The 69173-nt window shown below is 43.5% G+C and overlaps 8 protein-coding genes across 17 annotated transcripts in view; 4 read left to right on the top strand and 4 right to left on the bottom strand.

Annotated features, from left to right (window-relative positions):
- Nucleotides 1-5883: 5883 nt before the first annotated feature.
- On the top strand, nt 5884-13802 carry tmco4 (transmembrane and coiled-coil domains 4). The gene is made up of 14 exons (XM_079180212.1): nt 5884-5938; nt 6494-6647; nt 7599-7773; nt 7932-7959; nt 8062-8191; nt 8496-8593; nt 8797-8940; nt 9071-9190; nt 10210-10374; nt 10511-10647; nt 11580-11664; nt 11817-11934; nt 12107-12224; nt 12783-13802. The coding sequence occupies exons 1-14, from the start codon at nt 5896-5898 to the stop codon at nt 13254-13256; spliced, it is 1989 nt and encodes a 662-aa protein (XP_079036338.1). The 5' UTR covers nt 5884-5895; the 3' UTR covers nt 13257-13802.
- Nucleotides 13803-14036: 234 nt separating this feature from the next.
- htr6 (5-hydroxytryptamine (serotonin) receptor 6) lies at nt 14037-18837 on the bottom strand (the record flags this gene model as incomplete). Its single annotated transcript, XM_079169780.1, has 3 exons — nt 14037-14393; nt 15978-16112; nt 17923-18837. The coding sequence occupies 3 exons, from the start codon at nt 18835-18837 to the stop codon at nt 14037-14039; spliced, it is 1407 nt and encodes a 468-aa protein (XP_079025906.1).
- Nucleotides 18838-22582: 3745 nt separating this feature from the next.
- Nucleotides 22583-24429, bottom strand: micos10 (mitochondrial contact site and cristae organizing system subunit 10). The gene is made up of 4 exons (XM_079169187.1): nt 24339-24429; nt 23360-23407; nt 22897-23003; nt 22583-22777 (listed from the first exon to the last, which is right to left on the bottom strand). The coding sequence occupies exons 1-4, from the start codon at nt 24400-24402 to the stop codon at nt 22769-22771; spliced, it is 228 nt and encodes a 75-aa protein (XP_079025313.1). The 5' UTR covers nt 24403-24429; the 3' UTR covers nt 22583-22768.
- Nucleotides 24430-24820: 391 nt separating this feature from the next.
- On the bottom strand, nt 24821-27722 carry sike1 (suppressor of IKBKE 1). The gene is made up of 5 exons (XM_079178838.1): nt 27316-27722; nt 26670-26775; nt 26444-26586; nt 26187-26300; nt 24821-25893 (listed from the first exon to the last, which is right to left on the bottom strand). Exons 1-5 carry the CDS (start codon nt 27472-27474, stop codon nt 25762-25764), a joined length of 654 nt encoding a protein of 217 aa, XP_079034964.1. The 5' UTR covers nt 27475-27722; the 3' UTR covers nt 24821-25761.
- Nucleotides 27723-28584: 862 nt separating this feature from the next.
- On the top strand, nt 28585-43871 carry csde1 (cold shock domain containing E1, RNA-binding). Of its 8 annotated transcripts, none has more exons than XM_079173687.1 (22): nt 28585-28641; nt 31164-31908; nt 32790-33057; nt 34208-34396; nt 35032-35230; nt 35328-35494; nt 36028-36114; nt 37103-37200; nt 37285-37366; nt 37796-37924; nt 38046-38171; nt 38300-38515; nt 38650-38820; nt 38903-39067; nt 40318-40425; nt 40604-40782; nt 40886-40998; nt 41100-41219; nt 41310-41488; nt 41617-41780; nt 41893-42025; nt 42210-43871. In XM_079173687.1, exons 3-22 carry the CDS (start codon nt 32932-32934, stop codon nt 42255-42257), a joined length of 2799 nt encoding a protein of 932 aa, XP_079029813.1. In that variant the 5' UTR covers nt 28585-28641; nt 31164-31908; nt 32790-32931; the 3' UTR covers nt 42258-43871. The 8 variants fall into 8 exon arrangements, with proteins under 8 accessions (XP_079029813.1, XP_079029814.1, XP_079029815.1 ...); XM_079173688.1 differs by having other exon boundaries at nt 38650-38790; XM_079173689.1 differs by having other exon boundaries at nt 35328-35437.
- An 805-nt stretch (nt 43872-44676) lies between these two features.
- rassf11 (Ras association domain family member 11) lies at nt 44677-46146 on the bottom strand (the record flags this gene model as incomplete). The annotated part of the gene is made up of 2 exons (XM_079176913.1): nt 44677-45959; nt 46044-46146. 2 exons carry the CDS (start codon nt 46144-46146, stop codon nt 44677-44679), a joined length of 1386 nt encoding a protein of 461 aa, XP_079033039.1.
- Nucleotides 46147-52643: 6497 nt separating this feature from the next.
- On the top strand, nt 52644-63821 carry ampd1 (adenosine monophosphate deaminase 1 (isoform M)). 2 transcript variants are annotated; one of them, XM_079176612.1, is made up of 15 exons: nt 52644-52788; nt 55686-55851; nt 56002-56158; nt 57584-57749; nt 57835-58054; nt 58398-58527; nt 59051-59245; nt 59789-59920; nt 60041-60204; nt 60404-60530; nt 61094-61257; nt 61510-61630; nt 62627-62800; nt 63141-63251; nt 63553-63821. In XM_079176612.1, exons 1-15 carry the CDS (start codon nt 52767-52769, stop codon nt 63706-63708), a joined length of 2205 nt encoding a protein of 734 aa, XP_079032738.1. In that variant the 5' UTR covers nt 52644-52766; the 3' UTR covers nt 63709-63821. The 2 variants fall into 2 exon arrangements, with proteins under 2 accessions (XP_079032738.1, XP_079032739.1); XM_079176613.1 differs by lacking the exon at nt 52644-52788 and adding an exon at nt 54910-55048.
- Nucleotides 63822-65401: 1580 nt separating this feature from the next.
- Nucleotides 65402-69173, top strand: part of dennd2c (DENN/MADD domain containing 2C) — an 18352-nt gene continuing 14580 nt past the window's right edge. For both annotated transcript variants that reach the window (XM_079168563.1, XM_079168564.1), the window contains exons 1-2: nt 65402-65678; nt 68453-69173. The exon at nt 68453-69173 is cut by the window's right edge and continues 364 nt beyond it. In XM_079168563.1, the coding sequence (XP_079024689.1) occupies nt 68657-69173 (517 nt within the window). In that variant the 5' untranslated portion in view covers nt 65402-65678; nt 68453-68656. The remainder of the gene's footprint in view (nt 65679-68452) is intronic.

Raw genomic sequence — 69173 nt, forward strand, 5'->3', positions numbered from 1 at the left:
TTTTGTTTTCGCTCCAGACGTTCCAGAAGTTCGCTACAAGATGCTGCGTCTGGACGAACGTGTTGATATCCCCCCCCCGTGTTCCAAGAACTCAAGACCTTTCCAGGGAGACGCTCAATCTTTACTTTTCCCTAAACAAATATGACAAGTAACGTTAAACAGGAGCAACGGTTGGGTTCGAGGCAGGACCAGGTTTTCATGGAATAAATTAGAGGGTATTATCTAAGTTTGGACAGAAGCACCCGCATCTGCTCACTGTCTCGGGGGATAAAACTGCGCGCACAGCTAGAACCATCTCGTTAGAATATCTGTTTTGCAACAGTCGCCAGTCAGCGAGCCTCTGCGCTGGCGAAGGCCAACACCCACTGCAAGTTTCCACAGAAAAAAGTCACAGGCTGCCTCTGGTTGTGCCAATTTGGGTCGATGGAGGTTCTCTCTGCTCAGACAATGGCCTTATTGTGTTGAGGAGGGCTACATTTACAGGGAGAGGATCAATGGAGTCGTCTTTTTTGGCGCGGTATGAATACAAACTAATCGGGGGAAAGATGTTGAAAAGATGGCAGGTTCAAGGATGCAATGACATCGTTACCACCTCGGGTGAAAAGAGTCTTGTGATTTATGAGGAAGGACATTTTACGGGGGATTTTAACAGTCTGACTCCGGTGGCATGTGTGAAGCTTTACCCCTGATGAGCCTGAAGTCCTCTGTTTCCAAAATCTCCCAATAGACTAAGAATTTGTCTTTTGTTGACTGTAGTTCAGCAATATAACGAGGACATTCCGTTCACATCCTCAAATGTGCCCCCGAGTGCTCTCTTGTACTTTGTGAAATGAAGGTCTCCCATCCAAAACGCAAACGACTCAAAGAACCTCTTACGCTCGCCACAATCCGAGAAATACTGAAGTCCCACTGATTCAGAAAACCACATGAGAAAGGTCAGTGGCGGTGACTCATCGATGTCAGAGTTCTACAATCGCTGGCTGTAACTGGCGTTTCTCACACAAACACACAAACACACACACAGACAACCACAATCCATTACTGTGCTGAAGTGTGTTTCTGTCTGTATTCACATCACAAGGACTCTAATAAATCCTTTCCTCTCTTTTAATGCCTCGTGCTCTCTGATCATATGTCTAATCTATTTGTGTTTTTAACACATCAGTGTCCTTTGTCTTTTTCGCCCTCTTCCTGCGGAGCGTTTTGGCCGCACCGGACGGCAGCTGGATGCTCCATTCTCTCCTCCCTTTGTGATTCCTCGACTCTCGCATTGCTCCTCGGCCCGCATACGCCCTCCTCAGCAGTCCCAGCTGCCTTCCACCCTTAGTAACACTCCTATACACTAAACAAACACACAAACACACAAGCCCTCACATGTACATCAACGGTGGTGTGCTGCATAAATGTGCGTGTGCACGCGCGCACACACACACACACACACACACACACACACACACACACACACACACACACACACAAAAGGCAGCTGAAGTCACTGTCATGGTATGTATGAAAGTTTAAAGAGTTGAGGATGTGTTGTAATTACAAGTGCATCCGCGGCGGAATCTGTTAGGGCAGGTTGAGTTGGGGGAGGACCTGGCAACATATCAAAGCTATTGGTGAGGCGAACCACCGCCTCACTTGTATCTCCTCTTTCTAAAAGGAGAGCACAATTTTTTGATTTTTTAAATAATAAAACATATATGGTTCAAAAGTTGCTATTAGAGTCTGGCCACTTGCGCGGCAGACGTATCTGAGCGGTTGGAACTCCTTCCTACAGGTGAGGCGAACGCCCCACCGCCCTCTAATGACAGAAAGATGACAACCCCCGCTGTCCGGGCCCATCCTGCTTGTTATGACAATCACCTGTCATCCACATCCGCTGCCTGCCCACTTACGTTTGCGCCTTTCACTTCCAGGCACACGTGATCAAAGTTTAGGCCTATGTTTCCCAATTCCTGCTCGTTCATGATACTGTATACGCGTGCACGCAGCACGTCCCCTCCAAAGTGCCCCATGGGGTCACGCGGTCCAATTCCGTCTTGGTTTCACTCAGCTCCCCTCCTGTCGGGTGTCAAGGTGACGGATAGGAGAAGAAACATGACATTGTCTGGTAGTGATAGGGTATAGCTAGGGGGGGGGACTGTGGGGGGTTGCCGTGTTTGAACTTGTCTGGCTTGAGCCCTGCCTGTCTGCCTTGTCTGATATTCAATGAGTAATCCATTGTAAGAGTGAGCACACACACATAGCTTAAGTACAAGCGGTAAGAGGAGGTTTAGCCTAAGGGAGATCGATGGGTGATGTGAGAGACGTGGAGTCTGCTGGTTAGTTTGTCTTCTTCGTGTGGAAAATGTGCTTCAGTGGCTGGAAAACAGTGTCAGAGGCATGCCTAGCCTGTTCCTAAAGTCATCTCTTGTTTAACAATGTCTTACCCCAGTTTCTTGCTGTTAGCCACGCTAGCAGCGTAGCTCCATGACGGTGTCCATCTGTCCAGACTGAAACATCTTAACAGCAATCGGATTGCCGCGACATTTAGTTCAGACATTCCTGCCCCCTGACTTTTCGTCCACTATTTAAGTTGTCCAATAACTTTGCCAAGTGTTATCGTTAAACATTAACCCTGCTAGTCGTCCACTTGTTAGCATTGTGATTTGTGAGCATGTTAGCACGCTGACGTTAGCGCTTAGCTCAAGGCACCACTGTGTCAAAATGAACGTAGATCCTTCTTATTAAATCTGTTCTTAACTGCAGAAAAACAGACAGTTGAAAGATGGCATCGGCAATGTGTATTTTCTCAGTAAACTAATGGAGTGAGATATTGTCATGGTGGTAAATTTGAAAGCCAAGCCTGATACAAATGTCACCGTAACAGAAGAAAACAATCAGGAGTGTTCCAGTTTTCAGATCCATCGTCCAGATGATGAGAAGCAATTCAATATCTGGGAGGACGAAAGTAGTTGGTGAGTGCTCAAAGTGTGAATTGATGAGTAAAAGCCACTATGTGTGGAGTATTATGCGATTAGATCCGCTTTAAAATGATTCTGTCTGCAATACGTTTTTGTCGAAACACATCTGCAATGTTTTATATTTCCACCAGGGCGCCAAATGCAGAATTACTTTGACTTCCACACGTGGTGGCTTTAAATTGAAAACAGTATCAGCATGGCAAGAAATGTATGTTTGTCAATATCAAAACGTTTATGACAAACACAAGTAGGGCTGCAACTAATGATAGTTTTCATTATTGATTCATCATTGCGTCAACGAAATGTTTTTTTTGTTTAATTGTTTAGTGATGCTGGTGGAGTTTAATCATGCATTTCAATACATTTTGGATTGTAAAAACTGTTAAGTTTAATGTCACCACATGAAGTAAAGCCAATGCACCGCAAACAACAGAAGTGTAAGCAGTTTACCAGGGATACCAGGCACAGCTCCAGCCTGAACTGTACGCGAGGCCCGGGCAGGAGTTCCCCAGCAGAGTTCACTTCATATTATCTTTTCTATCGCTGCTTTTCAACGCTCAAGGTTTTCAAAGTCACACTCGAGGCTTTTATTTTTTCCCTGATTACAAGTCTAGGCACGTCTGTGAAATGAGAACTCATATGGGTCCTATTCAACAATTCTTCCCTCACAATGTGTCTTACCTGTATGCCATATAGCGGTTGGTTGTGTATGTTGCACTTGCTGTGTTTAATCTAGAAATCATTTTTATACGACGCACGACAGACAATCTAAATAAAGACGAGCTATTGTGTACCACTTGCAATCAAGCCGTGGCTTTGCTACATATAAAGTCTTGTTTATGAGACACTAGAGAGTTCGGTGGGCTGTATAAACAGGATACCTCTCGGAGACAGAAAAACACAGCACACGTAGGTCTGAGATTCCTCTGTGACAAGGCCAGGATATTATTTTGACAAAGTACCCCACGTTGTACTAACAGCTCCTCCACACGAAGACCTGGCGGAAGTTTCATCCGCCCTCGCGCACTTTTCCGGTGTTTCGCCTTGATCTCTTGTCATTGCACATTGAGTTCAGACTGGGAACAAAAATGAAGGGGACACGAGAGCGTTGCCAAGTGCGTACGGTAAATTGGAGCTGATGAAGCAAATGGGAAGGGAGTGGGAGCCGCACGAAATACCCGAGAGAAAGACAGCTGAAGTCGACAGACCTGTGATGAGAGAGCGGGTACGAAAAGGTGAATCCCACTATGTTAAAAAAAGAATACACTTAACCCTCACTCTTGCGTAAAAACATCGACATATTTTAGTTTTAACATATTTCATTTTTCTGTACTATTTTACTATACCATACATATTATACTACACATGTACCATACTATACGTACTTTACTATACTTTAACAACACTATATTATACTATTTTATCAAATTGCACATACTATATTACTGTATATGATGCAATGCTATACTTAGCCTGTATCATATATACTGCAGTATGTTATACTATAGGTCAACTATACTATACTACACAGACTACAGCATGGTAGGCTACAGTATGACTCGTAGGGCATATCCCTTCTACATAAACGTTCATTCCAAATGCATTGGCCTCGGTCTATTGCAATATGCTCTTCTCTCGTCTCGCTTGTGAGCCTGCCGCTTTTGAAATCCGCACATCAACAACACACACCATTGAACAATAGCGTTTTTCTGTTGCACTGTCAGCCATTGGCAACATCTTATCAAATTATTCCAGTGTGCTTCCGTGACCATGGCATGTCCTTGAGTGAAGCTGGTTGGCGGGCAACCGTCCCAGTTGATGTACTGCCAGGAGCATCCCAAAGAAAAAGCGTTTTTATGGATGGCAGTCAGAAAGACAGACAGAGAGTCATTCATGGCCTTGGAAAAACTCGGAATAAATTGAAATATGCGTGAATAAAGGGCGAACAAATGGAAAAAGGAGGCAAAGGCTATTTAGCCCATTGCTTTGGTATTCGTGGAATATACATTGGGAATTCTGCCACATTTCAGGACCATTTACATTATGAAAGGAGCAAGCATTCAGCTAACCGAAGTGTCATCATCAATAATTATTGGTATAATAAGAGTGTGTGGTGGAGACTGAACTGCAGAAAAGGGAAAATAAATCCTACACTCACACCTACTGGCCATCAGTTGTAGTTCAGTCTTTGGATGTTTGTGTCACCAAGAGGGTTTCACTGGTTTCACTGGTTTCCCGCCTCTCTCTCTCTCTCTCTCTCTCTCTCTCTCTCTCTCTCTCTCTCTCTCTCTCTCTCTCTCTCTCTCTCGCTCTCTCTCTCTCTCTCGCTCTGTAAAGCAGTGTAAACGGTTTAAACCAGCCGCTCCTGGCACACAACTTCATATTCCTGAACTACAGATGTGCAATTCAGTGACTTAATATAAAATTCCTCTGATAAAAACATTCCACAACGTGTCAGTCGTGAACAGACCCCTGCCCAGTTCTACGAGTACGTGGACGTTACGTCACTCAAAGGCTGCAAACAAATGATGGCTTCAAGTACACTCGAAAATATTAATATTCATATGAGAACAGCCATGTGAATGACCCAGTAAAGTTGTTTTTGTGAAACAGAAATATGTATGTTTGCCGTGCTATAACTGGGTGGTAACGATATGCAAAACCAAAGTAATAAAGTAATAATGATATAATAAAATGTGTTTCCAATAAGCATTTCTCCCCTTCACTTCATCTATTTAACAGCAGAAATTAATTCCGTGAGAGATATATCAAAGAGTAAAATATGCTCAAGAAATGCTATTGCTATTGACTATTTACCACCGAAATGGTTTGAGCGAGTCAATGCCGTATACACGTGTAATGTTCAGATGTCAGAGGATCACGTGAAGGCAACACAAGTTTAGTGTACAGAGTTGAGATATCTGGGGCCATGGAGGAAAATCGGAGAAGTACGGACGCCAATTTTGCTCCAGGTACCACACATAATTCGCTTATTATTTCCCGGTACGGTATTAGAGTAAGTTATTAAATTGACGACATTATTAAAAGTTATTAAAAGTTACCAGGGAACCGTTAGCTGGTAAACTGGCTGAGGCAGCACGCGCACTGTCAGCCAGCTGTTTTCTACAAGCCAACGCAAGTGTTGTTGAAACTCACTAGTTGAAATTACGCCGGCTTTATATTAAGTCATGGCTATAAGTAATGAAAACACATGTAGGTCTCACTCTAGCAGCCTCTGCATTTAGTTTCCGGTCAGTTCATCAGAGACATGATGAGAAGCACAAAGTCAGACTCCATGTAGTTCCGTGTAGCTGTTCGCCAGACAAAAACGAAACGTAAATCTAAACTACGCTCAAAAGTCGAGGAGGCTACATTTTTCACATGTGACATTAACATGCACTGTATGTCATCGGACTTCATATCAATCATTGGGGTCTTCTGATGAATTCGGCATGCAGGTGATCCACCAAACAATCAAAGTGTTACTTTAGAGTTAATAATTAAGCTTTGTCCGTGTTTCACTTTAGACCCAGGAGGGGCAGGAACGACGACGCAAGATGCCCCACGTGACCCCAGCCCAGAGGCATTGGTCAGCAGGCAGCTGAGTGAGCAGGGCCGGTTTGCTTTCGCTGCCCTGTGTGGAGTCTCTCTGGGCCACTTGTTTACCGGCCCTGAAAGCAGGTAACGGAGCCGTGAAGGAGAATGTCCATTCTGTGTGTGTCACTGTTACGTCATTGTGTTTGCAGAGTGAGCGCTTCAGGGTTGTTGTTTTGTTTCTGGTAAGATAAACACTTACCACCCACCTTCCTCTATTTGTACTGACATAAAGGATAAGCGACTGATATTTATGAGTGTCTGGTAAGTGTCACATCTATCAGTATTTAAACACACACACGCACACATTATAAAGTGGATTCCAGTCTTTCTTCAATAAATGTTTGATTTGATTATATATATAATATATTTTATTTATTGTAATATATATAATATTTTGTATTTATTGTAATGTATATATATATATATTTTATTTATTATATATATGTATATAATATATTTTATTTATTGTAATATATATATAATATATTTTATTTATTATATATATATATGTATATAATATATTTTATTTATTATATATATATATGTATATAATATATTTTATTTATTATATATATATATATATGTAAATAATATATTTTATTTATTGTAATATATATAATATATTTTATTTATTGTAATATATATATAATATATTTTATTTTATTTATTATATATATGTATATAATATATTTTATTTATTGTAATATATATAATATATTTTATTTATTGTAATATATATAATATATTTTATTTATTGTATATATTTTATTTATTTTAATATATATATATATATCATCAAATCAAAAGATGTATTGAAGAAAGACTTGAATCCCATGTATAGTGCATATGTATATCTATAGATCAATCCATTTGCAACCTCCAAGAAATCCTGAGCACTGATATTTTATTGGATGTATTTATTTTTCTGCGCAAATGAAACATGTCTGTCGCTTGTGGATATCCATGTGCATTCGTAACTTAAAAAAAATCCAAACAGTGAACATTAACGCTTTAACCGTGAACCGTGTTTCTCAGCGTGTTCAGGGAGAAGTATCTGCAGGGCTTGGTCTGCTGGCTGAACCTGGATGACTCGGTGATGCCGGTGATGGCGGCTTTCCTGTCCGGCCTGGGCTTCGAAGGCTCCGACACCTTCCTCTCCATCTTACAGGCCGAGCCACTGCTGTCTGCGGGGGCCACCCCCATCATACAGGTGTTGGTCACTCTAATCGCTCATCTATGGTTAGATGGAACAACTGATCATGCTGACAGAGAAATGAGGCTTTTCACTTTATTTGTAATAACATTAATTTAATGTTATTTTACTCCTTTTGCGTCAAAATTATAACCAGCTGTCACTTTGTATTACAGGATCTGGTGACCTTTTCTGTCAAGGACGGTAAGAATCCTTTGATATATTAATTACTGATCTACTTCATGTTGTTGCAAATTCACATCAGCCTGTTTACTTTATAACTTTGGTGGTCCGTCATGTACTCAGGCCAATATGACGCCAGGTCGAGGGTTCTCATCCGTCACGTCAGCTGTCTGCTACGAGTCTTTCCGCAGCATCTGGAGGAGTTCGAGGAAACGCTGGGAGAGAGGCTGAGGGAGGGAGCGGAGGAGAGCGAGTAAGTTAAGTTTGGACCGGAAGCATGGACGATGGACACGGTGCCGTTCGTTTGAAATACTTGATGATGATGTGATCCGTCTCAGCTTTAAACAGGCGTGTGTCCGACTGTTTTAAACAACGCACTCGCAGTCACACTCGCATCCAAAACGATAGCGGGAAGATAAGCTGCGTGGCGTAAACAAGGAGCTTCTTGTTTTATAAGATGTCATCTGACACGCACGAGTAGAGTCACTTGAGGTTTTTATATTTTTAGAGCCCGCGAATATTTCAACTCACGCTGACGATCTGTCTGCTTCCATTAGAGAGGAGTCGTCTCGGCGGCTGAGGAGAGAAAGAGGGCGAAGGCTGCGGCGCTACCTCCTCATTGGACTGGCCACTGTTGGCGGGGGAACCGTGATCGGTGATTATCCCTGCTTCATGTGTTTTTGAAAAACATTAAATGCAATAAATAGTATCTTATGTGGAGACTTGTTACGCTCATCCACGGATAATTAAACCACCGTACAGTGTTAAGACTTTCAGAATAATGCATGAAGACACCGTGCAGTTCACTGTCTTTTCATTGTTTTCTCTGCTGACTGTGCATCTTTGTGCCGTTGCCAGGCGTGACCGGCGGGCTGGCCGCCCCCTTGGTGGCAGCGGGAGCCGGTGCTGTGCTGGGGGCCACAGGGGCCGCTGCTCTGGGCTCAGCCACCGGCATCGCAATCATGGCCTCCCTGTTTGGAGCAGCGGGAGCTGGACTGACCGGTGAGAGATGACGACGAGAAGTCATCGTTAGAACGTTCACGGAACTTTATAAAGGAAACACTTGTCGTGGTGTTCCCGTGTTTCCTCATCTTCTCCACCTGTGTTTCGTCTCCGCGCGTCGTTTCTCCAGGCTACAAGATGAACAAGTGTGTCGGGGCGATAGAGGAGTTTGAGTTCCTGCCGCTGAGCTCCGGGAAGCATCTTCACCTGACCATCGCGGTGACGGGCTGGCTCTGCAGCGGTAAATACAGTAAGTGCAGCTTCCACTGTCTCACTATTGCACAGCGACAAGTACACTGGACATGTTCAATGGGTGCAAATCCTTCTATCCCCCCATAGCGGTCTTTACTGTGAAAGTTAAGCCTTTGAAATGGTTACTTCTGTATTTTTCAAACCACATTTTCACATGTTTTTGTGTCTTACGTGAATGATGGGGACTACAATTATTTTTAATGCGTCCAGTTGTGAGGGATAGCGCTGTAACCGGAAGCTGTGAAACGACCCGCAAGGGCAATTAAGCAGCGTCTTAGTAACAGCTTCACTAAATGAGCTTGTTTTTGCTCAGATTGTAATTATGTCTGACAGCGTTATGGAAAGGACCCGACAGAGAAATTAAACGTTTCGCTTGATCCGGTCTCTTTTGTTATTGGGCCCAAGACCCGTTGTGAAATCTGAATTTCGGGTATCGGCACTCATTACAGTGTTCTTCCTCTGTGGTGCTCGTTGTCACAGCAACCAGAGAAACACCGCCAGTCTATCAGAGCTTCGCGGCCGCCTGTTCAGGACCGAATTCAGAAATAGTTGTCCATATCAGTATGTTAGACACGAAAAAAAACAGGAAAGTAGGTTGAGGTTGAAATATTGACCTTTTAAGTTAAGTTAGAATAGAATATAATTTTTTTTTTTTTTAATGTATGGAAGATACACACACTTCTCTCTCAGTTGAACGGTGTTAAAGTGGTGAGCTGGCAGCAAAAAGAAACGAGGGGTGAATATTAACGAGACAGAGAGTGGAACATAGACGGGATTGCTGGGCAACAGTTGTGCACTTAATGTTCTGAACCTATACCAGAGTCCACGGGAGATTATGCAAACAAACCACTTACGTTTTTTTGCTTTTGCATAAAACCATGCAGCTCTCTTCCCCCTCTACAAAAAAACTCCCTTTAAACCTCAACGCCCCCTTCACATACAATGGCTTTAAACACTTCACACGCAAGTGGCGCTTAGTCGCCTCATTACGTAAGAAACACAACCGCTGTCTTCCAGGTTCGTTCCAGGCCCCGTGGTGCAGCCTGGGAGAGTGGGGCGAGCAGTACTGCCTGGTGTGGGAGTCGCGTTTCCTCAGGGATCTGGGCTCAGCCATGGCCTCCCTGTTGGACGGGCTGGTCAGCATGGTGGCCCAGGAGGCGCTCAAGTACACCGTGCTCTCAGGTTTGGTTCTGAACTACACACTTGGTTGATTTCGGTCGAACAATCCCTGACTATGCTATCCAGCCTGTTCTTATTTGTCGTATTGACCCTCACCTGGCTCACGTTGATGTCTTTTTGCACCACCACACTGTCACAGGCATCGTGGCGGCCCTGACGTGGCCCGCGTCGTTGCTGGCGGCGGCCAGCGTCATCGACAACCCCTGGAGCGTTTGTCTGAACCGCTCGGCGGAAGTGGGGAAGCAGCTGGCGCAGGTTTTGAGAAGCAGACAGCAGGTATCGTGTGACCTCTTAACCTCTGTTAAGGCACTGAAGGAAAAACAATCGTTCTTTTCATGCTTTTTCATGCCGGGCTATTTATCTTCCGTAACATCTTCCTTCAGAATAGTGGAGAGGAAACGTCCAAAGTACACATTTAGATGTTTATTTTACTACTTTGTCTGTTTGAGTCTGTAGATTTCTACTAAATTCACCAAAAATTACCGTTAGATAACGCCTCATTTGCATATTTAAATATGAAATTTCAGAAAACCTGAAACTATTCACATGTAGTGTCTTCAAAATGTATGTCAATTTACAATACATGTCTTGAACGGCTGTTGTTTCTAAATTAGTTTTTGTTCTCATACTCTCATAAATCTTCCACTTCAGTAGCACTTACTTACACAAAACGTTCCGGTTACCTTCCTATCTATATTTTTATGGCTCATTTTCTGACTGATGAAAAGAGAAATCCAAATTCCCTCAGTAAAAACCCTCGAGTTAAATATTCAATAATTAAAATATATATCTATATATATCTATTTTTTTTAATTAGCACAGATAATGCCATATTTAGCATATTTAAACATACAATTTCAGTAAACGTATTGTACAAAACAATTGTCTTAATGTAAGAAATCATCAGGGGAAGTTCCATTTTGACATCTGTTAGTAAAAAATAGTTGACTCTATTCACCCTCGCTTACTGTAGTGTACCACAGCGTTGTGTCAGGGTTTGTTCTATACATTCTATAAAAACACATTATTAACTGCAGCAGCTCGACTTGAACCGTGATGTTTCTGTTCGATTTGTCGATTTAGAACGAAACTTTGAATGAAATGCTGCATGTCTTGAGCTGAACTATGAGCTCTCGCTCAGACAGAATCGTTATCCTACGTTCGGCTCCAGAATGGTGCATCTCTTCTCTTTCTGCGTGTGTTTGAAGGGGAAGCGTCCTGTCAGCCTCATAGGGTTCAGTCTCGGGGCCAGAGTGATCTACTACTGTCTACAGGAGCTCGCCAACGACCAAGGTACGAAGACCTTTTATAGTTTTATGACCGACTGTCCATGGTCTTTGTGAGGAGTCGCGCTCATCTGCTAAGTAGAATTGTTTTGACGACAATGAATCTTTTTACATGGTTCTGACAAACCAATTGAGTCCTGTGTTGTTGTGATTCCCCAGGAAGTGAAGGAGTAGTAGAGGATGTAGTCCTCTTGGGGGCTCCTGTGGACGGCTCTGAGAAGGCCTGGGAGAGAATCACCAGGGTAGTGGCTGGAAAAATAGTCAACGGCTACTGCAGGTAATCTGAAACGGCCACGTTTTATTGAATTTTTTTACAGTAAAAGCTTGCAGTGACTTTCATAGTTTCGGTGTACTCGTGGTTTAGCCATTGATACTACCGCCTGGACAGCAGGAATTGTGATTTAAGCATCTCACGAGTGAATGACTCTCTCCAACTGTCCGCTGATCAGAGGGGACTGGCTCCTGGGGTTCTTGTACCGAAGTTCAGCTGCACAACTGTCTGTCGCCGGGCTACAGCCTATCAACATCCAGGATCGGCGTCTAATCAATGTGGATCTCTCCTCCGTGGTGAGTCAGAGCTCACATTTACGTCATGCCCCCGCTAAAGTCCCCTTAATGAATAGTTTTCCCAAGTGCATGAGAGCTGAAGCTCATTCAACAGCTCAAGGTTTTCACCTCTCGAGAAGAAAGAGCACCTGCAGCAGTCGCCTCAGATACACAAGTATGATACAAGGTGGTCCTTGACTAATTGATGCATAATTATGAAATACATCATTTTATTTACAAGAGACAGTGGTGTTGCTTCAATAAAATTAGAATATAAGAAGAATAATAATAAGGCCCCCGCTGGTCTGTTTCAGTGCCGTTCTGCCACCCTGTAAATCAAAACGATGATTTCCACATCTGACATCTGGCTCATCAAAACTATTTGGTGCTTTACAAAACTAGGTGAAGTATTTGAGAGGTTTAAGGGGAACATTTTTAAAAAGAGAGGTAAAAAGATACGAGACATGCCAGAAGCACCGTACGCTATATAACAGGCCATGTGATGTGAGGGAATAAGAAAACTGAAATCACACGCCGTCACTTACAAAGCAACGTGTGTCCCATGTTTCTGCCTCCCAGGTGAAAGGTCACTTGGACTACATGCGCCAGATGGACACCATCTTGGTGGCAGTAGGAGTTCCCACCAAGGAAGTCCCAGGAGCCTCCTTTGTGCTTCCAGGGACGCTGGACGTGGCCGACAAGACGCCCAGCGAGCAAGAAACGACTGAGACACGACGGCGAGCGGAGGAGGCTGAGGCGGGGGAAAGTGGAGACGTGAGAGAGTCGGCGGAGACAGAGGAGGCGGGTGACGGCTGGGACATCCCTGATATTTCGCACCTGCTGGACTCGTTAAATGATGCGGAGTCGGACAGGAACACTTCGCCACGGACTTCCGAGGAGAAGGCAAGCAATGACGACACAGCGTCTGCTCCCGACGCCCCGCTCGGCGGCGTGGAGGACGGCGAGCCTGATCGTGAACACGCATCATGGAGCTGGGACGATACACACTGGACTACAGAACACACACGCAAACAAAGGCAGCCAGACTTGTAAAGAGCATGTCACTGGGACCGGCTGCTTCCCTCTAAAAAAAAAGCTTGTCTTCTCAAGTTTTTTTTTTTCCAGCATCAAAGCTTTTGTTGGAGAACATTTCCGTTTTCTTCTCAACACACTGACACGGCGGAGACGGCTGAAGAGCCGGTGCACGCATATGGCAGCCGAGAATGAACTGCTTTGACGAACCACAAAATGTTTTTCGACGAATGTATTAATTTAATAGAAATTTTTTAAATGAAGTACTTTTTTTTTTTTTTTACAAACTGTGAATAGTGTCATTTTTTTAAAAGTCACCTTGAGATCAAATACCTGTACATATTACTGGTGTTTTGCAGGTGATAATCTCTGTTCCTCTGGTCCTTCTCATCTTCATCCGTTGGCCTGGTTGCTATGGATATTATTACTGCAATTTAATCTCCATGGGGGGGGGGGGGGTTATTCAGTGAATGTGTCTTTCTCTCTGTGCCACCCATGCCAATGTAAAGCGCTGCTTACCACATAGTTTCAAAGTTGTCATTTCATTGAATACTGGCAGTGATGATACCTTGAAGAGTCCCTGGCTTTTGTTTGGTTTTGGTAATGCACCTTTATCAATAACTCATAATTATTCATGATTGGAGAGAAACACACAATCCAAGGTAGAACAAGGGTGCAGCTTCCTGAATTTGTGTCCATAGACATTGTTTTTTTTTCTGTGTATAGCCTACATTGTCTTCAATCACTTCCACACCACAAAACCCGGAACAAAAACACATGGAGCGTTTCCATAATTGCTTCTCAATCCAGGGTGTCGACCTGATTGGGCAGAAGCAGAGGCAGCTCGACACCAGCTTGCTCGGCGTCCAGCAGGTTGACCGCGTCGGTGGCGGTGGCCGGGGGGTGCGTGGGGTCAGAGGCCAGCGGGGAGGCGGGGCTGCTGGCGGCGTTCGGCTCCCCGGAGTTGCGGAGGGAGAGCGAGAGCGCCGGCGAAGGTCTCCTGGGCGACTGCGAGGAGCAGCAGGGCAGGAGCCTCCCCAGCGCCCGCTTGAAGTCCCGCATGAACAGCGGGTAGATGATGGGGTTCATGGTGCTGTTGCAGTAGCCCAGCCAGGTGATGGCGTCGAAGAGCGCCAGGGGGACGCACTCGCACACCGCCTGGATGAGGACGAGGGAGAGCAATGCAGAGGTTAGACGAATGTATGGTTAGAAATGTGAAAATTACTCAAATTAAGTGAAATGTAAGACCTCAATGACACACCTTTTAATTATAATGAAAGAACGTCTAGCGAGAATTAAATAGAGAAATAAATACAGTACATGTATTAATTTACTGTCCATTATTTAGCCGTTTAAATGTATATTTATTTATTCAACATTTGCAGTGCACATTTATTTATTTACTTTCATCAAAACATTTATTTTTTAGCTAATTGTGCATATTCATTTTTTTTAGCTAATTGCACAGTTGAATTATTCAAAATGTATTCAACATTTTATAATCGTAAAAAACAAATAAATTAATTCCAAAATAAAGAGATAAAGACTCAAATACAATATATATATATATATATATATATATATATTTAACATCTAATTTAATCTTTATTTATTTCCCATTACTTCAACATGTATTTATTTATTTACTTTCCTTGTGCATATTGGGCCCCTATGAATTCTGAAATCATCATGAAAAAAGAAGAAGCCAGATCTTCTCTCTGACTACTCACATGAGCTTTCCATCGCTCTTTTTCCTATATTGAACATCTAAATTTTCCTGAGTAGAACTTGAAAATACATTTGCGTTTGGCTGTTTTAAAACCCTGATCTTGAGCACAACCACTATAGGTTTAGAGAAGGACAGTGAAGGAGGAGACAGCTGTTAGAGGAGAGCTTCCAATACTATCAAGATGAGACGGGGAGGCGGTGGGAATAAGACAGAAATGGGGGGGGTTGCGTTTCACACACCACATTGGGTGTGAAAAGGAAGGAGAGCGCAGACACAGTCGAGTCTCTGTGCTCTATGTTATGCAGGGGAGAAGCGAGAGGGCACAGATGGGAAATCAAAATGACTGGATCATTGAAAGCTTGAAAAACAGGACAAGTGTCATTACCAATTTAGATTAAGCTGTTTTTCCACATTCATTTAGGCTCGCCGAGGTTTCTCATGGCCACCAATGTCTGCCCGCTGACTAATGGGTACTCAGTCCAATCAAATCAAAAAATCAACAACTTGGGGGGAAAAAAAGAAAAGATTGCCGATTATAAATGGTGCTGTGGTGCGTTGTGTTCTGGGTTTTGGAGTGAGTCAGCCGCACGAAGCTGAAATGCCAATCTATTTACTCGTTGGATAACTTGGCAGGGCTGTGACGCCAAGGCTGGCCGATACAAAAATAGACCGGTATCCAAGTGTGTTTATTTTCTTTCCTTTTCTTTTTTCTTTTGCATTTATTTCACACTGTTTTGGGGCCCACCGCAAATATACATTTGTGAGAAAACTGACCAAAAAAAAAAACGCAGGGTGACTCAGATGTATGGAATTGGACTGAGAGCTATTGCATAGGAAGAAGAAAAAACAAGCAACCTCAGACTAAAAATGCAACATGGAAAGATTGAGCATTCTAGATTTGTTTGACTCATCAAATGGACGCTAATATGTTGCATTACCGGTGCCATATTTCTTACATTACATTTCTGTGCCATATCTGCGGTAGAGTCCGTGTCTGGTCCCTCTATACTGACCTGGGCCATGTTGGTGATGAAAAAGGGCAGCCAAGCGCTGAAGAAGAGTCCCAAGAGGACTCCCAAGGTCAGACTGGCCTTCAGTGCCCTCCGACCCTGCCTGTGAGCCAGACGACGCTCACTGTTCACTGACGGCTGTGGATAGTAGAGAACAAAAGAAAGGGTTAATCCTAGAATTACATAGAAATATACACTGTAAATCTCCCTTCCCTACATTAGTATTTTGAAAAAGCTTCCCTGTACCCCTTTATGGTCTCTTTGACAAGCTAATTACATTAATTTAATTGTTTAAGTTTGCTTGAAGCTGTCATATTTTTCTCAAGTTAATAAATTAAATTAGGGGAATTGTCAGTAATTCGGGAAATACGCTTATTTAGCTTTCTTGCTGCGAGTTAGATGTAAAGATTGATAACACTCTCGTGTCGGTATACTAAATATAAAGCTAGCAAGCGGCCAGTTAGCTTAGCTTAGCAAAAAGACTGGAAGAACAGCTGCCCACTAAAACCAGCTACCTCTAAAGCTGAAACTGACGTCACATCTTATTTGTATAATCTTCAAAACAACTAAAGTGTAAAAACCACTAGAACAATTTCTTTAATGCCAGTGCCAAGCTAGCTATTTCAACCTCCCTGCAGTCTGTATGCTAAGCTTAGCTAATCACCTGCTGGCTGTAGCCCCATAGCTAATTTTAAACTTCAGTGGGCCAGTCAAAACCAACAGTTCAAACATTGTTGAAACCCACATCATTTAATAAAAACGTTGAGTGGAGGTTGTAAAATTCGCAAAGATGGAGAATGGAACAAGCTTATACAGAAAAGTTTTGCTGAAGAAAATAATGAGATGATTTTAAAGCTACATAATAGAGAAACACATCTGAAAACTAAATATTAAAGGCATTTCAAATTCACCAGAACTTTTGAAAATTAATTTTGAACTGGCTGGTCTGGTGTGTGTGTGTGTGTGTGTGTGTGTGTGTGTGTGTGTGTGTGTGTGTGTGTGTGTGTGTGTGTGTGTGTGTGTGTGTGTGTGTAAGCGTGGTTTTACTGCAGACAAATGTGACAGACTATGAGGCTGTGATCCTAACAAATGGGGGCAGCACATCTGACACACTGACTGTACTTTCATCTACAAGATTTCGGGGCAGGTTTTCCTCCTCCTCACTTTCACTGGATCTCTCCTTTTCGTTCATAAATGAAGAGCCAAACATTTTTTCAGCTCTCCGTCATGCACTAGCTGCAGTGTTGTTATGGATTGTATCTCTTCTGATTCTTTTTACAGCCTGATAAGGATTCAAGTTATTTGCCATGACAAAAAAAAGTCATAACTAAATAGCCTCTCTGGATGGGCTGTAAACCTTCACTATATGTTGAACACTAAGTAGTTTGCATACTTTCAGATATACTTCCAAAATAGGTCAACTCCAAGGTACGTTTATAATTGAGCGCACCAGGACACTCAATAATGTAGGTCTAGGAGAGGTAAAAGAAAAAATGCAAATTTTGAAGAATGCATAATCATAAAATAACCATATCAAGGTTTATAATAGCTGCACTTAGATGATATTAAAATATAAGGAGTGGATTTCAACAGCATAATTGTCATTTTAAGGGGCGGCGTGAGACGTAGGTGTGAACAGCATTGGGTAAAAATCTTCAAAATGTCAAAGAAAAGACACGCTTGAGAACTCTCGTAATGGATGGACAACTGCAATTTGGTTATTATCTTTGTGCCACCTGCTCCACTCACAGAATCAACCTTTTCAACTCCTACTCTCATTACGGTCCGCTCCACTTAAAGGCCAGTCTACTATTTTAGCACCACTGCTGACTTTTTTTATGTTTGGCTTTCGCTTAGAAATTGCTGTTACCTCACCAGTCAGCACTCAACCTTTAAGTATATATCTACCCTGCCTGGTTTGCTTTACTGCTTGGTCTCTTTTGCTTACCGGTACATTCTGTGACACGGGAGGTTCCTGGTGACTGCAGTCATCTCCTTCCTGGTGAACTTGCCCCGCTGCGACCCCAGGTGAAGGAGGCCTGGAAGGCTCGCCTAAAGAGGGGTGCGGGTGTGGCGGGTTGCTCATTGCCGCGACCCTCTTAGCCTGCCTCCGTGCCGCCAGGAGGATCCGACAGTAAGTGAAGCAAATGGCACTGGAGGGCAGAAAGAATGTGACCACGGACGCCAACAGGGCAAAGGGCAGGGTGACCTGCAGGCGGCACTGGAAGGAAAGCCCCCCCGATGGTGACAGCTGAAAGTAGGATGCTGGGTACAGCGTGTCAGAGTAAGAGCTGATGTTGCCACCGCTGACCCCCGGGGCCGTCGCGTGTCCACTCCCGTGTCCCAAGCTGTGCCACTTCATCTTGATGGGCAGGAAGGAGGCCAACGCCGCCAAGCCCCAAGCAGCTCCCACCAGGAGCAATGCCCGGGGCGGGGTCATCCTCTGCTTGTAGCGCAGCGGCGAGATAATGAAGAGGTAGCGGTCCAGGCTGATCACGCACAGGTTGAGGATGGACGCGCTGCAGCACATGACGTCGAAGCAGAGCCAAATGGGGCAAAAGGCCGGCCACAGCACCCAGGCCCCGCACAGGACGTTGAGCATGGCCGGCGGCATGACCACCACTGCCACCATCAGGTCAGATAGGAACAGGGACACCAGGAAACAGTTTGAGGTGCAACGCAAAGAGCGATGGGCGAACACCACAGCGATGAGCAACATGTTGCCACAGACGGTCATGAGGATGATGGCGGTCAGCATGAAGGCAAGCAACCACGGGCCGCTGCCAGTGATGTTCCAAGCACTGGCGGCGGGAGAGCTGATGTTGTAGCTTCCCATGGAGCCAGACAAGTGAGAGTCGGCCATGGTGCTGGTTGGCGACGATCAACGAAACCAGCTCCCGAGGGTTCCTCTTCAGGCGCCACTAGATTTTACACATCTTAGCCAGTTCTCCTTTGCAGCCAAAGCTCTCACTTTTGGGACATTGTTGAATTAAAAAGAAGCCACTGAGGTGTTGAGAAGCCATCCAACCATGTTCCTGTCAAGCTTAACCAGACTCTTCTCCATGGGTAAATATCTCCATCTCCCTTCTGGCAGGAATGCATCCAGGTGCCCTGGGCTTACTTCCACTGCCGCCGGCACAGTGATCAAAATCACCAACACAGTTTCACTCATCTCTCCATGCTGGCCAGCATGTCCCCACCTCATCCACAGCTAAGAGCCAGAATGAGCCATTCGACGGCTGACAGAGGCTTTCGGAAGCAGCATGTCACAGTGATGACAGTCGGTGGAGGAGGGCACACAGAGAGATAAGTCCGACCAGGCATTCGGAACTACAGAAGACGAAGAGAGCAAGGACTAGTTTTCAGAATTGTACCTCACCTCTCAGAAGTGGAATTGCACAGCTTCCTTTGCGGAGCCGGGGCTCTGCTGCCTTTCTTTCACAAGTCCTTTTCATTCCGGGGAAACAGCAAAAGGCGAGCAGAAACCGACACAAAAGTGCGAAGCAGTCGCTTGTAAGCGGGGCACCGCTCACAAGTGCTCTACAGGTATCATGATCCTTGCGACGCTGCCTTTACATCCCCCCGCTCCTGTTAATCCCTGTGTCGGCCACTCCAGCGCGCCTCCCAGCCAGAGCGCACAGCTTCTGAGAAGGAGCGTGTCAAAGCATTGAGCTGCTAATGCATAACCATGCCACAAATCACGGCCAAGATATGCTAATTCTTCAGCATGGGAATTGGTGTGGGTGGTCTTTTTCCATGTTTGGTCATGGTGCTTTCACTGAGGTACTATTATGGCATTGTTTTCTAGGCATTAGAAAGATTAGATGTGACTGCATTTTCTCCAACGTGTTCTTTATGTGTACAATTTATAGACACAGTGAGTGTCAGATCTATTAAAGGAGTGGTCGATCATGTTTTTTTTTCTTTTTTAAAGTAGTAGTAGCAGGTCCTTTATCTATAAACAGAAGTCCCCCTCTCTGACTTTTTCATGTTTTAGTCATTTACAAGACACACTGGATACGATTAAAGGTGCAACGTGTACGATCTGGCCACATGCTCTGAACAAATACCGAGCTGCATGTCACCTCTTCTACTGTGTCCATACAAACGTCATCGTTTATAAAAAATAAAAATAAAGAGTTGCACCTTCAGTTGGCGTTTAGCGGTGCCAACTGGCATTCAACCAGCGTAAATGCCAGCGCAACAGATGCGAGTTGCTAACGCTACAGCTAACTGCTAACTGAAGCTGCAGCATGCTCTCCTCCCAGCGGAGCAGTCTTCTGGTTTCAGGGACAATGACATGAAAATACAAGTCATTTTTCTGAATTTAAAGGAGACATATTTTGCTAATTTCCAGGTTCATACTTGTATTTTGTGTTTCTACTGGCACAAGTTTACATGCTTTAATTATTATTTATTTTTCTCATGCTGTCTAACACACACACCTGTGTTCTCTGTCTGAAATGCTCCGTTTTAGCGCCATTCAACAGGATTGCGTTACTAGGCAACAGCTTGGGTCCAGTGCTTCCTGTTCTTCCCGATGACGTTCCCGTACGCTGCAACCAGGACACCTATAAAACAAGGAAGGGTCATTGCGACCGCGTTCTAATTCTGCATTGGTGCCACTTTATTGAAGGTAATGGGGCGGGCAAGTCCCACTATAACCCGTCATATGTCTGTTGTTTCACCTTTAACTGAAAAGTGCTTCCACAGAATAAAAAAACAAAGCCATTATGAGATGTTGACTGATATATATATATATTTTTTAATCTAAATGTGCACGTTTGTTTTCCTTGTGATTGGTCTACAGGCCAAACAAGTCATGGCTCTGTCTGCAGCTGCATATAGCTCATAGAGATCATGAAAGATAACTAAAGTATTATGGCTGACCAGACTGCCATCCCAACAACATCCATTTATTAATGGCTCTGATTATAACTGGTTGGACTCAATGAGGTTATATACGACTTGACCGCACAATGCCTGCAGTTTGCCTCAGTGATTTACATTCATACTTTTCATTTAGCCTGTATTATTAGCTAGCACACACATAATGCATGACAGCCGTTAAGCTAAAGAGACTGTAACATTCGCTATCACTCACCCACAATGCAGCTTCCTGTCTGTTTCTTTTACACCTTCTTGAGGATCATTTCTCACTAATGCTAAAGGTTTTATCTCCAATTGAATTTAGGATATCTAAATAGATTTAGCTGGCTAACGTTAGCTAAACTGATTTGCACTAAAATAACACTTCATTTTACAATCAGCACTTGAAATTATGAAGTCACTTGCAACCGACAAGGTAGTACAAAGACCATAAAAAAGACCCCAAATACACAATTAAAGTGCTTTTTTACATTTACATTACAACATTTGCATTAGAAATTAAAATGTATTTTTAAAGAGAAACTCTTTGCTCACTTTGGCAGCTACAATCTCAAATGTTACTAACTGTCACAAATTGTCACATTGAAGAACAAAGTAACAAGTACCGGTATAAAAGTCCAGTCCTCCTGACCACTGATAGCGCTCCTGAATTTATAATATATCATCAATTATTTATCATTAACAATTTGATGGTTGGTTAGTTATTGATACCACATCATGTTCTGGTTTTTTTACGTTTTAAACAAAGAATCTGGCCAAATCCTACACATTGCACCTTTAAGCATTTCTACTATACATACACTACATGTCATGGAAATGTTCTTTATCTTTCTTGATTTGTTTAATCCTTTTTGGACTTAATGATGTCGTTGTTGACCAATGCTGGCCCCCTTTCAGATCCAGTTATATTTCACTTCAAATCCTTCGTGGAGCTTCTTGATCTCCATGCAAACCTGCGCGACAACTGGCTGCACCAGTCATGATGATTGTGCCGCCTCATCTGCATACGCAATCAATTATTTCGCATTTTATAATTGCACTTAATTTAGACAAATTTATAAAGCGTTGCCTTCATTTTTCTTTTCTTTTTTTGTCAGTGTCAGAAAGTCTAATTGCTTTCGCTGTGACTCATTGTTCAGTGAAACGTTGAAACATGCGAAATGTTCATTAAAACCCACAGATCCATGTGGAGCACAAGTCCATCAATAGTAGATTTAGATTAAAGCTCATGAAGTACTTTTGCTCTTAACAACCCAGAAAACAATAGAGTCACTTCAACTTGTTCTTACATTATTTTAAATCCAGATAATTATTCACTTACCAACTGGAGCGCTTGACTACTAAAATAACATAAAACAAAGGCCTTCATGGAGTAAAACCACTCCAGCGTTTCAATAGCCTTGTCAAATAGGAAGCATGATGTGTAAAGCTCCCCCTCGGGACTGACTGATCTCCTCCATCACTCTGCCCCTGACTTCAGATCAGCTGCTGCCAACCCTCTGACTCCTGGCTCACCCACACCGAGCCCTTCTGGGACAGCGTTTCGCTTTACAGAAAACCCACCTTTTCAAAGCTGCATTAACACAAGAGTAAAACCTAGCTGTTATAATGCATTACATGACTTTTTTTCATTTTTGCACTATTTAGTTCAATATGATTTGAAATGGTTTCCCTCCATCGTGAAGCAAAAATGAAACGCCGCGGCATCACTTTTTTGTGGTTGTGATTATTTTATTATATATACACAGACTGTCCTGATCAGGCACATACAATCATACAGAGTCATACTAGGATGGATCGTTCAACAGGGATCTAGCTGTAGAATAGTGCAAATGGAGACTCTCCCACAGGCAAAACAAAAAGTCAAAAGAACAAAAAAACGGCAATCCCTTGATGTCTTGCAGCTACTGCTCCTGTGGAAGAAAAAAAACAGAATTCAGTTGCATAAACCTGGATTTGAATAAACAAACACGGAGGGGGTAGAGATTCCTCTAAGTTGTAAGTTCAAATGTGTTTTGTTGCACGAACAAACCTTTTCGCTCCTGTGCAGCAGATACGAGGCCCTCAGGTCATTCTGACAGTTGGCGTACGCCATCCCAAGTCCTGCTCCCGAGCCCAATGATATCGGCCAAGTGTGCCCTACAAAACGAAGCAGGTACTTTATATCTCCTCAAGCCCGTCACAGCTTTATTAAAACACAGCAGAGATGGCGTGTGAAATTATTTTCACACTCCTGTTCTGACACTACTTCCCCCCCCCCCCCCCCAATTAACTTGAATATTCACATGCTGTTTTATTTTTATGCTTTTGAGGATGGATGTTGTTGATGCTCGTCGATCAATAAAAGCACTACACTCTCTAAATGATGAACCCACATTGAATAATGTGTTCAGTTAGACTAGACATGTCGGAGCATCGCTCCTACAGCTCTGCTCCTCTGAGCTAAATCAAAGGTTCACGATGCAGCACACCAGCCGTCCATTGAAGCTACTTACGCTTGAAGAACAGAACAGACAACACGACTCCTAGCCCCAGCCCAGTGCCTGTGAACAGAAGGGACAATTAAAAAAACCACACACACACAGCTACATCATGACATGGATGACAATGCAACTTTACTTAACTGTAAAATGTACACTGCTAAAATGAACCCATTATGTGAATATTCTGTCTCACACTGTCTGCAATAACATTATGTGTATTGTTCTTGAAGGGCTCTGTTGCTTTGTACACCACTACTTTCTGGTACACATGGATATGAAACTCTAGATTTGAACGTGTACTCTCATACAGTAGGGAGGAGTATTGTTCCCATAGTTCCCTCTGAAACCGGTCAATAACGTGGTGTCATTTCTCTCTGTAGTCTTCATAACGCAGCCTCCTTAAAAACGAAGCGGTACCTCACTCCAGTACTGTGCACGCGCCAAACTCCCATCAGCAGTGGGTACATAACTGAAGACGTATTTAGCTATGTTCGTTGTGGCGATACAAGCTGAGGCAATGGAAGGTTTACATGGTATTAAAATAAACGATGTGTGTGTGTATGCCGAATTCAAGAGTGCGCACTATTGTCTCGTTAGACGTCTTATTTAACGTATTAGCATAACGTGTACTTCGTCGATAAGACAGCATCTAATTGTCATTTTTGAAGGGCATTCATACTTCGGGTTCTTTTTTTTCGAAAAGCGATATCCAAGAGAAATGCAAATATTTACGAGTACCGTTCGTGAAAACCTTAATGAAACTACAGAATTAACGGTAGTTTTGTTAATCAAAATAAATAAGTCATAATTATCTGACTGGTCATTCAGTTGTCCTTTAGGAGCCCTTTACAGCTAACTGTTAGCTAGTTAGCCTCTCGTCCAGTAACCTTACATGACAGCTGTGGACTACAGTCAAAAAGCTGCTGTTTATTTTGTTCTCATTCCAGGACATTAAATTGTCGTTACACGCGGCATACTCTGAGATATTTACCGATTTTAATGGCACCGTCTGCCAAGCATCGGTCCCACTTTCTCCCCAGCTCCTTCTCAGACATGCTGAACGTTAGCTTCTCTGTCGAGCTGGACGCGTCAAACGTAGCTCCGGTGGGTGCTGCGTTCACGTGCTGTCGGAAATGTAATATACTTACGATTTGAACGCAGAGGAACGTGAACAACTGCAGTGGATTTAGGCTACCAACAGTAAAGAAAATTTAACTGTATAGGCTCAATGCTGTTAATCAAATAGATGTTGGAAAAAAACCTCCTAAAAAGGTAAATACTCCTTTATACCGGTTTACATGAACGCAGCATTACGCCTCTCTTGCAAGCCTCGCGATGCGTTAAACTCCAAGCGGCTTAACGTCGCCATCTTGCGGTAAAATAAAATACAGTAATTAATCTCCAGTATTTACTGTCTATACGTCTACGTTATGGCAGGAGAAAAAATCCACATAGACCCATTTTTATTGCAAATGTATTTTAAAGTTTCTGAATGAAATTTCGTTTGACACAAATCAGTACAGAGTCATGAGGTCATTACAGCATGTTCACCTTATTAACACTGATTTCCTGAGATGACAATATATAATTTCGGACACATACAGTGCGCAAACATTTGATAATCTTTACACAAAAACTTGGCATGTTTTGAAAGTGTTACCATTAAATAAAGTTGTGCCATCAGCTGGGACACCTTGTATATGAATTTTACAAAACAGACTGACAAACGTATCAAATTCATTAAATGATAAACAATCACGTAGAAATGATCCACTGTCACTCCTCAGCAGGCAAACTGTGTGAAACAGCCAAAAGTCATCTCGTTGACAGAGTTATTATCGAGCACGGCCTCTTCAAATGGTGCAGACTACAAGTTGGCTTCTCAATGGTGTTCAAGTGAACCCATAGTAGGGGTGGTTACGAGTATTCTACATGTTGTGAGTGTTAACAGCAAAGGGGCACCAAAGAGGTAGAAACTGCGTCCTTGAAGAGTTAATGTGTCTTTGGCCACAAAGAAAAAGAACTCCCCGTTGCTTTTTACTTCCTTTACTCCAGTACGTGCGTGTCTTAGCTACCACGGAATTCTTGTCAGCGATAACCGAGACACCTCACCTCCTTAAAAGTCACGGTTCATGTGGAATAAACAACTGCAGTGATAATACACATACTGAACATATGAAAACTATAGCTATCATCCAGATATACCTGCAGGTAAATGCATCGGATAGCCAGAATGGTGTGTTTGAGTGGGCTTTGCTACAAAAAGAAATACAAATTGATTTGACTGTATTACATCTTCTGTAAAAAAACAAAAAACAATGTGGTAAATGCAGTAGATCATCAAGAGATCATGAAATCCCGTCTCCTGGTCCTAAACGACTTGTTGCCCCGACCACAGTTCACACTGAAGCTTATCACTCGTAGGGTCCCGTCTGAGGGGACGGTTCTCGTGCTGGTGCCGGCTGGCTGCTGCTGCTTTCCTCTCTCGCTGTCTTCACAGAGCTCTTGCTGATGACCAGGAGGTCTCGCAGCTCTTTGTTCTCAATCTGAACATAACAGAATTACCATTTTTTTCCCCCCCGGAAAATGTCCAGATGAAGTTTTGAGAGTATATAAAGTTCATCCAAAATCGTACAAACATGTACATTGTATTGTATATACACGTATTATTCAATTATGCCCCAAAAATGCAGGTTTGTATGCATGTATTACTATGCATCTCTTCACCTTACTTAGGAAAGTAAGAGAAATAGCTTCCCAGACATATGGATTCACAAAAAATAAAAGAATAATTATATATATACATATATTCCTGATTCTGCTGAGGTGCTGTGCTTACCTCCAGCTGAGCGAGTCTCTCTGCAACAGAGCAGTAGTGCTGGTCGTCCACATGCACTGCTCTTCTCATCACCTGGCCCATCTCACATATCCGCTCCACCTGGCTCTGCACCTCCTGGAGAACGGTCAGAAAAAAACAAGGAAGTTTCACAAACTCAACGCATTTCTTTTTTTACCGTTCAAAAAAACACATCCTCAAAGTAAATCCTGACCTACGAAACGACCAAGAATTTTAAAATGTCAACACGGCGAGCGTACTTTGGCGTGGTTCTCGTGAAGGTGGAGCACGGGTTTGGTGTCCAGCTCCTTCTTCGCCATCATCAGCTGGAGCATCTGCTTGCGGTACCGTCCCATGATCAACTCTAGCGCGTACTGGTGCTCTTCAAGAGATAACCACAGTTCTGCCGAGACAGTCATGAAGAGGGTTAGCAAAGATGTAAAAACAGCAGCCATACGATTAGCAGAATATAGGTTTTTTTTGTACCCTTGTTCTCCTGCTGTAGATCCTTGATTTGAGTGTTTTCCTGCGTCAGAAGGACATGGGGCTTGTATTTTGTCAGCTCCTGAATTTCTGAATTGTCTTCTGTGTGCTGAGAGGAGAGAGCATTATGGAGCGAGGGGAGAGAGGAACAGAAAGATGTGTGGCTCTGTTTTAATATTAAATCAGGGGAATATAAAGAAGAAGAAGAATGAAGGGAAATATATGAACTTATATACCATACTACAAAAGTGGCAAATAAACAAGCAAAGCATTACGACAAAAACTAAGGTGTCATGTAATATATCAAGTGAATGTCACGCCAAACTCCAAAGGAATTTAACATCGTCGTGGTTATCTCAAACATGCACATGTACATGTACATGTCAAACACATGTGAGCGAATCATTTTGATCATTTTGAAGGATGCTTCGGGTAAACTGGGCACAGAAGTGATCCAACAAGCAGCATCTCATCATGACTTCTCCCTGTGTTTTGACGGGAGAGTATTGTGGGAACATCAGGAGAAACATCTGTGAAATTCTACTTTACTTGATGTATTCTAAAGTGATGGGCTAGCAGTGCAGCACTTGAGCGAGGTCTCTCTGTAGCCTGCGTTGAGGTGACATGGGCTTTCCTTGTTTGTCCTTACCTTGTCTGGAAGGGCATTCCCCACCTCCTTCATGCTCTGCACTCTCTGATTGAGGGCCCCGGACTGCTCGATCAGTCCCTCGGCGGCCGTGTCGTGCTCTTTCAGCCTCTCGAGGAGGGTCCGGGCATCGCCCAACACTTTTTCCAAAGTGCAGGTCATACTGGAACCTGTCAACTCTTGTCCGCGCGCTACCGTAAACAAGCCACTTCACACTTCTAGAGTGAAATACCGAGCAGCGCTAGCTAACGTTGGCTATGCAGCCTCAGTTAGCCGAGGCAGCTGCAATGCCTTTATAGCCACGTGTCTAATATTGCGGGTCTTCGGAAATATTTGTAGGTCCACAGAATAAGTACAGTACATACTAATACTCAATTTGTCCCTCTGTTTTGTTGCCAAGTGTTCCGTTTCCGTGTGAGACTTGACGCTAACGTCACTTCCTCTTCTTCGCCTATGTCGTTAACGCGAAGCGCACATTAACTTGAAGGTATATACCGCCATCTACTGGAGCGATTAGAGGAGCGTTTGACAGCAGCAATTGTGAGACTGATTTGATAGTTATGCATATCCCAAGTATGCTTCTGATTCTCAAAACAACACAGCTGTACAGGAGGGGGCAAAAGGTGAAATGGTGAGAGTCCTATCTGGAGAGGACTTAAAGGAAAGGAAATGAAAGGAAACTGAGCCTTTCAAATCATAAAAATAGATTGTGTTTCAAATATTCCTTTTGAAATCGCCCAGGCATATCTAACAAACTAATATGGTCTGTTATTATTGGATCATCTATACGTTCTCGCCACAGAGAACTTCCATGAGTGTTTTGTTCTACTTGGTGTTTTATAAAACTTTCCAATGTTTCTTATGTTGTTGGAGATTTGAATATTATTCAAATATATTTGATTTCAGCTATTTAAGAGTTTAAAGTCATCATCAAAGGAGTAAATAATTGAAATGAGAAGTATCGCGGCCTCAAATAACATTTGAGTGACATAAAAAGTGCCCGATGGTACACTGTAACATTTCCCAATCGATTTGATTCTTGAACACTCCCCCAACCTGCAACGTGTGGCCTCAGAAACTCTATTTCCAGTGACACGGCTCGTATATATCTTCTTTCTAGCCCAGTTTGATAAAATGCCTAGTCCTGGACATTTCGGAACCGCAATCGGGGTTATTTATCAGCAGCTCCGCGGCAGTGGCCCCTCTCTCTTCTCAGGCTCTTTGAGCGCCCTCACGTTGTCAAATATCGCGATAACTGCGTCCCTAATCACTACGTAATGTGCCGTGCTGCTTCTAGCGGCGCTGGTGACAGTGCTGAAAGCTGTTGGGGTGAGTTTTTATTCATTATTCTGTTTTATTGAACATTTCAAACATTCGTTTAAGTTGTGTCAGTAAGACATTTATATTTTTTATCCAGTGGGTCTTCCAAATTGAACGGGTTATCCAGCTTTTAGTCATACGCAGACTCGGGCCTGGGTGGGGGCAGCCGTGTTTCTCCTCCCCATAAATCACCACACACAAGGACCGAGCTAGCTAACCGCTGTTAGCCACCTAGCATTGTGAACGGCCTCGCGACATTGTTCACGAGACACATAAACCACTATATGTATCTAAAATCTTGTAACATTACAAAAGAGGCACCGCCTTAGTGAAGTGGATGTGTTAAACATCGGTGACAGACGCGGTAATCGAGCAGAATCGAGTGCGATCCTTCGCCATAGTTTCTTTGTTGTTCCATCCTCGTGCCGTAAGCTTGCCGTTATCTCGGTGTATGTACAGAATACACTCTGTTAACGTTAATTAACACTACGGACAATGTATTTATACCGTGGTGAGCTAGTTATAAGTTTACATGGCCCTTGTGATGACTAACATAATTGGTTAAGGTCCCGTCTGTGCTTCGGCGTCACTTCAGTATCGACCGTTCTCAACTATAAATTGTCTGTTAAATCACATTTCTATCAAAATACCCGTTGTCGGGGGGGAAAGCACCGCGTTACCCATATCTACAGAATATATTTTTATTTAAAAACACGAATTACGTGTAAAACACGGGTGTTGAATTGTTTTTGCAAGCCTCATATGTTTCTACTAAGTGTACGCATTTCAGAATAAACGGCAAACCGTTGAACACGTTGTTATTTTTGGTGGAGTTTGGTATGCTTGTCTCGGGGCACAATAACAACACAATTGTGTTATTTTACTTTCCGCTAACTTTATGCTGAGACTCCAAGCTATGCCACGTACTCGTGATTATACCCCCCCCCCCCCCCCAAAATGCCAGAAAAACATCAGATATGCTAACTATTTGAGCTAACTTGTGGCGTAATGACAATGTCGCAGTTAATTCATTTACGTGTAAAAGTCGGAAACGCCCGGAGTATAATGGCTGTTTACAACGTTAGCATCAGCGGGGGTGCTACTCTGTCTGGTTGTGTTTGACCACGCAAGGTCATTAAGATGATGTGATCTTTGTTTTATTTGACTTACTCGACTGTCACCGTGTGCGTTAGTTTGACTAGCAAGCGGTAAAATGGCGAGACGCGGTCCGTCTTCGATTGTTCAGGCACATCGTTTAGAGTTGGACATAAAGCTAGCTTAGATGTGACGTTTCTCGATAGCGTTTCGTGCTGCAACGTGTTGGACACGGCCATGTTTGCAGCTCCAGCTGAGTATGGCGGAGTACTCGGAAGTCACATGGCTGGTACCGTCAGGGCGGTTGTTGTTCGGGCCCAGAGCTGTTAAAGTGAGCGAGACCGGAGACGTTGTCGTGGGTTTATTAGCCCCTTCGTCGTGACTGTGGCAGCCTGTACGGGCCCCACTCTTTGTTGTTTAATGATTACCGAAATCAACCGTATCCGTATTCCTCGTGCTCATTAGAAGGTGCTGCCGGCCAATCGGTACTGGTTGTTTAGTGGGTGGACTGTTTTTTTTCTTTTCTTCTGTTACTGCGTCACCAAAAGCAAGCAGAGGAACCATCTCCCCCAAGGTTGTTTTCACTGAACAGTCGTTCATATTCGCTGCTCATAACCTTTAACCCACTTAACCAATCCATCATGTGATAACTGACTTCTTTATTTGTGCTATCACTGTATTGTATGGCTGTAGTCCCACTGGGTCTACTTTTCACCCAAGCCGTGTAAACAATGCAACACAACACAAATGGTGCTTTGCTTGTTAGTCCCGATATGACATTTGGATATAAATATCAAGGAGGCACCTATTTAACAATAGAAAAGGCCCCTTTTCTCCTGTTGGGAGTCCCATTTACGCAGTTTTACAACATTATACTTGTACTTTTTGGGAAGTTTGTGAGATGGGAGCCATTGCGACACAGTCACGGCAGAATATATATATATCATGTGTCCTCGCTTGGCTCACCCAGCTTGTTTTCAAAGCTGTGTATTTAGGTCAACAACACTCTGCTCTAACTTGCTGCGTGTCGAACAAAATTCATACAACACGGTACACACGCACAAATTGAATTCATCTTGGTTGGTTTTCAACGGAGGGCCCTGGTCAGAAATGGTGCCATAAATGTCATGGCCTGAACTGAAAGGTATGCACAAACTGACTTGTTGATCCACAGCTCCCGCTTGCCAGTCAGCTAGCCGGCATTGTGGGACTTTTTTATTCTTATGAGTCTGGGGGCAAAGACTCTAGTATTCTCAAAAATATCTTCAAGCCACTGGTCCTCATTGTTTTTTTATTAGTTGGACACTTGGCGCCCTCTGGACTTTAGTCTTTTGCGTTAACCCTAACAGTTTGATCTGTAAAGTTGTTGTTAATCAACAAAGTGACGTGGAAATTCTGCTCGGCTAACCAAATCTTCTTTTACCCCCCCCCAACAGTATGAAGTGAAACGGAACTGAATTTTTGTACCATCCGCAACTGCTTCAAGTTCAGATCACCACAAGGAAACCGAAGACAAACCGTCCCGAAAACAAGCAAAAGTTGCAACACAGAAGACGCATAGAAAAACAACGGATCACTTCAAGGGTTTAAAAAAAAAAAAAAAACACACGAAGAAGCAACCAAATCCTGAAACGACCAAAGAAGACGCACGTCAGCCCAATTGAAACCTCGAAGAGAAGCAATCCTGCGCCCAAGCATATTCTGAGAAGACTTAACTGATCTGAAACCAGAAGTTTGTGCCTACTCAACAGCTTTGACAAAGCACACGTCCCAACGCTGCTCCTAGCCCTCCTCATCCTCACCACACCACCGACTCACCACCGGGGTGTGGAGTGGGCTGCTATCTGCTAGTTTTATTTTCCCCCCATAGTTTCCTCTCCTATCTCTCCCCTTTTCTTTACTCCTCTCACTGTTTTCACTGTCATTTTTTTTCTAAGCAGTGTTATTGCACCTGCCTTTGCCTTTTTGTTTTTGTTTTTTTGGCGCTAGATTTCTCCCCCTTTCTTTCGCTTTATGCAACCATCTAGAACTTGTGCCAGAAACCTGTAACAAGTGTGTGTGCGTGCGTGTGTGTGTGTGTTGTGTGTGTGTGTTCGTTCAACTGTGTGCGTGAGGAGATCTGCCGGAACTGCCTAGTCAACGAGATCCTGAGAATTACAAGAATCAAGACGACGAATAAAGGTGGGTCTCAGTTTGGTGTTCCCTTCATAACATGAGACCTATTATGTTAACAACAATAATACTTTTTAAATTGTTTAGTCAACTTATGATTTCATTTGTCATGTTTTGAATGATCCCCCCCCCCCCCACACACACACGCACACAAAATTAAAAGCGCTTGTTGGGTGGAATTGGTAAATTCCCACTTTGTGCGTATTACCGTAATATACAGATTGGGAACCACTCTCAATTCTGATTTTAGTTTGGCCAGCTGTGCTCATTTTCGGCAGCAATGCAGAGCTTGTATTCTGTTTTTTGTCACTGAACCGAATAACAGCGCGCTTGTCTTCTTTTGTCAAAGTTGGACGTTGTTGTAGCAAACAAACACGCGTGCCGCTAAATTGCTTTTGATCTAAACTGTATCTGGATTTGTGGCCTCAACAATTATAGTTTGGGGTTCTCAATGTTCAAATGGATACACTGGTTGGCACACCGTCAACCACAGAGACGGATTTATCGTTCACTGTGATTTGTAATACCGAGTTGAAAGTTTGATAAGTCAGTGACCTCCACATTGCTATTTGCTCGAGATGGCTGTTAAAACTTTACCCAGCTGGACTGAACCTCCACCTCCAAACAGTTGAACTGTCATTTATTTTTTTATTTAGTGTGACAATTATTTGATTGCCTCCCCACACCCAGCCCGCACCTTTTTTCTTTTCCCCCTCCTATTGTCGTTTTAAAGTCCTATCCTTCTCTGAATTTTCATATATTTTTTCCAACTCCTCCCTTGGGGATAAAAGCCCACAGCTATTTTTTTTTGTTTTTGTTTGTGACACTTGGCAAACTGGCTGACTTATCTGCCTTACCCGTTATGTTTGTTCCTCTCTTCACCCTTGCAGACATCCAGCGGTGTATCATTGGGTGGTTACATAAAAAAAAAAAAATAGTGCTTAACAGCAAAGCAAAAACAAACAAACATTCAAACAAGAAATCAAGTTCAGCAAGTGCTCAAGCAAGTTCGGTCCGAGTTTATGGGAAAATATGGGCAGCCCCTGGAAAGGCTTTGTTGAGTTTACCTTGCCTGCGTCGCCACCCACCGCGTTCGTTAGCGCTGACCTGAGCAGCACCTCCCCCGTCGGACTCAGCCTGTCGCCATATGGCCGATCCGTAAGTTCCACCTTCCCACCTCCTTTTCTACGTGCCCCACCCCCATCGAGCACCCATCCACCCACCTTGCCCTGCATCTCTCTGCTGTGAATGGCCTAACCTCCTCCATCCTTTTCCGGGCTCCAGAGACTAGCCTCTTGTCAGCTGTATTGTTGCAGGGTGAGGGGTGATCTGCTGGTTCAGACCCTAGAAATGTGGTCCTTTTCACAAGGCCTGAAGAGCCTTTTTTGATTTTTGCGTCACAATGGTAAAAGGTTAGTCTGGCTAGTTAAAGACAAATAAATGAAATGGGCACTTACCCATCAGAATTGAACTCTGGGGTTTTTAAAATTTCGATTGAGAGTAATCTCTGCACGGGCATCCAAAACCAAATGCTCAGGCATGCGGCCCGTGTACTCCGGTCTTTTTAATGTCCTGTTTTTAAGGGCATTGAAGCGTGAAAGACCTCCATATTATTTGATGCCTTCTGTTAAGAGTAGGGCAGTACAGGGCCTGACAGAAGAGGCTGCTCTGGGACCCCCCCCCCCCCCTCATAACCCATCACCAACTCTATCCACTGTAGACTGTTTGACCCCACATTTGCATTTTCCGGTCCTCCATCTTTCAGTAGTTTTACTTCACTCGACCTTTTAGTTCCATTCATTGCACTCCACTCGAACCACTTCACCTTAACTGGCTGTGCAAAGATCTTCTTTTTGTTTTTTTTAGTTTAGTCTGCCTTCTCTGTCGAGTCCTCCTGTCTGGATACGCTAGCATTTTCAACTACTGGTTAGTGCCATCGATGGGTGCCGTAAATGTGAGACGGTCTCGGTTGCAGATCCATTGTTGCGTAGAGGCTGTGCGGTTTTCTTACGGCTTGGTATTTTGATGTCAGGATTAGAGTATTGGTGGTTGTGATGAGCTTGTATATACTAAAATGGCATCTGAGAAATCGTCGTGTAGTATATTGCGAAATGTATACACGTCGGGCCTCAAATAGTTGGTACATTGGGTACTGGTGGTATGTCTGAAATAACATCAGATCAGCGAGCTCAAGCAGAAGTATTTCATAACATGATGCTGGATAACGGCGTACTAACTAAACCACTTGTGATATCTGGGGAAGCGTGTGACGATGCTCCTTGTGAAAGCTGTTGCCTCCTCCCAACAGCATATCCAAGTCCTATCCCCAGTGACAGAAATGGAGAGGGGCTCCTCCGAACCCCCGGTGGCTCGCAACACCGACTCTACCCAGTCTACTTCTGCTGGTCCCGTGCCCATCCCCCGTTCCTCCTCTGTCTCTTGCCGCCCCCACCCAGGAAGTAAAAAACACAAGCGGACCCCCTTGTATCAGAGATCAGTAAGAGGGCATGTCCGGCGGTGCCCGCGCTGACTTTTAACGGCTCCGTGAGCTGCCGTTGTGTCGTGTGACTTTCGCTAACAGCATGGTTTGTAGTTGCGTGGAGAGGTTAACCAGGGTGTTTTGGCAGCTTTTTAATTGACGCTCCGGTATGATCTCTGGTTGGTTGGTTGGTAGAGGACAGGTGAGCAGTTTTTGAACGTCTTGTCTGTCTAACCAGAATTGCATGAAATGCTTCGTTGGTGATTAGGCCCTAAAAATCACATGACGTATTGAGTGAATTTTAAGTGCATGGCACTTGTAACAGAACCAGGAAGTGCCACGCCCTGTTGCTGTTTGTTTTTTTCCAGTGAATGGTATAAATGATTCTGAAATTCAATCTAGGCGTTAAGAATGTGTGCTCCCCTCTGTTGATGGCCAGATAGACTCAGATGTCGCTTTCCTATTGCTCCCCCCCCCCCCCCCCCCCACACTTCCTCTTGAAGTTTGCTGTACCTGCATGTCTGAAGTGTTTATTTTTTATCTTATTTTTTAAGGTTGGCATCAAACACTGCATTAAACTGCAAACTCCTTTTTTTTTTTTTTTATGTCTGCTTCATGTTGATCTAACACTTGCTTCTCCTCTCCCCGCCCAGATGAGTTTTGACCCAGGCATGCTCCACAGCAATGGGCACACTGCGTATGCCAACGGCACGGGGCCCGGCATCCGAGAGACTGGCGTGGTGGAGAAGCTCCTGACGTCGTACGGGTTCATCCAGTGCTCCGAACGTCAGGCCCGTCTCTTCTTCCACTGCTCCCAGTACAATGGCAACCTGCAGGAGCTTAAAATAGGAGGTGAGAGGCCTTGGACTTGTGACACAATAATAAATGCCTAACTTGAAACAGAAATGTGCTAAAGTGTTTGGTTTTTCTCCTGCTTCTCTGTCCCCAGATGATGTAGAGTTTGAGGTATCCTCTGACAGGCGCACTGGCAAGCCCATAGCAGTGAAGCTGCTAAAGATAAAGCCAGAGGTGCTGCCAGAGGAGCGCATCTCGGGCCAGGTGGGGCCAGACGTGCACGCCTATCCCTTTACTGTGCTGCATGGTTATATTCATCCAGTTAAGAAACACCATTTTATTTTTGGTTCTGTCGTTGTCTGTCAATTGAACATTTTATATGGCCCATTGTGTTGTGTTTTGTTTTCTCCGGCTCGGGGATGTTGTTAAATTAGATCCCCCGCCTCCTATTGCTGCATTTAAACTTAAACAACCTATCCCATCAAGATTGAGAAAACATTTTGATTGCAAATTGGCTTGTTGTGCTGATATGCATGTTTGCAGGAGGTGCTGAGTATCTATAGAACAGTTATAGTATAGCAATCAATGTAACTGCCCAGTGGGCGTTTTTAATTTGAGATGTTAACACTCACAACAACTAGTATAACTCTCAAACAGATCTTACATGTACAGGTCTTTTAAAGATTAGAAATGCACACACATAATCTGTCTACCTGTTACTTTGAAATTCAGCCATTTCATCCATCACAACTATTTTTAGTCGGGCTTTGCAAATTCAATGGATATCCAACCTACAGCTGGCAAAGCAGTGCGCTAACGGCCTCCGTGTGTCATTTCCTCCTCCTCCTCCGCAGGTTGTCTCGTCGATCCCGGTGCACTTGGACGGAAAGTCGGCGCCCGGCCAGTTGCCCAATGGCAGCGTGTGTTATGAAAGAAACGGGGTAAGTGGCATGGGGCTACCGCAGTGGGGCTGCCGCGATTAGTCGGCGCTATCGATGACGTTTTTGGCGTAGATCTTTTATAGCGGCACTATAGTTGAACTCCTCCCCCCCCTAAAAAAACAAACTAGGGAGCGGTTTTGCTGCCTTGTAGAGACATGTTAGTCTATCAATTTGTATTACCTTCAAGGTTAAGTGTACTGTAAGAATATAGGGAGCATATTCTAGATACTCTTATTATGTCTTGAAGAATTCAGGGTCAACGTGTTTAGTTTTGTGCTGCATTACACAATGACATGGCCTCCGGTTTGTCAAAAATAACATGAACTTAAATTAAATAAGCTGTTCAAATGTATTGTTTCGATTGAATGACTAATCTGTGAAAAAGTTGACCGATGAATGTGCAGAAAATGAAGCGTTACTGGCAGCTCTATGCAGCAGCGTGCTTGGTCAATGGAATGTTAATGTAAGTCAAAAGTCATCCTTTCCCTCTTGAGGATTTGAAGAACATGAATGACTTGCTCCACGCTTTGCTTGGTTTCTTTCTGAATGCCTTCTTGCACATGCTTCCATGTTGCTATGAAGTGTCTACATGGACACGACTAAGCCGCGTATACAACTACGGTATACATGCAACAGTAACTCTTGCTTTCTTTAGGAGTACTCCAGCTAGCGTATTAGGGTTGCTCGTAAACGGGGAAGTGGTGTTTACGTGCTGAAACGCATGATTGACGTGCTCCAGAAACGTAATGCGGTTGCAGGCCTGGTGCTTTATGCTACACAAGAGAAACAAAAGCGCACCTTTTGACATCAGGCTGAACGTAATCAGAAACATTACTGAATTCCGCGGGCAGACGATATCGACGGCATCTTAACATTTGAACAAATTCGATCAGAGATAAAATGTTTCTTTTGAACTCCTTAAACGTGAAAGTTTTCTGATTTAAGTTACGTCCCAAACCCTTTTTAACACCGCTGTGACGTTCCACAGGAAGTGTTCTACCTTACCTACTCCTCTGATGACGTGGAGGGAAACCTCCACCTGGACACAGGCGACAAAGTCAGCTTTTACATGGATACCAACAAGCAGTAAGTCCTCACGCTGCGTCGGTATCGCCTCAATAATTCCCCGCTTACACTCCATTTTTACATTTAACCTTTCTCGCATTTCAGCACCGGTGCAGTCAGCGCTCGTAATATTCAACTTGTGAAGAAAAAGCAAATGAGGTGCCAGGGTGTGGTGTGTGCTACAAAGGTAAGGGCCGCTAATCATTACACAGACCTGTCCTGTTGTGCAGATTAGACATAGTGCGGCTACATCTTTGGGATTAGTGACTTTGTAAAATCACACAACTGAACCTATCCAAAACAGTTGAGAGAAGCAGTTGAACAGAGGATTTACCAACCTAGACACACAGATCTGCTTTAGATTTATGTTGGGTAGCCCAGCATCATATGTAAATGCTAAATTATTATGTCTGGTTCCATTCTATTAGTTCCACCTCACAGATAAATATAATATATTGACTCAAATTAAATAAATGGAGTAACTTTGGCCTCAACATTTGCCAATCCTTGGTTTTGGTCCCATGAAGTAACCCTCTGTGCTGTTGAGGACAGGTTCTCCCATTTCAAGTTTTCGGGTCGATGTACCCGTTATGTTGAACCACACATTGTTTTTCAGGAGGCCTTTGGGTTCATTGAGCGGGCCGACGTGGTGAAGGAGATCTTCTTCCACTACAGCGAGTTCAAGGGTGATCTTGAGGCTCTGCAGGCTGGAGACGATGTTGAGTTCACCATCAAGGACAGAAACGTAGGCGTTGTCGAGCTTTTGGCCTCCACCATCCGGGAAATACCCCCTTACTCTCTGATGACCTGGCTGAGTGTGTGTGTATAAGTACAGTTGTTCACGTTTCATGTTCTCTTGGCCGTAGGGTAAAGAGGTGGCCACCGAAGTGAGGCTGCTCCCCCAGGGGACGGTGATCTTCGAGGACATCAGCATCGAGCAGTTCGAGGGCACCGTCGTCAAAGTCATCCCCAAGGTCCCCACCAAAAACCAGGCAAGGAGATCACAAGTCTGGCTAGTGGAATGATGCGTTCAAGAAGTCTTTAGCTGTAAAAGCGAGCATGGAAACCCGTGAGCCGCCAACCAGGAATGTAAAATCTGTCCTTGATGCTTCCTCCACAGAACGACCCCCTACCGGGCCGCATCAGTTCCCGCATCGGCTTCAATGACAAGGAGCTGCCGTTCGGCGAGAAGGACACAAAGTCCAAGGTGACCCTTCTGGAGGGAGACCACATACAGTTCAACATCTCCACCGACCGCAGGGACAAACTGGAGAGGGCCACCAACATCGACATCTTTCCGGACACCTTCGACTTCACCAAGGAGACTCGTGAAATGGTGGGGATTAGAGAGAAACAAATGTATAGAGGTCAATTTATATAATGTAGTGTCAAGATGTAAAAAATGGCTGATGTAATTAGAAGGGGGCGTCCACATTCTTTGAACTGAAGCGAATGCCTATCTTCTTCCAGGGCGTGATCGCGGCTATACGCGACGGCTTTGGCTTCATCAAGTGCGTCGATCGGGACGCCAGGATGTTCTTCCACTTCAGTGAAGTCCTGGAGGAAAGCCAGCTGCACATCTCAGATGAAGTGGAGTTCACTGTTGTGCCCGTAGGTCCTGTTTATAAGCTTTTCACAAAAGTATGTATTCTGTCTCATTACTTAATCGGGCACTATTTGGGTTGTTAATTGCGAGCTAAGTCAAATGTCCCGATGTCCCCAGGACATGCTGTCGGCTCAGAGGAACCACGCGGTGCGCATCAAGAAGCTGCCCAAGGGCTCCGTGTCCTTCCATACCCAGTCTGAGCAGCGCTTCATGGGTGTCGTGGAGAAGGAGGTTGTGGGAGCCAACACCAAGAACGCCAGCCCCACCAAGACCAAGGAAAAGGTACCATAATGCACAATTTCAGACAATCATTATGGTATGTGAAAACAAACCCAGTGCATTTAAAGAAAACAATAGCCTCATAGTCCTTCACGTCATCCCTCTTTCCAATTTCTGTTTTAGTTCTAATTTTCCTCTTTTCTTCTCGTCCAATGGTCCTTCATGCTCCTTGTTGGTTTAGAAAAAAGACAAGGTAGGACTGAGATGTTGTGCATGAAGCCACATGATTAAAGTCTCAAGTCTCTAAGCAAATGTAGTCAGACTTACACCAACAGTCTGTGCATTTCACTAACATTTAGTCTAAGAAATTATTACTTAATTCCTAGACTTGGAACAGTTGACAAATAATGCAGCAAGTGTAATGTTGCCTTGTTGTCTAACGAGTGTCTGTTTCTCTTATTTCTCAAGGCTAAAGTTGTAGAAAAGGTTGGTCTTTGCAGGCTTCTGGCACGCCGATTGCCTCCTTTAGTTGACAGCATGGTATTTGATCCCCAATTAACCCGTAGAAACATGCACTCAAACTTTGATTCACTGCTTCAGTGAGTTGTATGGCTGCACAATTAAAGATGAAACGGTGGTCCCAATCTCTAGTACGTCTGTTGCTTGTCTTTTAGTTATATATAGATATATATCTATATATCAGTCAGTTATTAAGCAACGGTAATTTTCCCTTTCTAAATGATAAGCGGCATTATTTAATGAACTTCTTCTCCCGTCTCACTCCTTGGTCCTTTTCTTTTTTTTTTTATGTTTGCACTCAAAACAATTATTGGTTGCAGCATGATCAAAACAACAGATTAAGAACCATAAAATGGTTTGCTCAATTTTCCGCGATCAATCAGCCTGGCAAGCTTAATTTGTACTCTCGGTGATGATGCCGGTAAATTGCATGCCGCGATTGGTTCAGGCAATTACTGCGAATAACCGAGGGGAGAATATATTACACGAAGACTGCAGAAGTGTTCCCAGTGAAACTGCAATACTGACGGGTGATCATGCGGCCCTGCATAGCGGGCCGTAACTCTGAGCTGTCTCAGTAGACTCGGCCAGCGCTAACCAACTCGGCTGCTCCAGAATCTCACAAGCTTGTGTGGGCTGTCTGCACACCATCTTCTAATACACTACACACCTTTAAATCATCCGACTGAATCACCTGAGACACGGAAGCGGGTGTAGCGTTGGTGAGCCTTTGGGCCAGCTGGATGCGGTGTTTTTGTGATGCTCATTATGCAATTTGTTGCCCCTCTCTGTAGGAGGCCGAGGAAGGAGTGATTGCATATGAAGACTGCGGAGTGAAGCTCACGGTGCCGTACCATAACAAGGACCTAGAGGGAGGAGGATACCCACAGGTCGGAGACAAGGTATACAGTGACACGGCACTCAGTTACTTAGTTTGAGATCCAACGGAGGCCGTACGAAGAGTAAAAATACAATGTAGAACTCCTAATATTGCCCAACTTTTGAGGCTGCGTTTGCCAGTGGTGCTTTAGATTCTTCAAACTCCCCCGTTTGTTACTTATTAACATGTTTGTCCTCTAGGTGGAGTTCTCCATCAACGAAGTGAAGCGCACTGGCCTGCAGAGCGCAGTGTCCATTAGGGTCCTCAACCGCAATGCCTCCAACGCCAAGAGACTGCTCGGATTTGTCGCCACGCTGAAGGACAACTTTGGCTTCATTGAGACGGCAAATCACGACCAGGAGATTTTCTTTCACTACAGGTAGAGGCTTCGGATGAGTTGGTCGCCATTTTACTGAACGGCATCCAAAGACCTGCCGATTCGAGTCCTGGTGTGTAAACGTTTTGTTTTTTTCTCCCTGCAGTGAAATGTGTGGGGACTTGGAGAACTTGGAACTGGGCGACACAGTGGAGTACACGCTCTCTAAGGGAAAAGGAAACAAAGTCAGTGCTGAGAAGGTTACCAAAGTGGCTGCAGGTATGAAGGGGGTTTGATTTGAATAGGTCTCATTTGTTGGTGGGAGTGTCTACAAATAAATATATATAAGGTATGTAAAGTCCACTGTTCTCCACTTTTAGTGAATGGCATTAGCGAGGATGTTGGTGCGACGGTAACGATGGGGAAGGTCATTCGTCCCTTGCGCAGTGTGGACCCCTCCCAGACGGAATACCAAGGGCTGATTGAAGTCACAGAGGAAGGTTGGTGTCACTTGTAGACCTTTTTAAAGCACCGTGTTTTCTTTGGTTGGAATAAGATGTCATCCCTCCTCCCTTCTGGATTGTTTTAAGGTGCACCTAAAGGCCAGAATTTTCCCTTTGGAATCATGGGTATGTCAAACAAAGCCGATTGCCTGCAGAAAGGAGAACTTGTGAAGTTCCATGTTTGCACAGTAGCCCAAACTGGACAGAAGATGGCCTGTAACGTGGTCCCTCAGCGCAGAGCGATGGTGGAGTGTGTCAAAGACCAGGTAGGTTTCAGTGGAGCTCATCACATCACGTGTATCACAAACCTCCAGTGTTTAAGTAACCGTGACTACAGCACAGGTTATGCTCTGGTAAATGACTTGTTGACCCCCCCCCCCCCCCCTCCCCGTAGTTTGGCTTCATCACATATGAAGTGGGTGAGAGCAAGAAGCTGTTCTTCCATGTAAAAGAGGTGCAAGACGGCCTAGAGCTCCAGACCGGGGATGAGGTGGAGTTCTCCGTCGTCCTCAATCAACGCACAGGAAAATGTAGTGCCTGCAACGTGCGCCGAGTCAGGTGAGCGCTGCACGACCTGGATTTGGTTCAATTCATTATAATTGGCCTTTGATTTTTTATTTTTTTTTAAATGTGGTTATATAAATACAACCTTCATCGATTGACGTTACAGCGAGGGGCCTAAACTGGTGGCGACTCCGCGTCCGGATCGACTGGTGAACCGGTTGAAGAGCATCACCCTGGATGACGCCAGCGCCCCTCGCCTGGTGATCGTGAGACAGCCCCGTGGTCCCGACAATTCAAAGGTACACCACCGCGTCTGCGCTATCGCCGCATTTATGTCTGCGCCGCAAGCCCCGGCCCCGATTTCAAAAACCACTTGAACTCATTTTTGTATCAAACAATGTAAATGCAAAGTTGTTGAGAAAATTCCGTAAATGCGTTTATGCAAACTGCAACGTTAATGCGCACCCTTCCTCTTCTTCACAGGGCTTCAATGTGGAGCGCAAGACTCGCCAGCCCGGCGTCATTGACTGAGCAATACACAGCCCCGCCCCGTTTGCCATTGGTGGGATGCTGTCCCAACGTGTGACGGCAGGGGATAAGGGAAATTTGATTTGACACATGCTTGCACACACACACACACACACACACACACACACACACACACACACACACACACACACACACACACACACACACACACACACACACACACACACACACACACGGTAATCGGCATGTGTAATCTTTGTCCCCATCGATACCTGCAAGGGAACTTTTTCTCATTCCACAGTTCCCTGTCTCCCATGTATGATGTACTTGATACAGAGTTCCATGCTGCAGTGTACATGGGGTCTTTGAGTGTGTGTGTGTGCGTGCGTGTGTGTGTGTGTAATGTATCCTAGAAGTAATTATAGTGTGTACCGGAGGTATTTGTTTCTGAGGGTCTCGTCCCTCTAAATCAGAGTGACTGTCTATGTCTCGATCTTTTGAATCTGCTTTTGTTTTTGTTTTTTTTCTGGAATTCTGCACCTGTTATCTGTCCAGTACTTTGCCTGGTGGTGTCTCATGTCTTTATGCATCTGCTCCGGGTTTTTTTGTTTTCTGTCTCTCTCTCTCATATTTTTTCTCCTTTACCCATGGAAACTTAAAATGGTTTTATTGTCAAGTTTCCACTATTGTATGCTTTCCTACAAGACGCATAAAGCAAAGCAAAAGTTCCCTCCATAAGGAGGATCATATTTCTCATGTGCGAGCTTAAACTGAAGATTCTTCTCTGCTCGTTTTTTTGAGCAGTTTTTAAAACGCTTTATTGAAGAGCTGAAGTGAAAGCATGGTGTGTGTGTGTGTGTGTGTGTGTGTGTGTGATGTGTGTGAACGTCAATGTAGTTGATCTGATGGGATTTACTTTACAAACTGGAGCCTTTAGAAACCTTTTTGGTGTTCACATGCTCCACCTAAGCAATTTTTCCCAGGTGCAGAATTCCTTGTGGCATCTTATCTCTGCAGTTATTTTATACTGTTTTTTTTCTTTTTTCTTTTCTTGCACATATTTTTTCTTTTTTTTTCCATTCAAACTCAATCTGCTAATATTGAATTAAGAATAAGGTGCCTAAAAACTACAAGCAAAATAAATTTAAAAAAAAGAATAAACAAAAAATTAGATGTATCTTCTGTTCTCAGCCAACCGCCAAAACATTCAGAACAATCTAAGGGTGGCTTTATTTTCTAGTAGAAATAATACTGATATGCATCCCAAACCTGTGGGTTGAACTATACTGTATGTAATGTGTGCTCTTTTCTTTTTCTTTTTCTTTTTTTTCTTGCGCTTAATGAAAGTTCATTGAAACTTCAGATATAACAAAACAAATTTAACTTAAAGAATGAGAAAGGTAAAGTATTAGAAATTCAGTAGAAAAAAGAGAAAATAAGGGGGAAAAAAAGCATTAAGAATCAGGTTACAAGTTGTCGAGCGCTGGAGACATGGTGGGTGAGCTCTTGTGCCTCTGCACATTAAGTTACTGTCAAAAAAAAATTATTTCAATTTTGGAGATCACGGGGTTTCTTTTGAACCACGAACAGAGGTTCTCATGTACTTTTGTTAATGGTCTTGAATGAAACAATTGAATTAAAGTTTTATGAAAATCACATGCTGTTTTGTAATTGTCTTATTTCACTGAATTAAAAAAAAAAAGAACTTCAAGCACTAAGTAGCTCTGAAAACCATTTTATTATGTTGACCAATACACTCCACTTACATGCAAGAGATAACCTCATAAATAAATACATTTGCAGACATTTAGGGTCTCTCAGCAGATGACACAATTTACAAATTCACCAGAGACGTAGCTCAATGGAAGCTTTCTGTCCAGTCCCGCCCCTCTAAACTTGCACCAGCTCTCTTGAGACGTGCAGTTATTTGAGTTACAGAGAACCGTAAAATGCATCGTCCAATCCATATTTTTTTAATGGGATTGTGATGCTGTTTTTAAGGCCAAGGGACAGTGAACTATAAAAAGTTAGTTTTCCCTCATTTTGGTCAGAATCTCCAAAATGCACAGATGAAGCGGTCTTCTTGAAGCTTTGGATTTCCCTCTCTGAGTGCAGCATGTAGGCTACAATATATTCCATAATTCAGAACTCGAGGTGCAGGGGTTGGTAACTCGGTGACGAGGAATCCTATACCTGCAGATGTAATTTAAATGTAATGTTTGTGAATCTTTCGTTTTCTGTTTATATAAAAAGTGCTGTACACAACAACAAAAAAGACTCAAACCTTTTTAAAACCTTTTTTTTCATTAATGTATTTCTTTTTCTTTTATGGAAGCACTTCTAACATACGTTTAACATTACATTGCCAACTGCATACAAATGCTACCGCATACAATTGGTGTGCAGTGAAGCATCCCTAATATTTACTGCCTTCATGTTTGTGACCTCTGTTTATGTGATTCTAGGCCTTGGTACCGCCCAGATAGATGGTGAGCTCAGAGCGGTGAATCGCCGCCTTTTTAGTCTGCGATTGAGGGATTTGGGCTTGAGCCCAGCGCGTCCACCACTCCCTCAGCTCCGTGGGCCCCGTGGGCCGTCGCTCCTTTATCTGGCTGGGAGGAACTCGAGCGTGAGGAGGGTTCAAGTCCTCTCTGGGCGGGAACTTCCTGCTGACATCTACATCAGATTGCTGCCGATTTAGGTCCTCAGTTGGGATAGTGGAAACCTCCGTGGCAGCGTTTGCACCGGCTTTCGTATCTTCTTGAGCGGCGAAGAAATCGAGCCCCTGCATTTTGCGCTTGTAATCCTCCAGTTTAGCCTTGCACCCCGCAGCGTTTTCCCTCATCTCGAGGAACTGGCGTTGCAAGTCTTTCTCGTAGCCTTCCTCTGCCTTTAACTCGTTCTCCCAGAACTTGATCTGCTCTGTCTCCTCCTCAACCGTCCTCTGCTGGGCTTCCTGCTGGGCTTTTTCGACCCCCTGCTTTTCCTCGAGCTCCAAAATCAGTCTGTCCGTGTTTGCTATCTGGACCTGCAAGTCCTGCAGACGGCTGAGTTGATGTATTATGGTTTCTCTTAGACCGTCTTTCGTCGTCTCGTCGTTTGAACTGGACAAAACGTTTGATTTAGCCTCGAAGCGTTTGCTTTCTTTCCCCCTCGTCTGACTTCCCATGCAGCAGGATGTTTGACGATCAAAGTCTGACTTTAGACTTTTCTGACCCCTGACTTTGCTTTTACTACTTCGACCTGAGTTACCTTCGTCAACAGTGAAAGAAACGCCCAAAGAGCCACGATCCCTTTTATCTGTCCTCTTACTGCTGTCCTTGTCACGGGCGGTACTATAGACCTTCCCTTTGCCCAGACTCTCCAGCCAATCCCAAGCCTCCTCCATGAACGTCAGAGACTTTCTTTTAGGCCTTTTCGGGTCCTCTTTTTTTCGCTGCTCGGCCTCTTGCCTTGAACAGGACAGCGGTGGCAAGCTTTGACGATGCAATCCTAGTGAGCCGCTACACCGCCGCATTCTGGTGCCCGCGTCTTTTCTTCTCAATGGCGGGCAGGGCTGGTACCGGCCGACTTTTGCCCTGCTCATATCGTCCCAGGCCGAGGGCCCGTTGTGGAGCAGTGTGAGCCGGACCTCCCTGGCCTGCTCGCCGTATTTCTCGAGAGTCTCCAGAAGGCATTCGTTGGGGGCCATGCACCGCTCAAAGTCTTTAAATTTCTCCTGTAACGTGTAGCGCCCGGGTTGACCTGCAGGGAAGAACGACGATACTGTGGTTGTCAGTATGCCAGAACATGAATGGTTTTACTACGTAGAGCCACGGATATACATACCCAGGGCTTGAGCCAACGCTATGACCACGTCTTGACATGTGGTTTCCTCTGTAACGCCACACACCACGCGTGGGAGGCCGTCCACCAACACCTTCACTTCCATTGAGCCCAATCTGTTATTTGAACAAGGACATTGAAGTTTAGTCGACGTGTGGCACATTGTGCGGGGCACTTGTTCTATGTTAAGTGGTGGAGACAGCGATACAACCCCCGTAAACATTCACCGTTATCGGTCTGGCCATCATGCGTTGGTCGAGCTTGAGGGCAGTTTAAAGCATTGTTCTGGCTGACTACAGTGACGGTGTCCCCATAATACTGACACTAAATGAACAGAAAATAAACTTTTAATAATGGCTTTAAAAGGAAATATTAAAAGCACCTACCTTTTTATTTATTTTTGTCCTGTGTGTAGTACAGATGCTTGGACCTCTCTGCTCTGGGGGAACGGTCTGGTCGGGAGGAACTCTCGAGCAATTAAGAGCAATTAGAATTCCTGAAGTCACCTACCACTGGAGGACGGCTTATGATCCCACCCATCTAGCATCGTTTTTATTTTGCTTGAAAAAACACAGCAAAATTGAATTACACTGTTTGTATACAATTGTGTGACAGAAAAAAACCTTTTTTTATTCTCATGACATAGTGTGACGCTGTATGAAGTAAATCTTCATTGTCGTGTCATTCAGGCAATTTCACTGTGTGTGTGTGTGTGTGTGTGTGTGTGTGTGTGTGTGTGTGGTCTCTCCAGTGACTTCTAAAATTAGCTTTGTGTTCCTTCAGGACTTGATGGCTGTACAAATAGAGAAAAGTCATAAAGTCAGCAAACTCACTCAATGCTGTCAGTTGTACAGCAACAGGTATCTAATATTTGCTAACACAAGCTAACATTATCCACCATGAGCACACCAGACCACGTGAAGCTGTAGCTGCAAAGTGTACTGTGTGTTTAATTTCCAATGAGAATTAATATTACATTTTTTATTTTAATTTAAAAGTTTCAGTTTTGCTGTAAACCAGCTATAATTGATCAGACAGTGTTCTGTGTGATTCTCGCGCGCGCGCGCGCACACACACTAACTCACCACCACTACCTCCACCATTTACAGGTAACTTAAGCCCAATGGACAAACTATTTTTCATAAACTATTATAATGAGATTGCTGCTGTAACGCTTTAATGTGCAGTTCAGTTGGAGAAAACAAACGCGTTGAAGGAAACGAACAGGTCCTGTATACGTGCATTCTCCAGTGTTCTGCCGCTTTTAGCTTTGGGAGTTCCTCTATCTTTCAAACAGGAAGGGTGATTACAATCCAAACCGAACATGTAAACACGCTGAACTTGTAAACTGTGCTCCAGTGACCATCACTATCAAGCATATGCACATTCCTAACTGTGATAAAGTACTGCAGGAATGAGTCCTAAAACACCATGAATAAGTTATCATTTTTGGACTTCGGGTTCCCTCTTCTCCAAGTTGATGAGTTTTATTAATGGATCTTTGGTTGGAAGCCTGAAATAGGATCTGGTTAACACAGGCTTAAAATAGTTTTTTTTTTTCCTACAATATAAAATACGTCATTAAATATCCCACTCGTGGTTTTTGAAGCTTTTACATTAAAAAGGCGGTTACCAAGCTAGATTGACATCACGCCAACAAAATGGCGCTGACAAGTCCGCCTTTACAGCTTTTGTTTGGGTATGCTCACACATGGTTTAGTTTGTTTATAGCCCAACGTTAGACTTTAAAAAAATCATGCAAGCGATGCTCATTTGTGAAGATTATCTTGCTGAAGAAAACATGTAAGTATCATAAACTTTATTTGCCACAGAATTGATTTTCAGCAATAATCCAAATCCAACGGAGACGTCCCATTGGCAATTTGGTGGAGGGCCCCAGTGCGATGCTAACTTCTAGGGTTGGCCTACAAAAATACGTCATCCCTGTACTACTATATTTATTCAAATCAGGGCTATTTCATATCAGACTATTTTACTTAAAGCGGACGCTTTTGGAGATTTATCTTTTTATCTCCACCAGGAGGAGCGTGCAATCGATAGCATGTGTTTGTGCGTGAGTAGTGAGTGTGCTCCTCCGTGTCTGTCCACGGCTAATCTCGCATTCTGCTGCAGCAAACTGCATCATATTTTTGCGTGTCCAGTATGGTTGAATGCTCAAGAACCTCTCGCGATTGCGGTGACTGACACTTTCTCAAAACACCTTTTATTACCTGTTTTATACTTCCATTGACTGTCTGCTGACTCATCACTCACTACTGTTAACCGGCAGGGGCCTGTAGGGGCCACTAGTGATGACATATCTGAGTGCAACGCCGCCTCCCAATCTGCTACCATGCGGCCACATTGAGGGGACAAAAGGTTTTGGCTAATAGAAGTACCAGTATGGACTTCTGCTGCGTGCCTCTCGGCCGCTGGTCTGTGGCTCACTTTTATTGTTTTGGACGGTGTGTTTGGTTAACCGCTAATGGAACTACCACTAAACGCGCTGCTGTGCCTCACCTTTAATTTTGTTTTGGGCAAGATTGTATGAAGTGTATTATACACCAACTTCAAGTTGATTGCTTGTATACATCTCTGCTGTGTGTTCTACAACTCCTTACAGCCCGTTGGTTGAGTACATCACTGGTCGTTAGCTTTTATTGTTCAGTGCGATCTGATTGGCTAACCGCTGACAGAATTATCAATACACACACTGCAGTTCCTCTTCGCAACTCAGCCGCTGCTACACAAGCAGACAGCTGTAGTTTTTTTGTTTTTGGCAAGATTGTATGACGTCTCTTGTACAACAACTTTGAGCAGATTGCTTGCATACATCGCAGCTTGTTTTTTTAAATGAAATGTAGTGTGTTTTACCACTTCACTGGGTTTACAGCCCGTTGGTGTCCAGACGTGGGGTTAGCCAATTGTGGGCTGTATTCCTTCAATCCCCCATTATAGCAGTGGAATTGCAAACACACCTGGCGGAGACCTGCGAGTGCACCCATCTAGTTTTGTCCGTTTTATTTTTTTTTGCTTTTCACTGACCACATAATCAAATGTAATGTAAATGTAATAAAAGATGTTAGATGGAATAAACTCTGCAGGTCACACTTGCAGACGTCTATAATGCTGCAGCGATCGTCCTCTTATGTCAGAAGTCTCTGTGTGGCTGTTGGAGGAGCAACAGGTTTCAGATGTCTTCCCACATGCAGAGAGGATCTGTAGTCACCACTTAACCTGACAGCAGTAATATTTCATACCAAACAAAACATTGTCATATGACACCAACTTGAACTACATATTGGAGATGTATAAATAGAGGTGGTTATTTTGCATTTATTACTTTCTGGTGTCCACAGCATGTTTTGCGGCTTCTCCTAGCTCATCATATGACGTTTTAAATCAATTAGAGAAGTGAAAACTACAGGAAATTGTCTGCATGGCCAGAGATGGGCAAAAATACATCAAAATGTATTTTGATACAAAATACAAAATACCCCCAAATAAATGATTACAACAAAATACAAAATACAAAATACTGGTGCCATAAAATGTAACAAAATACATGTATTTTGTATTTAAAATATAGGAAATACTTTTTTCTGGATTTTCTGTTTTCTCACAATTTGGTATAGCAGAGCATTCAGGTTTATACAATGTACACAAAGCTCTGGTGAACCCCACAAACAGGAAGAACAGTCACAGAATGTCAGTGTAACTTAGCAAAGCTATTGAAAGACAACAACTTGATTATGTATATATATATTTTTATTAATGGGACTTAACAGCCCAGAAACTTTGGCTTTGTATCAACAAGAACATATTTATCACATATGACACACAAGCTCCCAATCTCCCTCTTCCTATAGCTAGCTACTCGACTGATAAGCTAACTTGCTAAACACTGGCTATGCACTAGCCTAGACCACATGCTAGCGTCATTAGCATGTTAGCATCGATCGCTAGCTTGATATTATAACCATCACCATGCATATACAATAGGCTATGTAGCCAGACAAAGACATAAGTTATACATCAAGCTAGTTGACATCTGTCACACTCGGATACAATATTTAACTTGACAGACAATCCGTTGAACTTGAAGATCTGAAGACTGAACTCGTGAACTGTTTTTTGATTCGTGGAGAAAGTATTTTGAGTATTTTAAATACAAAATTACTCCACTCTGAAGTATTTTGTTACAAATTACGTTCGACTTTTAATCGACCCTATCAAATACAAATTACAAAATACTCAAAAGTATTTGAAATACGTATTTCAAATACAAGTAATAGAAATACTGCCCATCTCTGTGCATGGCCAACCGGACCTATGAGCTGGACAGCGGAGCACCTGTTGTAATTTGGTAGAGTCTGACAGCCCGGGTGATGATGATAGGAGTAATATGAGACGGGGAAATTTGGACTCCCCGCTCCCTCTTGCCCATGCCAACCACTCGTCCAGCTGCTGATAATCTCTCAGGTTCAGATCTCTCTAGACCACGGAAAAGAAATTCCTCTGAGAACAGTTCATTCATGGCAGCCTGTGCATTTGTTGGCACTTGCCTTCGATGGTTTGTCCTTCAAGTTCACATTCATGTGACAACTTGGCGAAGGCTGAGGAAGAGTACCATCAAAGAGTTTAAGAATGGTCAAAAAACACAATTTGTTGAAAGGAAATTCATTCCATTTCTTTGTTATTATTGAGGCCATGCTGTACGAAAAGCACATCAGCTAAAACATGAGGATTAAAGCATTCAAGATAATTTTTCAGAACTCTTGATGCTTGTGTCACCAGTTTAGTTCTAATCACCAGTAAACCATAAACCGTAGTTTTAGCTGGAATGTTAAAGTTATTTAAAATGATGCTTATGAAATGTATTTTACTGATAAACATGATTTACAAAATGTCCTAAGCTCCTGTCTTCTATTTTTATTTATAATGGCTCAACTGACTGTCAATGTCTAACTTGATCTCTTTCACTAGTTGCACTCTGAGAGGAACCTTGACATTTAGGATCGCATTCCCTAAAAATAGATGGCTTGTTAAGTGTCTTCAAGCTGCACACAGAAGCAGAGCTGTGACACAAGTGAATGGCAAAGTGCTTGAAGCAGTACAAAATACTTTTTAAAAGTTTGACAGCAATTGAAATTGAAAGAATATTCCCTAAAATTTTTCAAATGTAAATTTCCAATGCTCTGAAGAGAACAAAGCCATATAAAAACCATGACAAATAAAGCTAAAACCTTCTACATGGCTAGATATGATATAGACCAACCAACACTGAATATTTGAGTTTGTTAACGTTGGCTCAGCCTTGTTATCAGTTGGAAAATCGAGTAATTTGATTTGTATATTTTTTCAAATTATAGAAAAGTTGCTTTCAGCAGTGATTACAATAAGAGATTGATACTAAGTTTATTTGTAAGGGCGTCACCTCCATCTGTCTACAAGGCCTGGTGGATATTACCACACCACAATTACCACTAGTCATGCTAACAACATGGGGTGGCAATTTCGGTTGGTCTACCACTTTGCTCCGGACTGAAATATCTCATTAACTATTGGATGGATTGCCATGGAAAATGAAATGTGTCGTCCCATGAAGATAAATCCTACTGACATTGGTGATCCCTAACTTTTCCTCTGGTGTTATCAACTGGTCAAACATGTTCTGGATGGATGACCGAATACCCGCAAACCTGACGTTAGCATGCTAACAGGCTAAACTAAGATGGTTAAAAAGGTAAGCATTATTACCTGATTACCACCAGCATGTTAGCATGCTGACGTTAGCATGTAGCTCAAAGCACAGAGCAGCTATGGCATATGGGAACTAGATAGTAAAATAGTCTCTGGTCTGTAAGGCTGAAAAGAATTAGACCTACCATGCATGAATTCTACAAATCTTCCAATCTTATCGTTGCTATAAAAAATGCACTTCAAGTAAAATTGTTAGAACAAGCCTTGATTTTCCTCACTGGTCAAGAAATATGTCAAAAGACTAACTCAATACTATTCTAAAGGATCTAATCCCCTTCTTATTTAGAGGTTTAATGGAAAGTAACAACAATATAACGCGACTCGGACCTTATTAAATCACTAATGTGAGGTGCAAGGATCACATGTTAAGGGATTTGCATGTTTTCAAATGGACCAAAGTCACCATGGGGTGAGAGCCCATTTCCCTTGTGCTCAAATGCTAATTGTTGCTAAATCAACAGAGTATTAAAAATGACCTGTCAATAATTTCAAAACTTTTCAAAACAATAGTTTTTTTCCCCTTATTTCCTGAAAACTTGGAAGTTTTCAACCCACAGTAACAATTTGGTCAACCTTTTGCATTTTCAGTGGATTGAAAGGTGTGTCAACACATGAGCACCCGTCTAAAAAAAACACCCGACATGTGCAGAGCCACTTGTGCCCCACGCAGGGTGTTATATAATACATGTCCCCCACCGTACCCGTCTCTTTGTCTCCACACTGTGTCCGTCAGGGAGTCCCGTCTGCACATACACAACTTTAAAAATAGAAACACATATGAGTTCCCCCTCCGTTACGTCCTGGCGTGTCCCGTGTGGCCATAGCAGGTTCCACGTGAGGGGCAGAAAGAGCTTAATATTCCACAGACCAAGCACAGGGCTTCACACTTCCCTTCTACAGTGGTCCAGTAGCTGCCCACCCTTTACCAGTCCTCAGGGAGCGTCTCACCAGGACAGCGTCACCATGCCGAAAGTCTTAGTGCCAGGTAGGTATGGGCAGAAGGACTCTGGGGTTGAACATGCACTCTCATCTATAGTGTTTTCAATATTTCACGTTGACACATGACTATAAAAACGAACTGTGGAAGCCTTCACTTAAAGTGTAATCATTTTCATTTTTGTTACGCTTTTCCATGGAACGTTTTTGGACAACACATGAAACAAAGAACTTGACCTTTCTGTCACAACGCAACACAATCGTTGAGATGTATGGAAAGAATGGAAGCGAGAACGCCAAAGACTTCGCAAATATGCCTTGAATGCATATTACAGGGTTCACACCTCTTACTGTCTAATATCAACAGCTGTTTAGGCAGTACATTCCCAAATGTTTGCCAGTGTTACATTGTCTCTTTAATTGATGGCACTGACAGCTTTAATGACGGGCTCATTGGGGTTAAAATGCATATAGTTCCAACATGAAGTCCATATTGGATAGTAAACAGTGATCACAAGGTGATTATTCTTTTAAATGTGTTTTATCTTTGTGATTTGTGTGATTCCAACGTCAAAATACATTTCTTGAGCTCAATTGCAAACAATTTAAATTCATATCATGAAATCCGGTTGTATATCAGAGCAGAGTGTATAGGGAGTAAGTGATTATCAGATGTTAAAATTACAAGAGAGGGTGTCTTATGGATGTGATTTGCCAGCTGATTCTCTGACTTCAAGTGTGACAGGAGATCAGGTCATTCTTAATTTGTGTTTCAGTTTTTAGTGTCCCTTCTTTTAGTTCATCGCCAGTATGAAAATCTCTTTCATTACTACATTACTACTATTTTAAATGCTGTTGTAATAGCTGCTAAATATAGGCTAACCTCCACCAGGCTCTGGGCATCTGGCAAGTATAATGACACATTATGCCGTTAGAACCACCACCAAATGTTCGAACCATCGACTGTTTGAAGAGCTTGGTGGTTGTAATGATTTGGCAGGTGTTGGTGCAGACTGTGCTCGATTTGAAAGCATAATCTGACGTGACGGCTGGGATTTCACACCGTTTTTTACGATCTGCCGGACAGCAAATGAACGGTCAACGATGAGTCTTAAAGGGCCAGTTTACCAAAATCACACAAAACTCAGCAACATAGATAATCAACATAACTCACTGTGGACTATTTTCTATTAAAGGTATCGTCCCAAAGAAAACATACAACAAGTTTGTTTTTCTGTAGCTCACTGACTTCATAATCACACTTGGTTTTGTTTCCCTCTAACCTGGACCGTCCCACCCTGCCTGAGACTTTTTGCTTATTCAGCAGAGGGAGGAAGCGAGTATGGAGCTAAGAAACTTCATATGGAGTTCAGGGAAGATGAGAAGCATTTCAGAATGCATGGTTTACCTTACGGATGTGAGACGGTCACATCACCAACGATTCTTTCTCCAAAGCGCGGATCTTGGTAAATGAATGTCTATTCTATACGAAATGGAAAACAATGCCGTACGGTGGAAATGGACACCATTTATTAATCTATTGTTCACATTCCATATCTGGTTCATTATAATGCATTTGAATTTGAGGCTTTGCAAACAGAGCAGCACCAATGAAGACCTAAGTGAATGTGAACAGCTATATCAATAAATTACTTTTCCCAGGTAGCTCAGCGACTCCTTCCACCACGGGAATGCTTATCGGTTCACAAAGCAGCGCACAAACGAGACTTAATTGACCTTCGGACTTGCTTGAACCAACGTAAAACCGCATCTTCACGTGCATGACGAGATGTTCAGAAATGATAGCGGTGCAGGAATGGAATCCTGCACATTGGTATCAAAAGGTGTCGCTCCCCCGGGAGCGCGGAGACCGCCGAATCCTCTCTGCATGTGTCCTGAAGATGCAGTTCCCACTGCTGTGTACAGCTGCTGTTCCTTCAAAAGTAACTGAATTTAACAGTCATGTGTCCTCCTCAAACTGTATGTTACCCTAATCCCACTTCTCCATTTACCATAAAGTGTCCCAATGTCTCATTCCATTGCTCATATCCTCAGCATTTGCTCTTGCATGTGTCTTAATATATATATTATCTCTATATTTTGGTTATAACCGATATATATTAGGTCTCTCTGCCTAAAATGTTATGTATTCGTAACTACGGCAAACTTTTTGTTACTGATATACTTTAACACAGTCATTGTTTTGGTTTGCACATCACCTTTCTAACCAACTCTTTTCTAACACTATCTTTTTTGGGTTTTACTTCGGGCGGCTCTACTTTCTTGCTGGGCACAACCAGGTCAACATAGTAAGTATGGAGAGTGAGACGTGGAACCCCAAGTTCCTTTCGTCATATGTGCCATACCGGAGATGTAACGCCTTGGCTCTTGTCTCTTGGCTAGAAAGTGCATGTAAGAAGTATAGTTTGATCTACAGACTGATGGGCATCAGGTAATGCCACTCATGCTGTGTATTGTCATTGCGTTGCTTTTGAGACTTGAACGCTTGTTGGAGAACTTGTTGTTATTTGACAAAATAACAACAATCTACATATGCAGTGAGAGATGATCTGGAGTTAGAAACGTACATTTAAAAAGGCTGAACCATCTTGTGTCCGTGCGAGTCGAGCCGACAGCGTGTGCCAGTGCTCCTCTATGTGCATGGGACCAAACTGGAGGTCAGACTTTGAATGAGTCAGTCTCTGGTCATGTGCACAACGCATGAGTCTGCAAACATCTGGCTGGATAATGTACGTGCCCTTTTACGTCATAGATGTAAGATGTTGTGTGCACCATTCATTCATCATGAATCTACATTCATCTGCAAGTCATGTTCACGCCGCATAGATTAGCGGTCAAGAAGTTGTGTTTGTGGCTGCATGGTGTGACGGGAGCAGAATGCCGAGCTCTGTTATTAACACAACGAACCATTGCTGTGCCCGACAGAGACCGATGACAAAATGCGGGCCTTTGCGGAGCAGGTCTTTGCGTCGGAGACCAAAGCCGAGGACGTCCGCGATGAGATCTCTATGTTTGATGTGGCTGAGGACTGTCCCATCATGCACCAAGAGATGGCCCACCATCTGCACACTGAGGACGATGCTGAGAAACGGTGAGGCGGGAGATTACGTGTTGTCAGTTTGTGCTTGTGGCGCAGCAAAATCATGTCAATACACGGTGAGGAAATACAATATTTGGAGGTTTCACATTTGCATTTAGTCTTAATGGCAAACCACTTAACCTCACCTCTCCTTATCCACAGCAAGAGACACCAGCGCTCCTGCACCATCGCCATGCCTGTGGTCGCTTCCCACGCGGCTGCTGCTGCCTCTGTAGTGTCAGCGGAGGTGGACACGCCCACCTACCTGGAAGTGCCGCACTTCCAGAGAGTGGCCATCATCGGAGACTACGCCTCTGGGGTACTGTTTATTTTAATTTGATCCCTTTCAAATTCACGGGTGAAGTACTTTTGTTTGCCTTCATATTTTTAGAACACCCACCTTCCTTAACTCGGGAAGAATAATCCTTGATGTAAATTCACTAGTAAGTAGCATCAAACTCATAGAGTGATGCAGGGATGAGGTAACGTGAGGGGTTTTGTTAGGAACAACCCAGAGGTTAGTCCTTACTGTTGTGTTATGTTCAAGGGGTGACAACGAGAAAAAAATGGGGGAAAAAATGGAACATGGATCATTAAGCGAACAGTTGCTGTGTTCCTATAAAATACTATTAAAAATAAAGCTTGCGTTAACTACAGACCTTATTTCAGGCATCTAACAAAAAGCCATTGACCTCGAGACTCGGAAGTCCAAAAATGAGCTGGTTCAACTTAAAAAAAGTTCCCTCCATTTTTGCCTAAAAAAGTAAACTTCAGTATTTGTTTTTATTATTCTCCTTATTACATTCCCTTGACTGAAGGGGAAAAACGTTATTAAATGTGTGGGATGCATTTCATTATTACCAGTGAATGCGACTTTACATGTATAAACCTTTGTTTGCTAATATGCTAACCACTACCTTTAGAAACTTAATTCGGTCAGTTTAGTGAACAGTCAGGCAAACATTCATTCCATAATAATTTCAAATCTAACAAAAAATTTGACTTAAAGGAATTCTTTTTTTGAAATACATGTATTAAATGGTTGATTACACGTTCACTTAAAATATTAATTGATTTCAGTGAAGTCCCGTATGATCTTTTACAGTGTAATAGCAGTAGTAGTTGAAGTCTCTACCCCTTTATTTACTGCATGCTGCAAAAGGAAGCTAAACTAGACTTGGGTCAAGTTGACATGGGTGCAGACTTTGATTTCACTGACTATATGTGTCTGTGGGTCAGTGGCTTCACCAGCAGAGGCCCATGAATGGAGCTCAGCTGAGAGCAGCTCTCACGACTGTGGGTTTAACATTTACAGGGATTGAAACACTTTGGAACTCATTGATATTTCTGCTTAAGCCTACTCAAAACCTCATGGTCGTGAAGTATAAAGTATATACGCTGACTGTAGAACATATTGCGTAATATCACAAAGAGCAAATGCAGCATGTCAGAAAAAAAACCCTGCCAAATAGGGACAATGTTTTGCAAAGGAAACTGTTGACTTTAGCAGCTTAAAGCATATTTTCAAATCAATTTATCAATCAAGTCCTCGCCTCCCATCAAACAAATATAAAATCTTTAGTGACATTTAGTTTTAGCATGAGTGGATAGCTAACGGTTCATCTTGTTTTCTAAAGGAATGCTTCAGATGTTGACATAGCCACATGTCATTATAAAGGCTACAATTATATTTATTTTATTAGTAACTGTAAAATCTGTAACGTCTCTTGCATCTGCCAATCAGGTGACCATGGACGACTTTGAAGTGTCCTGCAAGGGTCTATACCGCGCCTTGACCATCAGGGAGAAGTACATGAGGCTGGCCTACCAGCGCTACCCACGGACGACCTCCGAGTACCTGCGGGACATCGAGGGGGAGACCTTCAAAATCGAAGATCAGGTGCAGCCAGGTGAGGAGAGAGAAGGAGTGGAGGCAGCTCGTGTGAGACGTTTTCTGTACCAGTCGATTGAATTGCATTTACGTCCGTCCATCAGTCTTCACAGCGCCTCCAAAGGAAGGGGAAGACCCCTTTGACACCAAGAACCTGAAAAAGGATCTGGGATATGTTGCTCGCATGAAGGACGGCGTCATCTATGTGTACAACGACGCCGCAGCCGCAGACCAACATCAGCCCAAAGACCTGCCCTGCCCCGACTACCCCACCTTCATCGACGACATGAACTTCCTCATTGCTCTCATTGCACAGGGCCCGACGTGAGTCCTTTGAAATGATGTTGATTGCTGTGGTTTGAACTTTAGAATAAAAAAATCTCGGTTTTCTCTATGGCTTCCTCAGGTCTTTAAAAGTGATGTCATGTTGTAGATGACCCCCAGGGTTTAGCGACTGTAATTCATCACAAGTTCTCAGTGTGTGGTTGTGGGGATCCGCACAGGGCGCAAGACAGGTTCCCAACAAAATAACATACAATAACAATAAGCTTCAAATCAACATTTTCATTTTTCACACTTGAATTAAACATGAAATCCGTCAATCTGCTGTTTGGCAACCCCTAACAGTGCAGTTCATGAGTTAAACTGCTTCTCTTTTGTTTCGCAGGAAGACGTACACTCACCGTCGTCTGAAGTTCCTCACGTCCAAGTTCAATGTGCATGAGATGCTGAATGAGATGGAGGAGATGAAGGAGCTGAAGCTGAACCCCCACAGGGACTTCTACAACTGCAGGAAGGTAGCCCTGAAAAGCCTTTAGCGTGCACACTTCTTCTAATTTAGCTTTAAAACATAAAAGCAGGACAAATAACGTGGAACAAATATACCTGTACTTTGTGAAGTGCCCACAAAGTCTGGGTTTTATATGAGGGGAGACTGTAAAATGAGGTGGAATCATTGCATTCTTCCCCCACTGACTGATCTCAACATCTTTAAATTGACTTGTGTTTATTTGTGACACACAAAACACACTTTACGTTCATACAGAAAGCATTGAAATCAATAATTCAAGTGTCTAAAAATTGGGGTTGTCATCTGTATCATTTCAAATGTATTCAAGTTTACATAAATGAGGAGATTCTTTATATTTTGATTAAAATCCCACTTAATTTGTTGTCGTCCCCGCTTTACGTCTGCCATTCACCTCGTGTGAGTGTGTGTGTGTCTTTAGCTCCCTCTTGTTACCAAGCAGAGTAATTACACACCACATGAAACCCCAAACCTCAGTGATCCACACCCTTATCATCTCCCTGCCTCTCCAGGTGGACACTCACATCCACGCCGCCGCCTGCATGAACCAGAAGCACCTGCTGCGCTTCATCAAGAGGTCTTACCGCGTGGACGCTGACCGCATCGTGCACAAAATCCAAGGGAGGGATGTCACCATGAAGGAGCTCTTCCAGTCCCTTCACCTGCATCCTTATGACCTCACTGTGGACTCCCTGGATGTCCACGCTGTACGTCACACACTTGTTGGAACATTGGTGGCTTTAGATGTGAAAAGCTAAAAAATGGAATGACCATGTTAAGGAAACATGAGGAATTGTCTTTTTTTATTGCAGTTCTCTGACTGCATGTGTTAGAAAGCATCTAAGTATTTAACAGTATTGATTTTCTTCTTGAGTAAACCTAATGAGAAGTTTTTAAGATATCGAAAATTAGCTGAGAACATGGTTTCATTTTTAAGAATCACAGTTATTTTGTTGCAATTTGTTCAAATGAAAGGATTGTATACATAGTGGGAGACAATATAATACATGTATTGCTTCAAAAAGGCACAATTTAAACATTACACTAAACTAAACACACACTAAGAATTGTATTTCCTTATTCACTCTATTTGGATAACTACTTAAAGTAAACATCCAAATGTTCTTTTTCAAAAACTGCTACTATTGCAAAATTTGCATTATGAATAGATCAATCTATTGTTCCCATCCCTTTAGTCAACCTTCCGTGATCTAAATCTGTTTTCTTGTCTCTTTGTTGTTTCTCTGAAGGGAAGACAAACCTTCCAGCGTTTCGATAAGTTCAACGCCAAGTACAACCCTGTAGGAGCCAGTGAGCTGCGTGACCTGTACATGAAGACGGAGAACCACATCGGGGGAGAGTACTTTGCCACCATCATCAAGGTCAGTTTCTGTGTGCAAAGAAGGGATAAGAAACATCACAGAAGAACAGTTCTTTAAAAAAATAGGTTTTAATTATGAAATAATCCATATTTCTGTCCGTTTGACCTTTGTGTAAACCAGGAAGTAGCCACTGACCTGGAGGACGCCAAGTACCAGTACGCTGAGCCTCGTCTGTCAATCTACGGCTGCAACCCCGCCGAGTGGAGCAAGCTCTCCAGCTGGTTCGTCAAGCACAGAGTCTTCTCCCCAAACCTCAAATGGATGATTCAAATACCCAGGATCTAGTAGGTTTTCATATCTTGATTCTTTCTTTATGCAAACTGTGAGAATAATGTATCCTTGTGGATAAATCGTGGATTCTAATTTGCCTAGGATATGACATTAATTTTTAATACCATGTGAGCTTGAAAAAAAAGGCTCAAAGGGTTTGAAAGATGGCCAGAATTCATATTTAAATGGTTTTTCCCCCCTCTTCTATCTTAGTGACATCTTCAGAGCCAGGGACTTTGTGCCCCACTTTGGCAAGATGCTGGAGAACATTTTCCTTCCAGTGTTCCAGGCCACCATCGACCCAAAGTCCAACCCAGACCTCAGCATCTTCCTCCAGCACGTGAGTCAGAAAAAGTCACAACTGCAAAGGTGCCCTCAGTAGAGTGCAGATAAGGCACGTCGCACAATCCTCACAAACAAACAAATGAAACTCGCCAAGCTCTCTGCCTGCTTAGCAGCCGTTTGGTTGCGGAGAGGTATATCAGTGTGTGAACTCGTTGTTCTGTTAGCTGTTAGCCAAACACACCGCACACTGTTATCCCCTCACTGTGGGCGCAGAGTAGCGGATTGGGGGTTGGATAGCCACTCTGCTGTGTCATCACCGGTGGCCCCCCTACTGGCCTTGGGCTGGTTAAGAGCAATGGCAAGTGTAAAACGGGTAATAAAAGGAGTTTTGAGAAAGGTCCTTGAGCATGCAGCCACAACTGGACACCCAAAATATTAAGCAGTTTGCTGCAGCAGAATGCGAGATCAACCGTGGACCGACACGGGGGTCCGCACTCACTCACACATTGCATGATTGCGTTCATAACTCTGGGATGATCATAACGGCTCAGACACAACGAGATAACAAAATCCTATCTGTTACCTGTGTAATCAACCTTTTTGCCACCTGGTGTGTAGGTGACAGGTTTCGACAGCGTGGACGATGAGTCCAAGCACAGTGGTCACATGTTCTCCATCAAGAGCCCCAAACCAGAGGAGTGGGACATCGTCAAAAACCCCTCCTACACCTACTACATCTACTACATGTATGCCAACATCACTGTGCTCAACCAGCTCCGCAGGTCAGTAGCTTTGTCTCCGTTGACACAGTTTTGTCTTTTTTAGTGTGAGCCAGTAGCGCACTAAGAACTATTTAATGCTTTCAGTTTTTTTTAATGACAGATTCCTGCCATTTTGTGTTCATATCTCTTGGACTTTCCCCTCATTGTTTTATATGTCTCATCTTCTCCTCAGTGCTTGACGATAACAGGAAAACAAGTTCCTCTGAGAACACGTGTCCATAGTTTAATCTTTGTTTACTGTCTGCTTTCCAGAGAGAGAGGCATGAACACGTTCACGTTCAGGCCTCACTGCGGCGAGGCCGGTGCCATCACCCATCTGCTGGCTGCCTTCATGACGGCTGACAACATCTCTCACGGCCTCAACCTCAAGAAGGTCAGTGCTCTCTTCAACGGCCGTGAATCAGCACTTAAATTCAGCAGCACTCATACATCACTCACACAATGATCGGGCACCAGTTCTAGACTTCAGCTCTGCAAAGGAACCACAAGGGTTCTAGGTATTGCGCTATACTATAGCCTACAGGAGAGCTACTGCACAAGCACACCTGGTGATGCAGTGGCAACTTACTTCAAACTAAAAAACCTTGTAAAATGGCAGATACATTCACAACAATATATTCTAGAAAGGGTGTTTCTCATTTATCAAAAAAAGCATCAGACAAGTCAGGAAGTCGATTGTGTTCCATTATTAGTGTCGTCATACCAAGCAGAGACAGGAGATCCATTGATGTTATACATTTTTCCTTCCACAGAATGTCTTCTGTGCTGTACGTTGGTGATGTGCATGCTAGGAAGGAGGACACTGGATTGAATTTGAGCTCAGTTCCCAACATGTTCTAGATTTTACACAGAGCATTATCAGACTTACTCGTGACTTTATTGTATTGTTCCAATAATCTTCTAACACTTCTGCACCCCAGTTCCCTCTTCAATTTCTGGCCCATTTCCTGCATGCAAAATAGTACACCGGAGGCATTATAACTCCAATTAAAAAAAACATAATTTTTTCTTGATATAATCTTTTATCTGAAAGTACCAAAAGATGTCCTTTCTAGATGTGTAGTTTATTCCTGTCTGATTAAAGGGCAAAAAGACCCCACTCTCACACTGGTCCCAGAGGAAAGAAATACCCTTTTAGGGCTCAATGTTTGAAATCTGGATCTAAGTGTGTGTTATCCTGAGACCTTTGATACGCTGCACTGCCCTCCATGCCTTATCTGTATTAATTGCTGTTACGGCAACAACCTTTAACTGTCTGATTTCAAGTCTTCTTAAAAGAGCAAGTTTGAAAGGGGATATCTGCATTCATTTATGATCATTCTGCTTGCTTTATCTTCTAAAAACCTGATCATATCCCCCCCCCCCACAGAGTCCTGTGCTGCAGTACCTGTACTTCCTGACCCAGATCCCCATCGCCATGTCCCCTCTCAGCAACAACAGCCTGTTCCTGGAATACGCCAAGAACCCGCTGCTGGAGTTCCACCAGAAAGGCCTGGTGGTCTCTCTGTCCACCGACGACCCCATGCAGTTCCACTACACTAAGGTCCGAGCACAAGGAGGGCGCAGACAATGTCGCATGCTGTGCTGCGTATAATGAGCATTGTATTAGGTCTACAGATGAATGCGTTTCAGTTTTTGCATTCTGATTGTACACAAAAAGTAATGTGCTGCACACACAAACGGAAATGAAGTAGAACAATCAAATGGACATGCATTGTGAGCATTGTGCCATATAGAACACGCAGATAGTGGTTTAACAATGTGAATGGCATGTACGCAGTTACCTCTGGTAATTGCTGCCTTCCACAGTTCACGGGATGAGCTATAGCTGTGTCTATGTGATCCAAATATCAAAGTGTAAATCTTGGCCTTTATGTCCACAGGAACCCCTGATGGAAGAGTACGCCATCGCAGCCCAGGTCTTCAAGCTCAGTACCTGCGACATGTGTGAGATCTCCAGGAGCAGTGTTCTGCAGAGCGCCATGTCTCATGAGGTAACACACACTGCATTGGTGATCCATTAAATGTGGTGATGCTTTGTTGACTTTTTGTTTTTTCAAGACATTGAACAAATGGCTTGTAAGACGCGTCTTTCTTTTTTACTTTGGCAAACATTGTCGGTGCAAAATAGTGCTTGAAGACGTGTTTCTGCACTCAAAATCTTCATGTCAAATCCTCTATCTTTTCACCGCACAAGCTGTTTTTAAATCAAAGAGATTTAAGCATCATGTTCCACATATAGGCGATTTTATGCTCGCACCAAAACATGCTTGTGGGTTTTTTTCTGTGTTCCAGGAGAAGAGCCACTACCTGGGTGACGACTACCTCAAGGAGGGCCCAGCGGGCAACGACATCCGTAAGACCAATGTGGCCCAGATCCGCATGGCATACCGCCACGAGACCCTGTGCTACGAGCTCAACCGCATCAAGGAGGGCGTGAAGTCCGATTAAACTCTCTCAAATACGACTTCCACTCGGAAAAAGTTTCCACATTCGTTTTTTTCACAGCAAATCTTAAACAATTGAATCTTAATGCAAGACAATAAAATGTGAAATAACAAGTGTATTTGTGTGGTAGTTGCCCCGGTGATGCATTTCATCATTCAATCAGTGTTACATTGCAGCATTATTTACTTGACAGCCGGATCTTGTCTCGTGTTGATTTTGTGACTTGGCAGAGCTACTGCCGCCTTCAGACGTTGCTCATGAGCTCTGACCTGTGAGCTGCAAATGAGACATGAATTGCACTCTTATTCTGCGTTTCTTTCTACACTGGGCACCAAAAGTATTTTTCTGATGGCTGTTGTTTCCTTTCGAAGTGTAGCTGCATTAACATTTTAGCTGTCTCTGCAGAATGAATCTGGGAAAAATGCACGTCAGCCACGGAGATGTTAGTTTGAGATGTTGCATAATGCATCCCTTTATCATTAGTTATTAACAGAGCCTCCTTGATGTCTGCCATTTATCTTAGCTGGATTGAGTTCACAATATACCTTGTTGGATGAAGTCTGAGATTTCTTTAAAAGCAAAAAGAAAACACAGGGGAGATCAAGACTAACGTTTCCTTTAGCTCACATTTTTGTGGTCCTCCGTTTGTCTGATCCAACTAAACAAACATGTAACATATGTTCTGAGTCTGCTCCACTGTATAAATTCATGAAGTGAGTTTGGAAAGTCTGGCTATAAATAGCATCTGCTGCAAAATGGACAATTACTAGACTTTGACACTTATATGGCACTTATAAGCACACCGCACCGACACATCACATCTGGTTGCTTAATAAATGAAAGCAAAGTCCCAGTCATATATCCCAGTCAGTTATTAACTTGAGTCGTGCATGTGCAGCTCATAGCCAAGCGTCCATATTTCCCAGGACACCTGAAGACAACAGCATTTATTCATCGTTGACAGCTGCAGCGGTTGATGTGATGACGTCTTCCCTCTTGGATCGGGAGGATTCAACCAAACTTTCTCGCGGTCACAGTCGCGTCAAGCTTAACAGAAACACCCAGCGTAAAACCGGAAGTCAAATGCCTTTCCTAGAAAATGAGTGTACGAGTTGTACATTTACACAGATATGTTAAATGAGTCCATGATGAATTGTGAATCTGTGAAAAAATCTAAAGAAAATAGACATGTACTTGTAGGGAACAAGTGGGCAAAGTAAGTGTTACCTGATCATGCCTTTGACAAAAAAAATAGAAAAAATACTTTTCCAACAACTGATGTCGACCACCTCCAACAGTGTGGATTCACCTTGAATTGGTACATAGTCTGTGGCAGGTACTATGAAAGGCCTTATCCTGTATTGATCGTGAAGCAGCAGATAGTAATTCACACGTCTTTCTACGCCATTGTTAGTGTTTTAATAATGCCATATTGAGACACTAAACCAGAAAAAACTTTTTCTGCAGTTTTTAATGAAAAGACATTTACCTTTAAACCCATAACTAGCACTGACATTATATAAAAATGGAAGGAACACAAAAATGTAGCTCTTAAACGTGAAGACAAAAAATTAATTGAATAATTTAACTTTTTAACATGTTTTGCGATTGACAAGGTTGTTATTTTGAAAGTTTTAACCGGAAGTCATATGTTTTCTGGCTGACTTGACGCTAACTGTCCCGAGAAAGAGGACGAGGAGTGCTCTGCTGTACTTCTCTCTACTCAATGGACTCTCTCTTTGTTGCTGTGTGTAGTTATTAGTACAGCGGACACGGTCTGTGGCTCAAACAAGTTTATTTTCCAAGAAGTTACAAATAACTGGATGTGGACTCCAACGCCTGGACTTTATTCAGACCGCTCTCCGGTCTGAGCGCTGCTAGCGAACACAGTCGGATTTAATTAGTTTTTCATTTTATCGAAAGGAACATGAGGGAAGAACATGAGTTCTGCTCACAATTTTAAACTATGAGGGGTAAGTTACGAGACAGGTAACGTTAGTTTATGCATCTTCCCATGTGATGTTGTGGTGGTAGTATTGTTCCGATATGTCTTCTCACACTACTCCTCGGACGTTACGTTAACGTTAGAGTATTCTGCTACATCCAGTAACCCAATGAGCGTTACATGCTATCCGTATAACTGTGTAGAGTTAGCTCGGCTAACGTTACATTTTTAAGTTACGTGTGGTTTTCTCCATACAGTGAGACGTCGTAGTTCTTTTTAACGCTTAATTGAAGTATCGAACATGTATATCTGTATCAATAAGTGATGTTGTTCATGATATCGCTCCCTCCTCCAACAGACGAGTGAACAACTTTAACTTGATGGCAGGAGACTATCCGTGTAAACCAGTGAGCCACTTAAGGTTTTTGACATTTTTGTTATGGCCGAATTACAGACTATATATCCCAAAGAGTCAGGGGAGCGATTGAGTTTCATTTCTATAAAATGAGACTTTGCAATATGGAAGAATATTCTAAATGTGTATGGTTTTGAAGGGAGTTTGTTTTTCTTCATATAAGTTTTCCCCTCCAGCACATTTTCTACCAGAAACTAAGCAACTACTTCGGGTCACACAGTTAGCTGTGGTCATTGAACCTTACAGCAGACACTATAGCTTCTATATGGAAATATTCCGCAGCTGTTGTAAAGTTTAGGAAAAGCAGTTCAGTTAATGAATAAGCATCTGAGATGTGTATTCCTCTAATCCCGTCAGAGAAAAGGCTCCAATTAACTCCAGGAACACCGCTGAATACTAGATCTGCATTCACTTAGTGCTAAAGATCTTCACTTTGTTCACAGTGGTGTCCACAACAAATGAAGGGCCTCGTCATGCTGTCAAGTGGTCCATCAGTCTTTCACCAGATCTCTCAAAATGAATGTTTAGTTGCACACACACTGATCTGGTGGCTGCTGATGGATCAGTCATTTCCAGACTCTTCATCTTTGGTGTGTCCTTCTACGCTGGCCCACGCTTTTTTCTCTCTTTTATTATAGCTGTAACTGTCACTGCTGAGGGTTGTACCACAATACCTCACCTACAACATGTTCTGACACGCCGCACTTCTCCGGGCGTTTTGTGGCAGTTTTGTAGGCGCAATTAGGTTTGATTTAGCTGTCGGGTGACGACTGGGTTCTCCAGCTTCATGGTGCTCCTGTTTCCTTGTCGATGACTCAGTGAGTTTCACTTGAAAACACAAGGATACCGTTCTGCGTAGTTGACGGCCCAATAAATGCCAGTGAACTTCACTTTGACCCTCCGGCTTTGTTGCTTGATACCACGGCGCCTCATGGCGGGCCTCGCCGACGATAACAAAGCTTGATTTTCAACTGTCACCCGTGAGAAAGGGGAAGCTGAAAACTTGAGACATGTGTGCAAAAATGTTACTGTAACTGAGTAGTAGCTGGTTTACTTCTGCATTTCCTGCGTTCCAGAGACAGTGTTCGATGACCATCACAGGGTTCGAGTAGAGACGATCCACACGTAGCTCAGATCAGTGGCTTCGACTGGGTGCAAATCTCTCCGCACCGTAATTATGGACAGTCGGCTGATCCTTCATCCTGCGGCTCAGGAAGCTCAACTCATGCTTTCCTGTACAACATACCGCACACAGACGAGTAACGCAAGTAGGTCAGTTTGGGAGACGCATTGTCACTGCGTGGTCTGGCAATGATCGAGCACAGCATTCCAGTGCATACGTTTGATTTAGGTCAAACCCAAACAAAGGCGTCACTCGCAAAAATGACTGACTGACTGTCTCCAGTTAAATTTATTCCCCCCCCCCCCTCTTGTACGGCTCTGCAGGAATGCGGCTCATAGAGTTATTATGATCGTGAGCTGTGCAGTGGAATTTTACCGTGTCTCCACGTTCTCCCAGCCTCGGTCCTAATGTGCAACGTGTCCAAATGGTTTGGTTCCAGCCAGCCAGGAGCTGCAGTACCAGAGTGTACAGTGACCGCATTGATGTCGACTCAGGGAATATCAGTCAGGGTGGCTGACGCTGCAGATCTGTACACCAGGTCTCAGTGTTTGATAGCATTTTGTAAGAGGGGCGCAAGACCATAGATCATAGCTCCACACCATACTGATTATTATCCTTGCACAAAGGCGTCAGTTAATCAGGGTCCTGTATGTTTTTATCTAGCGTCTGATAAATAGCTAAGCCATTGAAGAAGCTTTTATTCCACTGCGTAGAAAGGTGTGGTGAAAGTGTTCTCCGTCATTAACCTAATTGTCACTGGCTCCTCATGTATGCCTTGAGAATCATGTGTTTGTCTTCCCTCTAAAGCGCTTTAAAATCACCTAAAATGCGCATTCTTCCCCCAGACAGCTTTGCAAGAACACTGCATTTTGATTCAACGCTTTGCTTGATCGTTGGCATTGTTGTATTTGGCCAGCTATGCGGTTAAGAGCGACAGTGACAGAGAAGGAAGAATTCCCCTGAGGCTAGAGGAGGGTGTTGGGGCGGTTCAGGACACAGACACACAGCAGCAGAAATCTGCTGTCTTCCCTTATTCTTACGGGATTTATTTTTGGACACCGACCCCGACAGGAGCCTGTCCTTCCTGGCCTCCTCTCTGTCCCTTCCTACAAGCTGTAGACTGCTTCAGATATGTGCTGCTTTAAAGGTCTCTGTGTCCTCCTGTGGTGCCTCAGTGTCCCTCTGACCCTGCGATGTGCTGCCTGGGCTTGTTTTTAAGTGCAGTGATTGATGGGTAATTCTTTGTGTCTTGTCTTCTTTTTAGGTTGTTTACAAGAGGAGACAAGGGGGGAAGTGACACTCTGCTAGGACAATAAGAAGCATAAAGGATCAGTTACATCCATACACCTTGTGGCGCTCCTGCTTTTACTTATCGTTTCTGGATTTAATTGGGAACAGATCACTTGGCTTTCGACCTGTCGTGTCTTTTCGAGGAAATCCCTGATGCATTCTCTTGCCCCCTCTCAACATGCTGGCTCTGAGGCTGGAGCAGGGCAGGCGAGGGGGTGGTGAAGTCGATCGCCTGCAGAAAGGGGACGCTGTGGATCGGCAGGGCCGCCAGTCAGGGAGGCCCCCTTCTCGCGAGCAGGGCAGCAACATCAGGGACAAGATCTCCCAGTGGGAAGGTCGCAGTCAGCAGGGCAGCAGCCAGGATGCCGGGGCGAGAGCACATCCTCCGAACGTATCCAGATCTCTGTCTGGAGAACTCCTGGGCAACGGATGTCCCAACGAGGGATCAAGAGGGGGGCCTTACCTCGCCAAATCTATGACCTTGGGCGTAGATTTTCGAGCATCCCCAGCACAGGCTGGACATGGTGTGGTTGGTAGGAAGTCAGAACCTCTGCAGAAATGTTCCAGTGAATTTCCCACCACATCCCCAGGAATTAAACCACTTGCAGCGCAAACGTTTGCGTCTCCCAAAGGGGAGACCATCGCTGCTAACCCCGCGGGTAAACGGATCTTCACCGCCAACAGCGACCAAAAAA

Source organism: Pholis gunnellus (genome assembly GCF_910591455.1).
Source record: "Pholis gunnellus genome assembly, chromosome: 2".
NCBI lineage: Eukaryota > Metazoa > Chordata > Actinopteri > Perciformes > Pholidae > Pholis > Pholis gunnellus.

Coding starts and splice junctions, on each gene's coding strand:
- micos10 (XM_079169187.1), bottom strand. CDS start 24,402: ATGTCTGAGAAGGAGCTGGGGAGAAAGTGGGACCGATGCTTGGCAGAC. Junction 23,408..24,338: donor AGACGGTGCCATTAAAATCG/GTAAATATCTCA, acceptor TTCTGTTCACAG/GCACTGGGCTGGGGCTAGGA. Junction 23,004..23,359: donor GTCTGTTCTGTTCTTCAAGC/GTAAGTAGCTTC, acceptor TTCGTTTTGTAG/GGCACACTTGGCCGATATCA.
- tmco4 (XM_079180212.1), top strand. CDS start 5,896: ATGGAGGAAAATCGGAGAAGTACGGACGCCAATTTTGCTCCAG. Junction 11,665..11,816: donor GGAGCTCGCCAACGACCAAG/GTACGAAGACCT, acceptor GTGATTCCCCAG/GAAGTGAAGGAGTAGTAGAG. Junction 11,935..12,106: donor ATAGTCAACGGCTACTGCAG/GTAATCTGAAAC, acceptor TCCGCTGATCAG/AGGGGACTGGCTCCTGGGGT.
- csde1 (XM_079173687.1), top strand. CDS start 32,932: ATGGGCAGCCCCTGGAAAGGCTTTGTTGAGTTTACCTTGCCTGCGTCG. Junction 36,115..37,102: donor TGTGTTATGAAAGAAACGGG/GTAAGTGGCATG, acceptor GACGTTCCACAG/GAAGTGTTCTACCTTACCTA. Junction 41,489..41,616: donor TGGAGTGTGTCAAAGACCAG/GTAGGTTTCAGT, acceptor CCCTCCCCGTAG/TTTGGCTTCATCACATATGA.
- ampd1 (XM_079176612.1), top strand. CDS start 52,767: ATGCCGAAAGTCTTAGTGCCAG. Junction 57,750..57,834: donor CGAAGATCAGGTGCAGCCAG/GTGAGGAGAGAG, acceptor TCCGTCCATCAG/TCTTCACAGCGCCTCCAAAG. Junction 63,252..63,552: donor AGAGCGCCATGTCTCATGAG/GTAACACACACT, acceptor TCTGTGTTCCAG/GAGAAGAGCCACTACCTGGG.
- sike1 (XM_079178838.1), bottom strand. CDS start 27,474: ATGACCTGCACTTTGGAAAAAGTGTTGGGCGATGCCCGGACCCTCCTC. Junction 26,776..27,315: donor GGAATGCCCTTCCAGACAAG/GTAAGGACAAAC, acceptor CTCTCCTCTCAG/CACACAGAAGACAATTCAGA. Junction 26,587..26,669: donor TCTACAGCAGGAGAACAAGG/GTACAAAAAAAA, acceptor CTGTCTCGGCAG/AACTGTGGTTATCTCTTGAA.